Raw genomic sequence first — 71,868 nt, 5'->3', positions numbered from 1 at the left:
TGCAGTCGCTTGTGGTGGCCCTGATCCATAACCCGGAATATGAGGGAAACGGTTGCTTCGGAACACCCTGTTGGTATTCCAAGCGTGTGTGTTAGGTTTACCTTGCAAGGTTAAATTCGATTCAGAATCGTCCGCCTCTCACGAGGATTGAGACTGCTTATCCCTTCTGCCACATCGAGTAAAAAGGGTAATTGATGATGGAATAATCTTGATGGATGATAATCACTACCTTGCTTGCTTAGTGTAGGTGCTAATCTAGAATAATTACTCAACTAGAAGATGGAAGCTAAAACTTAAAAATAGTTCATACTCTTTGTTGCTTTTCAACTGAAAATAAACTCAGAGCCTTTACAATGCCTGCATGAGTCTAGTTATGGGCTAAAGTATACCCAATCCCGGGTAAGCCTTGCTGAGTATTAGTATACTCAGCCTTGCTAGTTTTGTTTTTCAGGTATTATCTTTGAAGACCCTACTCTTCCCCTGCCTTGGCCCTGTGCTCTCCCAGATGGTTGGTCCGTGGAATGGGATCCGTCCCCGGCCAACATTGGTGATATCGAGTGATGTCGTGCCCGGGCTTAGCATGGCATCCGTCCGGACGACATGTTAGGAATCGTCGCGTATGTTTTCCGCTGCTAAGAACCTTAACTTTAACAGTTTGTAATGTTTTCCCTAGATTTGAAACTTCGTACTGCTTTTAGAACTCTTGTAATGTAATTCCCTGTGATGTAAAATATGATGGTGACTGTATCTCTGGACTCATCTTCGTGTGAGGTAACCTTATTTGATCATGTGTATCGGTGGTTTATCGGGACGTTACCCGACAGGCCAAGGGATTATACCGTTTGAAGCACGTTGGAGCCCTCGGGAGTGGACTCGCGTACTTGAGCCGGTATAATTCAGGTTGGTTCTGCCACAGCGCGCCAGGTAGGGGAGCGCGTCAAAGATTCACCGGCGAGCTCGATGGCATCGTTCAAATTCATCAGGTCAGTTCCCTCCCAGGGTACGACATTCGTCTTTGGTTCATGGGTCTGCATCGCAGATGGTGTGGGCAATTTTCGGCGGTTGCTCGTCAACATGAAGCCAAAGACTCCCGTAGCGGATCCCCGCAGCGACCTTGACAAGTTCGTCGACGAGCTCGACAACTTGCCGATCCGTGCTTCTGCAACAATGATCGAGGTGGAGACTCCTCCAAGCTCGACTTCTTCCGATGTTGCAGCAACTTCTCTTGGGTTGGACTCGTTCCGATCTAAGAATTCGCGTAACCAATTCCAACTTGGTTCACGCAACTTGGTCACTGATCTTCAGGAGGCCAACATCTCTAGGTCTCTCTACGCGCTAGAGAAAAACCTGGATTCTCTGCTCCAGCTCGAAGGGCCCGAGGCCACCGTAAGTTGGGAGGCCTCGGGTAGTTTTGACGCCGGTGATCTGACGATCACCTCCACGCCTGAGGGGCGCTTCGTGCATTGGAGAGGGATGCAGCTCTCCAATCTACTCGAGACCGAGGCTCGACTTGTGGCTCATCTCGAGTCTTTGCCCTTCCAAGAAGGTAGGCCGTTGGATCCCGCGGCGGAGGAGTCAACAGAACTAGTTGACACGAACTCCGATGAGCTCGCCTCCCGCTAGGTGCTAATGGCAGAAGAAGGCAAAGACGGTGAGAATCTTCTCATCGTCGACCCTGACGCGGTCTCTGAAGATGAGATCACAGCCAACGCCGGCGACGAGAATGACACCGATCGTGAGGCAAGGAGGGCCAGGAACAGGGCCCACACAATTCAGCGAAAGAGGGCCAACGAACGAAGGCGATCTATGCATCGCGATCTTGACCCTGAGTTCGCCGCCGTAAGCGAACGGGGTTTCAGGACTCCGGTGGCCAACATCGCCAGAGTGACGGCCATCCTCGAGCGCAGCCATGATCCGGACGCGCGCCAAGCACTTCTTTATGCGCAGAGGGCCTGGATCTAGCTGGATCAGCACAACCCGGCATCCACCATCAGGGAGGAGCGCATGGGTGAGAGCCGGAGCTAGGCTCACAGCCGAACGGCTGGCGGTCGCCCTCGACTTCAGCCCTGCCACAACATCGACAACGCTCGCGGGAGCCAGGTCCCTGGCGGGAGGCAACAACCACCTCTAGGGGGAAACCCGCGACAGGCCAATCATCGACTTCCTCCAGAGGACCTGCGCCAGCACATCAATGAAGGTCGCGACGCGCGGACCGTGAACTCCTCCAGGCGCAAGGTCCGCGAAGAAGTCGAAATCGAAGGTACTGACTGTAGCGATCGATTCCCAGCTTTCTCTGCATGTTTCAGCAGCTATAAGTACCCAGAGGGCTTCAAGCCAATCGGCATCACCAAGTACGACGGCAAGCAGGCCCCTCAGCAGTGGCTCCGCTGCTATTCCACGGCCATCGAGGTCGCAGGGGGCTCGAACATCACCAAAGTCGTCTATTTCCTGATGGCTTTGGACCCTGCACCGCTCACGTGGCTGGAGAGCCTCGGCAACAACTCCATCGACTCCCGGGAACGGCTCAAGAGGGTCTTCATCGACAACTTCCAGGGAGCAATTGCCCGCGCAGGTAGTCGTCACGATCTTGCTCAGTGTAAGCAGGAACGTAACGAGCTCCTGCGGTCCTACACGCGTCGCTTCTTCGACGTTCGCACCGCCATCGCGAACATCTCGAAGGACGACATCATCGACTGCTTCTACAACGGCATCACCGACCCGGGCATCTACAGAGATTTCGGGCGGAACAGGCTGAAGACTGTTGCGGACCTTCGTGATATGATGCACGATTGGTCCGAACAGGAGGAGAAGATGCGGGAGCGGTTCCTGCGGCGCCGAGATAGCAATCTGAGGCGCTCAAACGACAGCCGCAATGACAAAAGCCAGCAGGATTTTTCGGGTCCACCCCGGAAACGTAAGCCAGATGATATCATTGTGGCTATGGATCGTCCCTCGTGAGGCAAGAAGTCGACAACGCAGGAGGAGTTTGAGAAACTCCTGCAGAAGAAGTGCCCATGGCACCCAGGTGCCAATCACGCCGCCATCAACTGCTACCATCTTCGGAGAACGTTCAGCAACTCCGGGGGTGCTAAGAAAAATAAGAAGCCTGCGGACAAAGAACCTGAGGATGACGACCACGACGACCAGGGGCGCAACCCGAAGTTTCAGGACGCCCCGAAGGTCGTCAACGTCATCTTCGGGGGAGACGAGGATTTTTGCTCCAGGCGGGACCAGAAGCTGCTTCTTCGGGAGATCATGTCCGTCGAGCCGGCGGTACCACGGCCACTCCGCTGGTCGGAGGTCCCCATCTCGTTCTCTCGCGACGACCAGTGGACGAGCTTTTCGGAGCCCGGTAAGTTCCCCTTGGTCCTGGATCCTGTGGTGGCGGAGGTCAAGCTCACCAAGGTCCTCATCGATGGTGGGAGCGGGCTCAACCTCATCTTCGTCAGCACCTTGAAGAAAATGGGCCTGGATTTCAAGGACATGCTGGTCCCCAGCAAGTCTCCTTTCTACGGCATCGTCCCAGGTAACGCGGCACACCCGCTTGGTACGGTAGTCCTCCCAGTCACCTTCGGCACGAGGGAGAACTATCGCACTGAGTTCATCAAATTCGAAGTGGCTAACTTCGAATCTTCTTACCATGCAATATTGGATCGTCCGGCACTCGCCAAGTTTATGGCAGTGCCGCATTACGTTTATCTGCTTCTCAAGATGCCAAGACTCAGTGGGGTGCTCACTCTCCGTGGCGGCTTAAAGAAGTCGTATGACTGCAATCAAGAAGCGATCCAGTATGCTTCGACTACTCGTGTGCCAGATGCTTCTGGAGAAGTACTCGCGGCCGCGCAGCAGTTCTCCCAGACTGGGTTGGAGATCTCCTCCAAGAAGGCCAGCAAGTCGAGCATTCAGTCGACTGATGACGTGGCCCTCAAGACGATCCAGCTACAAGAGGGAGATTCATCTAAGACCGCTATCATCGGCGCGGGCTTGGGTGACAAATAGGAACTCGCGCTCGTCAGCTTCCTTCGGGCTAACCGAGACATATTCGCGTGGAAACCAGCGGATATGCCAGGGGTGCCCAGGGAGTTGATCGAGCATGCTTTGAATGTACACCCGAAGGCTACACCCAAAAAGCAACGCCTGTGAAGATTTGCCCACGATAAGCGTGAGGCCATCAAACGGGAGATTGCTAAACTTCTCGCGGCTGGATTCATTAAAGAAGTAATCCATCCAGAGTGGGTAGCAAATCCCGTTCTTGTAAAGAAAAAGAACAACGAATGGAGAATGTGTGTCGACTACACTGATCTCAACAAGCACTGCCCAAAGGATCACTTTGGGCTCCCGCGCATTGACCAGGTCGTTGATTTGACGGCTGGTTGTGTCCTTTTTTGCTTTCTTGATTGTTATTCAGGATATCATCAGATTGCGCTCAAGGAGGAGGACCAAATCAAGATAGCGTTTATCACCCCGTACGGGACATATGCTTACAAAACCATGTCCTTCGGGTTGAAAAACGTAGGAGCAACATATCAGCGTGCGATCCAGATGTGCTTCATGGATCAGCTGCACCGGAATGTTGAGGCCTATGTGGACGACGTGGTCGTCAAGACTAGGGATCCCGACAACTTGATCGCAGATTTGGAGAAAACGTTCAGCAGTCTGCGCAGATTCCGATGGAAGCTTAACCCAACCAAGTGAGTTTTTGGAGTGCCTTCAGGAAAATTGCTCGGGTTCATTGTCAGCAACCGGGGCATCGAAGCCAACCCTGTAAAAATTATGGCCATCACTGATATGGGGGCTCCGGCCACAATCAAGGATGTGCAGAAGTTAACAGGTTGTATGGCGGCACTGAACAGGTTCATCTCCCGACTCGGGGAGAGGGGACTGCCCTTCTTCAAGCTCCTGAAACGCCAAGACAAGTTCCAATGGACGGATGAGGCCGAGCGGGCCCTACAAGACCTGAAAACTCACCTTCAGTCCCCTCCGATCCTTACAGCACCGCTATCGGAAGAGGATCTACTACTCTACATTGCGGCAACAACCCATGTTGTCAGCAATGCTATTGTAGTCGAGCGAGGCGAAGAAGGCCATGCGTTTGGAGTGCAGAGGCCTGTCTACTTCGTCAGCGAAGTCCTCTCCGAGTCCAAGGTACGGTATCCAGCCGTTCAAAAGCTTTTATATGCAATTTTAATCACATCAAGAAAACTGCGCCATTACTTCGACGAGTACAAGATCACTGTGATTACGGATTTCCCGCTGGCGGATATTCTTCATAATCAAGATGCCACGGGATGTATATCTAAGTGGGCAGTGGAACTGGGGGCTTTGTCCATTGACTTCAAGCCACGCACTGCAATCAAGTCTCAAGCTCTAGTCGATTTCATGGCCGAATGGAGGGAGAACCAGGTATCAACTCCAGTCGACAAGCCAGAGCACTGGACCTTATATTTTGATGGGTCCCTCAAGCTCGACGGCGGCGGCGCCGGAGTTCTGCTTATTTCTCCACGAGGCGAACAATTGAAGTATGTCCTTCAGATCCTATGGAAGGTATCCAATAATGAAGCCGAGTACGAAGCCTTGCTTCACGGGCTTCGTTTGGCGATATCAATAGGGATCAAGCGACTACTTGTGTATGGCGACTCTCTTCTTGTCATTCAGCAAGTCAACAAAGAATGGGACTGCAGCAAGGAGACGATGGATGCCTATGTACAGGAAGTGCGCAAGTTGGACAGCAAATTTTCTGGCTTGGAGGTTCACCATGTGTTACGGGAGCACAATATTGGTGCGGATATCTTGTCCAAATTGGGGTCAATACTTGCTCAGGTCCCGCCGGGAGTTTTCGTCCAGGAGCTCAAGCAGCCATCCATCAAGCCTTCTCCGCAGGTAACCATCGACACGGGTTCCCAACAACCCGATCGAGAGGTTATGGCGCTGGGGGAGGATTGGCGAGAGGCCTTTATCGACTTCATTCGAGATCAAAAGCTACCAGCAGGAATTGACGCCAGGAGCGCGGAGGCGGCACGCATCCTGCGCAGAAGCAAGGGTTTCGTTCTGGTCGATGGCAAGCTCTACCGGCGCGGTGCCCGGTCAGGAGTTCTCATGAAGTGCGTCACAAAAGAAGATGGCTACGACATACTGCGGGAGATCCACGGGGGCATCTGCGGAAACCATGCGGCTTCAAGAACGCTGGTTGGGAAAGCATACAGGGCCGGCTTCTGGTGGCCCACTGCAGTGACCGACGCGGAGGATCTTGTGCGCAGGTGCCAAAATTGTCAATTCCTCGGCAAACAGACTCATGTCCTAGCCCACAGCCTCATCACCATACCGCCATCCTGGCCTTTCGCTTGTTGGAGCCTCGACATGATTGGGCCCTTCACGACGGCGCCAGGCGATTTTACCCATGTTCTGGTGGCTATCGACAAGTTTACCAAGTGGATTGAGTACAAGCCGATAACCAAGCTCACACCAGATCGGGTTGTCGATTTCATCTCGGACATCTTGCACCGTTTCGGCTTCCCCAACACCATCATCACAGATTTGGTATCAAATTTCACGGCCAACCAGTTCTGGGAGTTCTGCGAGAATGCTTGCATTGAAGTTAAATATGTCTCGGTCGCACACCCAAGGGCCAATGGACAAGTCGAAAGGGCAAACGGCTTGATAATTGACGGCCTTAAGAAGAGACTCTATGATGAAACCAGCAAGAAGGGAGGCAAATGGATACATGAACTCCCACATGTCATCTGGGGGCTTCGGACTCAGCCGTCCAAAGCCACAGGACAAACGCCTTTCTTCCTGATATATGGATCCGAAGCTATTTTGCCAGCCGATATCATGTGGAAATCCCCAAGGGTCGAAATGTACAGTGAAGGTGAGGCAGACGAGGCGAGGCAATTAGAGCTCGACTCTGTTGAAGAGGCTCGCTGCACCGCTCTTGTTCAGTCAGCCCGATACTTGCAGGGGATCCGGCGATATCATGATCGCAACATGAAGGAGCGGTCATTCAGTATTGGTGACCTGGTTTTGCGTCGCACTCAGGACGAGTCCGGCCTACACAAACTCAATTCAAGGTGGGAGGGCCCGTTCGTCGTTAAACAGGTCACAAGACCAGGGTCATATCGGCTACAATATCCGAAGGCCAAGATGTTCCGAACTCTTGGAACATACAGAACCTGCGCAAGTTCTATCCATGAGAAGATGCCCGGTGATAGCTGAATCCCCGGGGGCTTCGACGACTTTTCTCGAGTCAATTTGGAGGCCACGCGCCGCAAGACTCGGGTTGTAAACACCCCTATGAGCCTACGTACAACTCTCATATGAATTGACCCCTCGCCATGAATTTTGCGGAGGCTGTGGCCACGTTCATATCTTATCGACTTCATGTCTTGAAGGACGCCTCGGCTCCGCTCATACCCTATAAAATTGATCTCCGCCGCGGCCTTGGATGGTCGCACGCGATAGCAGCCGCATTTACTCCAACGAAATCGATCCGTTCGATTGGTTTATGTCCAGCTTGTTGGCCAGGCTCGCATGATGAGCCACTTCGACTACATCTCGAGTCGCTGCACTCAGAGTAGTCCCGTCTTCTGCCCAAACACGGCAGACCCGCGGCGACGACCGCATCCGCTCCCAACAAGTTCGATCCGTCCGTCCGGATTTTACCTAACTTGTGGAGCGCGCTCGCATGATGAGCCACTTCGACTACATCTCGAGTCGTTGTACTCAGTGTAGTTCCGTCTTTTGCCCAAACACGGCGGACCCGCGGCGACGACCACACCTGCTCCAAACAAGCTCGATCCATCCGTCCGGGTCCTACCTAGCTTGTGGCGCACACTCACAGCAGGAGCAATTTTCGACTACGCTCAGAGTCGTCGCACTCGAGGTAGTCTTGTTTTTCTGCCCTACGCACGGCAATTCCGCGACGGTGCTCGCGTTCTCTCCTAACAAGTTTAGACCTGCTGGATCGAGTTGTGGCTAATCTGTTAGACGAGTATTAGCTCCCCTTCGGGTCGTTGCACCCAGGGAAGCGTCTACTACTTGAGTCTTGTAAGCCTGGATCCCAATTCAGCTAAGACACGCAAACAAGTAGAGATATCAAATGCAGTACTTATATAAGGGAATGGTTACTTGTCTCTCACACCCTAATCCTGCAGTACACTATGTACAATTTGTTCTGCTACAGGTTGGGCCTCTCGCAGGTACTCGTCGAACCTTTCATCCGTGCAGTCCGCTGCCATTCCCTGCGCAAATATGTCTAGCTGCGCGTTTGGCAAGAAGGATTTCACATACGCAAGGGCGTTGCTAACGCACGCGACCGGAGCCTCAGATAGGAATTTGAGCACTTTCTTCGGGGCTCCGCGAAGTTGCTCCAGCAGGGGCCGCGGGCTCGCTTCACCTTCCTCTGGGGGATTCACCATGTCCACCAGCTCCTGGGCGGCCCTCCTGAGGTCCTCCAGCTCCTTCCGCTGCTGCTCGTCCTTCTCGCCCAGCGTTTTGATTTGCTGAAGGCAGTGGACGAACTGCCGTTCAGTATCGTCGATCACCTTCTGCAGTCTTTCGACATCATCTGTACGGCGATATAGCATATTCTTCACGTCAGTAAGCAGCTCCTCTTTGTATTTTATTATTTTCCTAAGCTCTGCGACGAAGATATTTCAGCAACCAAGGGAAACTACTAAGGAAAAGTACTCGAGGGAAGCAAGGGCCTACCTTGGTGCGCCTTCTTCTCTTCCTTGAGCTGCTCCTGGTACTCCGCTTGTCGCTCCTTGAGCTGTTTTTGGAGCTCGGAGTTGGCCTCCTCGAGGTTTTTCAGGTCATTCTTGAGCAGCCAAGTCTCTCGAGTTCTTTCCTGCTTCAGTATATCAAGCGCTCACTGCAGATAGCAATTCTTCGTTTTCTCTTCGGAGATGCGCTTGTCCAGGGCAGCTAACTCCTTCGCATCACTCACAACTGCGCCGAGCTTCTCCGATTTCTTCTGGGATTTGGTGATTACATGCTGCGCAAAAGGCGGAGATTGGGTCAAAACAGCTCATCAATATGCACAACCGGAACATTACTCAAGTCTTACCATGGAGAAATCGTATAGTTCCTTGAAGGTGCTCTTGAAGGTCTTCAAATTTTCGGCTGTCAGCAAGGGGTCGTCCACCGGGTCGGTGGTGATGACGTTCTTGTACCCCGGCCCGACCCTCAGTACCTCACGGGGATCCCTCGAGGACCCTGCGATGTCTTCGGGCGGTGGTCGCCGAACACCTGCAAGTACAAAAGTTGTCAATACATTGCGCCCAGACCCCGGTAGCTGGCCGCGGGCGGATAAACGCTTACCTGTGCCATCAGTAGGAGCGGCATCAGGGGCTTCGACTTGTTCTCCGCCACCAGCTTCGGCTTCGTCTTGTCGAAGCTCGGGAGGCGGCAAGTCGGGGAGCGTCGCATCTGCTTTAGGGGCCAGCTCCGGGGGTGCCGGTTCTTCAGGCGCCGACGGCTCGGAGGCTGCAACGGCTGGGGCCGGTTCCGCACCGGAAGGCTCAGTTCGGGTTGATGACTTTGGGGCTGCAGTAGCCGTGCCCGGGTCCAGCTTGAGCTGCACCACGCTTGCAGCCCTGATCATGTCGAAATTATTGTTATACAAGCTGACAGGAGCAAGATATTTATGCGACCAGAGGTAAACTCACAGTGTAGACTTCTTTTTGGTGGCCTTTTTCACCCGCAAGGCCCGTCGCGGAATCCCCGTTGCTGGCGGCGAGGTTTGATCGGCCGATTGGGCGTCGCTGCTACGGTAATGGTCACTGCCGCGACGGCGGATGGGCCTGTTTCCACCTCTTCGGGTTCGGTCCCGGGTGGCAGAGCAGGAAGACTACAAGTGGATACTGTTAGTACACAATGCTATTGATACTTGGCAACTCATCAAAACAGCAAATCAGTACCTGGAAGACTCAACTTCTTGCGCCTTGCGTTTGCGCACTACCTGATGACCTTGTGGCACCAAAGGCAGAGTTGTGGCCAATTCCACGGCTGGTCCGGGGGAGTTGTCCCTTCTCACTTCCCCTTCGGTGCCCGTCTCTGCCAGGGGGCTCCCGCCTACCGTGGACTCGCTGCTGTGCTGAGCCGCAGCTGTTCGAGCCCTCTTTGCTTCGACAGCGGCACTGGGAAGAAGTTGGTCCGACCGAGCGATGTCTGGCTGCGGCGGGTAGCTGCGGTTCAACTCCGTGTGTCCCTGCAGAAGGTGCTCAGTTAGCATGGGCGAAACGGAATTTGTTCCATTATAAAGTAGTCGAACATTTACCGGCTTTGGAGGCTTCTGGGCAGTGTAAAGCTGCGGGACGTATGGGACTGCATCCACGTCCAGAAGAACTCGTCCGACTCGACGGAGTGCGGCTTCATCTGTCAGTTCCTCTGCGCACATACGAGACGAGTCTTCAGCGCCTGAGTACTCAAATCCAAGATTGTGGCGCTGTTGGATCGGTTGGACTCGGCGTTTGAAGAAGGAGAACATAACGGATGCATCGGTCACTCCCGTCATCTTGAGCGCTTCTATGACTTCTAAAAGCTCCTCGACTTGATCCAGGTCTCCTCCGGTCAGTTCACGATTCCACTCTGGCCTCACCACAGGTGGTCTATTTGTTTTCCAAGGAAGCTGGGGGGCATGGTTTTCAATGTAGAACCAATGGTTCTTCCAACCGGGGAGGTTGGAGGGGAATTTGTATGAAAGGTATCTTTCGCCGGTCTGCTGACGCAGTTGAATGCCGGCGTCCCCTACGACAGAAAGTTTCTTCGTGGTAGGCTGGGGTTTGATGCGGAAGAGGAAGCGGAATAGATCCCAGTGGGGTTCGATTCCGAGAAAGGCTTCACAGAAATGGATGAAAATGGAAATATGGCAGATGGAATTTGGGTTGAGGTGATGGAGCTCAAGCCCGTAATAATAAAGAAGGCCACGAAAGAAGGAACAAGTGGGGAGGGCCAATCCCCGTTCGGCAAAATGGAGAAATGTGACGATTTCGTCAACATTCTCCATGGGGAAAGGTTCACGGTAAGAGGGGCGCCAGTTGACAAGGTTCTTTTCTTGCAGCAACCCCTCGGAAACTAGTTTGTTCAGATCGTTGAGGGAGCACTTACTGTGTGTCCACTCCGCGGTCGACGGCTGCGCTTCCTTCTTCTTCCCCTCGATCTCTGATTTCTTGGGTGCCATCTCCGATTCACTCGCCATGAGATGCTCGGGGGCTGCGAGGAGAGGGGCGGGGAGATCGGGATGGGGGGGATTTTCTTTGGAGAGATGGCGGCGGCGCGTGGCTCTGATTAGGGATTTTGATGGCTCTTGGCGAAATGCAGATTGAAAACGCAGTTTTCACCACTGTTGTTGCGAGGTTTAATAACCAGCGGGGTGGGGAAAAGTTACTGTTCCGAAGTCCAAGAGTCGTTTTTAGGGAATATTCCGAAGATGAGGGGTCATTTAGTGGGCCGTTTAGATTAGATATTCGTTTAATTATTTGTTAGGGTTAATTAGCCCGAAAAAAGGGGTTTTCGAATTTCTGATCTAATTCCATCATTTGTATCATCACTTTGGTACTTTCTCAAGGTGTCATTGTTTAGCCTGCATGCTATATTTTTTGGACCCTTATCTCCAATTTTGTGGGATTTGGATTCAAGGCTCGGGGGCTGCGGGGTACGTGGCATCGACTAATTATTTTTCAAATTTCTTTGAAGGATAAGCAGGATTACAGATTGATGGGACTCTCAGCCTGATTCTCCGATTCAACCTAAGGCTCAGGGGCTACTCCATATGGAGTGCGATTCTTCAAATCGCACACTATGATTAAAAATAAAATTCGGGGCATGAGCACCTCATAGCTTCGATGCAGCCAAGCAAGTACTTGAATACAGACTTCAAGACGAAGCTTCAGAAGAAGTCGAAGACTGCTTCGAAAGTACTCGATAAGACTGCAGAACTCGGCTACGAAGAGCTCGGGGGCTTGTCAGACCCGGGGCCACCGGGCTGGGTACGTAACGTAGTTTAAGGAGGTCTAAGAGATTAAGTCCGTCTTATCTCTTATTCATCTTGTTTATCTCTTATTTGTCCCGTTTAAATAAGAGATAAGGCTAACCGAAATAGGGAGAATCTACTCGAGATATGTTCTGGTATGATTCCTTAGCTGGTGTTGGTTAGTATCTTTGTAACCCTGGCCTCTCGGATATATAAGGGAGGTCAGGGACCCCTCTCAAAACAGAAGATCATTAGGTCATTCTACACCAAAGGGAATACAAATCACCATACAGGACGTAGGGTGTTACGCTCCGTGCGGCCCGAACCTATCTAAGTCTTGTGTTCCTTGCACCTTCGAGTTCCTGATCTCGGCGTCTCCTCACCCAAAACTTACCACCTTGGGTATACCCCTCGGTGGGCAGCCGGTTAAACACCGACAGAACCGATTTGGGATATGTATGTGAATCGATTGTGTTTGTAATATAGATGTGATATTTGTGATATAGATGTGATGTTGGTGGTCTTTGTGATCATATATGTGTTTTTGATATATATGTGTGGATGAAATAGAAATCTAGATTAAAATGGGTAGTTCTGGGCAGTTTGCCGAGTGCAAACACTCGGCAAAATCTGAAGAATCTTTGCCGAGTGTTTACACTCGGCAAAATGTGAAGAATCTTTGCCGAGTGTTTACACTCGGCAAAGAAATTATCTTTACCGAGTGTCAGGACCTGACACTCGGTAATGATAATTTCTTTGCCGAGCGCCAGGTCCTTGACGCTCGGCAAAGATAATTTCTTTGCCGAGTGTCAAAGACCCGGCACTCGGCAAAGCGTCCGTTAGGTGTCTGCTCCGTCACGGCGCTTAAATTTTGCCGAGTGCAGGACTTTGCGCTCGGCAAAGGCTTTGCCGAGTGCCCGACGAAATGGACTCGGCAAAGTCCCCTTTGCCGACATTTTCTCTTCCGTGTGTCCTTTGCCGAGTGCAACCCTCGGCAAAGGCTTTGCCGAGTGTTTTTGGAGCTTTGCCGAGTGTTTTTGACGCTCGGCAAAATAGCCGTTTCCCGTAGTGAAAGTAGCCGGAACAGTCAACAGTGTAGGAGACCTGCAGGTACGTACGTGACGACGGTACAAACGCCGAGCACAGATAGATCCACCTAATTTAATACGCCGAGCCGTATGTAGTGCGGATCGAGGGCGGCATTGTCTCCAAACTGTCTCGTAGCTCGAGTTACTGACCACTGCGCCGCGTCTGCCCGGCCTCGCGGTATGTATGTACACGCGATTGAATACGCAGGTCTGTACGTACGAATTCGAACGTGGCCGTCAGTTGCTGTCTCGCTGTTACGACGTACTCGTACGACGCCACCTACGTTAGTCACTGTACCCGATGATCCGGTGGCCTTGATACACTAAACATGGGTGCTGCATTATCTGCACCTCATCATAAGTTATACTAGGATCTAATGGAGCAGGCAAATTTAAAACCACTGTTTCTGATCACAGTGACTATGTACATATGGTAGTTCCTAGTGCAGAGAATTAATACGTGTCATGCAGGTTGATCGACCTCGTCCCATGCATAAAGCAGGATCTCGGAGGGAGCATGCAAATAAATCCTCAAGGCTGCCACGCTGCTACTCCCAGTTTCAGTGTGCAGCAGTGAAGTCCCGTTCCATGTGACGAGCTTGCCTCAACTCCCAACACCACAACGGAACACATGTTTTCCGTGGATCGCGAGATGCCCCTCTCCCCGGCTTCAGGCCAGCAGCCTGCGTTGATTCCATGTGTCTGCTCAAAAATATTTTACTTGTTCGATGAGAAACTCTCCTGTCGATGTGGAGGAAACCAGGGCAGGCGACCGCAGCAGACTTGCAGAGAGATCTATCCCAAAAAAAATGCTCTTGCGTTGATCGATGGAGATGGGGATGGAGCCATCAGCCATGAAGGAGAGTTTTACCGGTCAAATTTCTACGGTGTCATACTGTCATGGGTGCAGGATGCCAACCAACTTTTGTTGCAGGAGATGGTGGAGCAGAAGCAGAAAGCACTGGGTTCCTGTGACAAATCACATGTGGCAACACAGGTGTATGCGCATCCATCCGAGGCTAGCTATCTGTGCGATCTGCCTGCTCCGGGTGGGAAAAGGTTGCTTGCTTGCTTCACCCGTTCTGAACGCTGAATAATTGGTTGGTGCTGATCAGCCATTTCCTTTTGCTGCCAGCATTCTAGCGTTTTGAGTAGCTAGCAGTTTAGGAACGGTACTGTAGTTAGTGTTAGCTGTAATGAAGCTGGGCACATGGCTATTAATAGCCCGATTTGTGCTCATTAAGGAAGGGGAAAGGGAGTTGCCCATGTCCTGTGTCCTCTGCCCTGTCCGCTGTTGGCCTCAAGTTAAGCCTGACGAGGAAGCTGCAATTGCTTTGCTGTCTTCCAAGACTCTAGGTCCCAACCAGGCAATGCAACCACCATCACATCTGACACGAAAGATGCTGCCCCAAACCCAAAGTAATTAACCATTAGCCACTGCTACAAGTAGTATGATACCATCTAGCCTTTTTCAGCCTTAAGTTGTACCGTAACTTGTACCAGTATTAACAAACAACGGTTAACCGCTTACTAGGGGCCTGTTTAAATGGATTTGGGGTGGCAAAACTTTTTGCCATAATCTTTTGGGCCAAAAGTTTTGGCATTCAAACTTTACATCTTGGTGTTTAGATGCATGGCAAAACTTTAGTACTTCAGGAAACAAAGACTGATTTGCCCTCATTTAATGCATGATTTGGTTCATTAATTGGTAGCCATGCAAAGGCATGCGTGTTGCATGTTGCTCGCCATTGCACTTTATTTCAGCATAAATAGTTCAAGTACACAACATTGTCGTCAACAACACAAATGACTCACACGTTACATTTAAAGTACACCATTCCAATTGTCACGATCTATTTAACAAACCAAGGGCAATCGAGTCACGGAAAGCATTCATCAATGCAGATTCATCCCTTACTGTCCGAGTACGTGGCTGAGAGATCGATGCTTCAGGTGGAACATAGTTTTCATCACGATCACAAAGATCAAAGTCTCTATCCACTATTCCACTTGTTCTAATGAAGTTATGGAGTGCCATGCATGCAACGATAATTTCGGTTTGCCTATAAGGTGCATAACTTGGCATTTGCAACAAAATTCTTCACTTCATCTTCAAAACTCCAAAAACCCTCTCGATGATATTTCTAAGAGATGAATGTGTGAAGTTGAAGATTTCTTTTTTACCTTGTGCCTCCAGGCCATCTTGGAACTCCGGAAGATGGTACTTGGTTCCCTTGTAGAGCGCAAGGTAACCTGGACGGTTTGGGTAGCCGGAGTCCACCAGGTAAAATTTTCCTACACAATGGAACGATGTTGTAAGTTTCACTATTTCAAGTAGAAGCCGCAAATGCAACGGCAGCAAGGTCTTTACCTGTCGGTGGATATGGGAAGACGTGGTTGTACTTGGTCGTAGCATCAATGACACTCTCATGTCATGTACAGAACCAGGCCATCCAACAAGGATAAATGTGAACCTCATATCAAAATCACAAACAACCAGCACATTTTGTGTTGTCATACCCTTGCGGCACATATGCTGAACCACCTTATCACTTGGCACCACACAAGGTATGTGAGTACATCTAATGCTCCTATACAATTGTTGAAGAAGGGATGGAACCTTCGGTTTCTCAATCTAGGATGAATTGTTCTGAATTCTGGGTCGACTGGCTTAATGATATCTGCAGCTAGCTCTACCACACTTCTCAAAACTTTCTTAAAGTTGTTGTGAACTGTGCCTAGTGATCTCTCGAATCTATCCTCAGCTTGCCTAACAGACTATGGTGCTCCTAGTATCCATAGGAACATTCCTAGAGCCTCAACCGAGGTACTCTTTCTACTAGATTTCAGTCCATATGACTGTACCAAAAGATCATGAAGCCGATGGAACATAGTTGGGCTCATTCTAAACATTTTGTAGCATTTGTTCCTATCTCCTAGCTTCCTCTCTACCCATTCAAGTCCACTTTGATGACAGATTGAATCTAAGGAAAACTTAAACCCTAATGTGGTGATGGCTACTGAGTAAAATGGAGTTAGGGGCGTGCAAGTTCCCTAGAAGCAATCCTAATGGGTTCCAACACAGTACACAGGCCAACGGCCCAACAGACGGTGACACAGCACCTTGACAGATTCTGGACGCCCACTTATTTCAACAATTCTCGTCGACTCAGAAGGAATTTTGAGGTGAAACCGGTGTCATTGGAAGCTCTATAAAATTCTGGTTCCAACCATATGTAGAACATCCCAATCCGACTCTGTATATGGCCAGGGCATCAATTTTGGTGAAGTCAGGTTCTGAAATCCGAGGTGGAGTCGAAGTCGACTTGGACTTGGACTCCTGCTTGGTGTGGACGTCCTAACTCCTCCTCCTTGACTCCTTGGCCTTCTCCAAGTTCTTGCCAGTCCTCTCCATTATTCCTAATCAATAAAACATGCATGGATCGAAGCGTAAGTTCTGAAAAATAATTGACAAGGTTAGAACATACCTGAAGATCCAACTGTCGCGCACGTGCTCTAGTGATAGGTCCTTGCATTGTATGCAAAGGAGAGATATCCTCATCATCTTCCCCCTCTTGAATTGGAGTCGTCCTCAACTCAAATTCATCTTCCTCACCCAAGTATAGCTTCAAATCTGAAATGTTAAATGTGGGACTAACCCAAACTCGGGAGACAACTCAAGTTTATATGCATTGTCATTTATCTTCTCAAGAACCTGAAAAGATCCAGCATCACGTGGCATGAGCTTGGACTTTCTCAAATCCTTAAACCTATCTTTTCTCAAATAAACCCACACCAAATCACCGGGTTCCAATTTTACCTCCTTCCTACCTTTATTAGCAGCAATTCGATACATTTCCTTTATTTTTTTCAATTTGCAACTTAGTAGTTTCATGCAACTTAAGAATAAATTCAGAACATTGTGTAGTATCGAAGTTCACAATTTCAGAAGGTGCTAAAGGTAGCAAATCAATTGAAGCACGAGGATTGAAACCATAAACTACCATAAAGGAACTTAACTTGGTTGTGGAGTGAATAGATCTGTTATAAGCAAACTCAATATGTGGCAAACACTCCTCCCACAACCTCAAATTATCTTTCAAAATAGCCCACAACATAGTAGACAAGGTACGATTAACTACCTCCGTTTGCCCATCAGTTTGTGGATGACAAGTAGTAGAAAACAGCAACGTTCCTAATTTATACCATAAAGTTCTCCAAAAATAGCTCAAAAACTTAGCATCCCTATCAGAAACAATAGTATTTAGTACACCATGCAAACGCACAACCTCATTAAATAACAAATCAGCAACATGTGAAGCATTGTCGGTCTTGTGATAGGGTATAAAATGTGCCATTTTAGAGAAACAATCAACAACCACAAAGACACTATCCCTCTTCCTCTTTGTTCTAGACAATCCTAAAATAAAGTCCATAGAAATATCCTCCCAAGGTGCACGAGAAACAGGAAGAGGCATATACAGACCATGTGGATTAAGTCGAGACTTAGCTTTGTTGCATGTGGTGCAACGCGAGACGTAGCGCTCCACATCACGCCGCATCTGTGGCCAAAAGAAGTGAGCGGCCAGCACGTCATCTGTCTTTTTAACACCAAAATGTCCCATCAAACCACAGCTATGCGCTTCCTACAACAACAAAAGACGAACGGAGCTAGCTGGAACACACAGCTTGTTAGCACGGTAGAGAAGGCCTTCACGCAGCAGAAATTTTGGCCACGTTCTTCCCTCTCTACAATTTTCAAAAGCATCTTTGAAGTCCAAATCAGTAGCATATAATCCCTTTATTGTCTCTAAACCAAAGATTTTATGAGAAAGTTGGGACAACATTGTATAATGTCTAGATAAAGCATCGGCAATCACATTGTCTTTCCCTTTCTTATATTTAATGATGTAAGGAAATGACTCTATGAACTCAATCCATTTAGCATGGCGTTTGTTCAGATTAGCTTGCCCTTTAAGGTACTTCAAAGATTCATGATCCGAATGTATGACAAATTCTTTAGACCATAGGTAATGTTGTCAAGTTTGTAAGACTCGCACTAAAGCATAAAATTCTTTGTCATATGTAGAATAATTCAGCGAAGGACCATGCAATTTTTCACTAAAGAAAGCAACATGTTTACCTCCTTGTATGAGCACTCCTCCAATGCCAATCCTGCTTGCATCACACTCAAGCTCGAAGGTCTTCTCAAAATCAGGAAGTTGCAGCAACGGTGCTTGTGTAAGCTTCAACTTGAGAGCATCAAAAGCTTGTTGTTGTGCTAGTCCCCATCGAAACAGCACTCCCTTCTTTGTCAACTCGTGGAGAGGTGCTGTAATGGTGCTGAAATCCCGCACGAAACGTTGGTAAAAACCTACAAGACCAAGAAAACTTCGAACCTGCGTTACGGTAGTCAGGAGTGGCTAGCTTGTGATGGCAACAATCTTTGCCTCGTCCACCTCAATGCCCTGCGATGTAACAACATAACCAAGAAAAGACACACGATCGGTGCAAAAGGTGCACTTCTCAAGGTTACCAAATAAACGTGCATCGCGCAAGACATTAAAAAAAGCATGCAAATGTTCAAGATGTGCATCATATGACTTGCTGTAAATAAGGATATCATCAAAATAAACCACCATAAATTTACCAATGAAAGCACGTAAATCCTCGTTCATCAATCTCATGAAAGTGCTGGGCGCATTAGTTAAACCAAAAGACATGAGTAACCATTCATAAAGACCGAACTTAGTTTTAAAGACAGTTTTCCATTCATCTCCTAAAGCCATACGAATCTGATGATATCCACTACGTAAATCAATCTTGGAGAAAATAATAGAACCACTTAACTCATCAAGCATGTCATCCAATCGAGGAATAGGATAGCGATATCGAATGGTAATGTTATTGATGGCTCTACAATCAACACACATGCGTCAAGTGCCATATTTCTTAGGAACCAAAAGAACAGGAATAGAACAAAGAACTAAGGCTCTCACAAATGTACCCGCGGTCCAGAAGGTTTTGGATTTGTCGCTGAATTTCCTTAGTCTCGTTGGGGTTGGTCCTGTAGGCGGCACGGTTTGACAAGCTAGCCCCTAGAATCAAATCAATCTTGTGCTCAATGCCTTGCACAGGTGGTAATCCGGGGAGTATCTCTGATGGAAAGACATCCATATACTCCTACAAAAGGTTAGCAACAGCAGGTGGCAAAGCAATGGAAGCGTCCTCAATGGAATATAAAGCATGTTTGCACACTAAAACATAGCAAGATCCATTAGAGGCAGATAACTCATCAAGATCAGATTTAGTTGCAAGCAAAATAGGATTTTTTAACTTAATAGGTTGCTGATTTTCAGAATTGAAAACACCCTTTTTGCTTAGCATTATTCTTTTTCTCATTCTCAAATTGCACAATTTCAGTGGGAGTCATTGGAAGCAACACAATTTTCTTGCCCTTATGCATGAGAGTGTACTTATTAGATCTACCATGGTGAATAGCATCAGTATCAAACTCCCAAGAACGTCCCAACAAAAGAGAGCAAGCATCCATAGGCACCACATCAAAATCAGCAAAGTCACGGTAAGACCCAATTGAAAAATGTATCCTTGCTGTTTTTTTACCTTTACCTTACCGTTGTTGTTAAACCATTGAATGTAGTAAGGATGTGGATGCTCCCGCATGGTCAAGCCAAGCTTCTTGACCATCTCAACATTCACCAAATTGTTGCAGCTATCTCCATCAATGATTGTATGCACACGGTAGTTCTCAAGAAACATGTGGAAAAGGTTGTGATGTTGGTGTTTGGCATCCTCTCCAACCTGGCGCTCAAAGTTCGGTGCACAATTAAGATCCTGTAGTTGTTGGTCACACATGTACCAAGAACCTACTCAGCACCGTTATCGGAACCTGAAATGTTAGCTACAATAATATCTTCATCGTCAATATCAAAAGCACTAACATACCCACCATCAGCAGTAGCAATGATCGCCCGTTTGCTAAGGCAATCTCGCTGCATATGGCCAAATCCTTGGCAGCGGTGGCACTTGATGTCGGAGGTGCGACCAATGGAAGTGTTGGGCACCATAGCCTTTGCTGCAACACCAGGAGGCGTCTGGGACTTGCTGCTGTCTTGTTCCTTTGATGTTGAAGGTGCGGTGCTGCGTACAACACCGGTGGAGGGAGGTGTGGCCGCACGTACGCTCGAGGAGGGCGCCGCTTTGGCTGGCACCGGAAGCTGCCGTGGCGTGAAGGTGTTGTTCCGACGCTGTTGTTGGCGACTCTGCCGTTCTTTTTCTGCCAACATAGCAAGTTGAAACAAACGTTGTATAGAATGATATTCCTTATAATCAATTATGTCCTGGATCTCACGCCGCAAGCCCCCATAAAACCTAACAATATGGTCTTCCTGATCCTCAACTACCCCACAACGAAGCATACCTTTCTGCAACTCTTGTTAGTACTCTTGGACTGACATGTCACCTTGATCAAAGCATTGTAATTTTTTACAAAGATCACGTCTATAGGATGGAGGAACAAACCTAGCGCACATCTCTTCTTTTAACGTAGTCCATGTTTGTGGGTCATTACGTGCATTGACAAGTTCATTCCACCAAATGATAGCAAAATCTTTAAACTCACTAGTGGCTTATCTAACTCTTTGACGCTCAGGAACAAGATGAGAGCTAAATTTTTATTCTACCGTCATCTCCCAATCTAAGTAAGTCTCAGCATGAGGACGACGTCTACCATTACCTCACATACCTTGACGAGGACGTAGAAGGCAACGGCGCTGCTGTGCATCAACCTCGTCGTCGTCAAACTCGTCTTCTGTGTCGTTGTGAGCACGACCGCCGGCAGCAGGGACGATGGGGGTTGGAGCATGGTGGGGAAAACGAGCCTCCACCGCGTCCAGCCGTGTGGCAAGACCTTCAACACTTGTAAGCATCATCTGAAAGGTGTTGGTTGTAGTGGTCTGGTACTTGTTGAAAGCGTCAGTCATCGCCCGCATCATGTCTTTTAGTTCCATATGGGACACGCACTCATTATCATCCGGAGGTGTAGAAGGAGAGGTCTTGTCCATCGGCTTCATTCCTGCCATTGTTAGAATAAAATAGAAAAGAAGGCAAAAAGGTTGTGAACCCTACTACTACACTCTCTAAAGTGGAAGTGGAAAACAAGCATTAAGATGCATCTTACCCCGCTCTTACAAGTGTCTTACCAGCACTGCAGGTGGCAAACGGTGATCGGTATGATAACACGTAGAGAGTGGGTGTGATTGCAAGGGTTACCTGTTCTGCTCGAGAGCAGGTGGAGCTTGGGAAGGCTCAAATGCAGTATATGTATGTGGCACACAAGTTAGTAACAGATAGTAATGCTGAATAAGTGAAAGATATCTAGACCCCTTAGTGGGTTTTGGTGGTAGATGACAAAGCACATATATATCTAATCATGTTATCGAGCATGTGTGCAGGGGCTAAGATTGATGAAGCAAAGCGTATTGCAAAAACATGACCCCTCAAAAGGGAAATGAAAAGTGATGTTTCAAATTTACTTGGGGAATTCGATTTTATTTTGAAATTGAGTATAGGAAAGCCATACTATCAAGAGGGACTTTGATCCATAGGTGTTGATGTAGTAGTTGTACTCAAGAGAACCTATAAAAGTCATGAGAATCAAACCTACCACTAAAAATAGCCTTCTTGTGAAAATCCTAGTTTATCCGGACCGTCCGGTTCACTATCCCGAATGTCCGGACATTGTGATCCGGAGTATCCGGACAGTCACCCGGAGTCTCCGGGTAACGGTTACTCATCCGAAGTTTCTCTGGGACCGGAGTCTCCGGACCCCTATATCCGGAGTATCCGGACATATACCTAGAGTATCCGGGTACCCTTCACCCAACGGCTAGTTTTCTGTGAGAAGGGGTATAAATACCCCCCATACCCCTTCATTTATCTCTCTCTTGCTCATTTGAATCTGAACACGCCAGCAAGCAAAAGGAGAGCTCTCTCACTTCCCCTCCTTCATTCTTGAGTGATTTTCTTTGGGGATTTGAGTGAGATTGTTGCAAGAGCAAAGATTGGTGCTAGTAAGCTTTCATTCCATCTCTTGAGCACAACACTCCTAGCCGGTGGATCCAAGTTTATTACTCTTGGAGCTTCAAACTCCTAGACGGCTAGGCGTCGCTTGTGAGTGTTCAAGCAAGTTGTGAGCACCACAAGAAGTTTGTAATCTTCATTCCTCGCGGAGGAACACATAGTAAGTAACCTTGAGTTTGAGCGTTGGTCTCACCCCTGGAAGAGGAGCATAGGGGTTCTTGAGCATCGTTTCTTGAATCCTTTCTCAACGGAGACGTAGCTTCTTTGGGAGTGAACTTCGGGAAACAAATTTTGTCTCTCTTTTGTGCCCCTTACTAGTTTTATTAGATATTTGCTTGTGAGACTAACTTTCTAGGGTTTGAGGTTGATCTACAATTATATTAGTCTTTAGAGCAAGACAACTGGTTAGAAACACTTCTAAAATACTACTAGCTTGCCTAAATTTACTCGATCTAAATTTCAGTATCAATATCTTGTTAGTGCATACATTGTTTCATACCCGAACTCTCTGGACAATATTTCCGGAAACTCCGGACACAAAACCCGGAGTATCCAGACATATATCCGGAGTATCCGGACACCTGTGTTACTGACAGTGTGTAAAGTATTTTAAGTTTCAGATTAGCCTATTCACCCCCCTCTAGGCATTTTGAGATCCTTTCAATAAGTGTCCAAAGAACTTAACCTAGTTGCTGGCCTAAAAATGTATTAGAACAGTTGTGGCAACAAGCAAGGAATAAGGATGAAAGATGATGAACAACGAAGGCAGTATCAGCAAATATCCAGCACCACTAGTACAAATCAAAATTTTGTTTTTTTTGCTTTTACGTTTTTGATATTTTTTTCTCAACCAGGGGCACAAGGGAATGAACACCACCAAGTATCAGCTCACACCAATGAAAGATGTGATCGGTACAAATTCGGGAGCGCTTGGAAAAACTGGTGCTGGAACTTCGAAGCTCGAATCGAGTGCATTTCTGATTTTTTTTAATTTTTTGAGAATGCCCTACCCGGCGTAGCGGGGTTATCGTATGTGCAATTTTTCGAGAGCTTTTTGAAAAAAAAATCACCTCAATCGGATTTTCGAGCGAAAAGTTATGCCCAATTTAAGGAGGACCCTCCAAATTAGGTTTCTGTGGCAGTGGAAACTGAATTGGATGCGAATCGATGGATTGGTGGATGGAAATTTTTTTGGAGATTGATTTTTTTAGATGGCAGCGGATGGAAGAAACAAAACTGAACTAAGATAAATCTAAACCAGTAACCAAACTCAACCTAGGACACAGACTCAGAACTACGGACTCCGAGACTAAATTGTGCAAAAGGCTGAGCGAGGGTTGTAGGTCGAGAAGAGTACAAAATTTTTTCTGGCTTGTTTGTCGACTATAGGACCGAAATAAAATGAATCTAAAGGCACACGAGTATACCTCACGGGCAACCTGGCTCTGATACCACTTGATAGGAGGATGAGTCCGGATCTTTCGAGAGGTACGGTAAACTTGATTGGTGCAGAACTTGACGTTGATGAACCAAGGCTCCGAACGAACGGAACCTCGCAATCACTACACCACTACTCCATTGGTTATCACCCGTGGCACATGGACGACCTCGCCATGAAAGCTTATCCCTTGGCCTTCTCCAAGTCGTCGCCGGTCCTCTCCATTGTTCCTAATCAATAAAACATGCATGGATCCAAGCGTAAGTTCTGAAAAATAATTGACAAGGTTAGAATATACCTGGAGATCCAACTGTCGCGCACGTGCTCCAGTGATCGGTCCTTGCATTGTATGCAAAGGAGAGATGTCCTCATCAGTTTCGCCCCCTTGCCTCACGAAGAAGAAAGTCTTTTCTCCATCTCCAGAGAGGCGAGCTTCAAACCGCGCACAATCCTTTTCTTCTTGGGGCTCCTACAAACTCCAAGAGCTCACCAAGAATATCCGAGTCACCAAGACCGTCTAGGTGCCGTCAAACACCAAGAGTAACAAGCTTCTCCAAAAGCTTTCACTTGACCCACAACATAGCTGGCCATGAGATTCAAGCACACTTGGTACTCCCTATGCACTAGTGATGTCCTTAATCTTTAAATTAAGAGCCCGAACTAGCCGTTGCTCATGTCCTGCTCACGCGGGGGGGGGGGGGGGGCGGGCCGAAGGGCTGTCCATAACGAGGCATAAGCGTCTTATCACAGGAATCGCTGGCCGTGGCATGCCGCACGGCGTGGTCACCGGAGGGCCTGTTTGTGTGCCGTTTGGCACACCAACAGGGTCGTGCCGGTTTGGTTTGAGCAAGGGGCACGCGCTTATGAGTTTCCGTATGGTACTAATAATTCAGCGCGGGATTTTCGTGCGGTGACAGTGTGCCGCGTACGCCTTCTGCGGCCGCGCTGGCGACGGCCCTCTCTCGCCGGCGACGAGTCGAAGGCGAACCGCCCTGGGTCCACGTCGCTGCCGGACACGCTCCCACTTCGTGTGACCTCGAACACCGCCGTCGTCTCTGACTCGGAGAGGCCCAGGAGGGTCTTGAGGACCACGGTAAGAGGAACATGAGCAGCCAGGCGGATCGAACACGAGACGATACCCTGCATGCATATATACAAGTACTCGCCCACTCGCAACATGGCCAAACTGTTCTAATTAACGACTAATTTCAATCGCTGAGATGATCAAGACATCAAGGCATTTTCAACATTATTTCCTTGTATATCCTTTTATTTCCTTTCTTTTTCACAGTACGGCATCAAGGCAATTTCAGCGTTATTCATTACAGTAAGCAATAATATCCTGAGAGTGAGATAGCCAACAAACACCTTATTCACTGTTGTCACGTCACGCTAGACGTGTTGAGTATTGACCATGGACCACCTATCCCCATCAGCCCCCATACTTCTTCTTGTAGTCCTGCCACAGCTGCTCACTACCGGAGACGCGATCTTTGCCGAGGGCCAAATCGTTTGCCGAGAGCAAAACATCGGGTACTCGGCAAAGACACATTTTGCCGAGTGTAGCCCTCGGCAAAGGAAAACACTCGGCAAAAGTGTATGTGCCGAGAGCAAAACACTCGGCAAAAAAGAACACTCGGCAAAGATAGGCTATGCCGAGAGCCCGTTATCTTTGCCGAGTGTACTCCACAGGGCACTCGGCAAAGACCCAGTTTGCCGAGAGCCGGCAATAGACACTCGGCAAAGAGAGGTCTTTGCCGAGTGTCCTTGACGACACTCGGCAAACAAGTTTTGTTTTTTCCATTTAATTGGCACCAAACTTTTTGTATTATAATTATACGTTAAGTTGAACTATATATATAATTTTAGCCTATTACTCTAATTGTTTGGTGTATTTAGTCAATTTATTTCATTTGATTGAATTTCTTGAGATAATTCAAATTTGAACTGCGAGTCGATCGAGGAATTGAAAAAAGTGAATCCAAAAATTATATTCATATTATTGAGCGTACGTTGATGCCATATCCACGAACGGACAATAAATTTTAAAGATTATGTTCACGACACGTAACCACAAATTTAGGATCCAGTTGTTTTTAAATTCCATAAAATGCAAATTTGGTCAGAAAATTATGAAACTTGTCGAGATGTCATGATATCATATGGGGAGGCTGTGGTAAAATTTTGATATGGTTTCGTGAAAGTTGTAACGTACGATGCTTACAAATCTATATGTCCTTCACATGTGATAATGAAACTTCTTTCCATATGTTTCGCATTCTAAGCATCGTACGTTAAAACTTTCACGAAACCATATCAAAATTTTACCACAGCCTCGCCATATGATATCATGACATCACGACAAGTTTCATAATTTTCTGAACAAATTTGCGTTTAATGGAATTTAAAAACAACTGGATCCTAAGTTTGTGGTTACGTGTCGTGAACATAATCTTTAAAATTTATTGTCCGTTCGTGGATATGGCATCAACGTACGCTCAATAATATGAATATAATTTTTCGATTCACTTTTTTCAATTCCTCGATCGACCCGCAGTTCAAATTTGAATTATCTCAAGAAATTCAATCAAATGAAATAAATTGACTAAATATACCAAACAATTAGAGTAATGGGCTAAAATTGTATATATAGTTCAACTTAACGTATAATTACAATACAAAAAGTTTGGTGCCAATTAAAAGGAAAAAACAAAACTTATTTGCCGAGTGTCGTCAAGGACACTCGGCAAAGACCCCTTTGCCGAGAGCCAGACGTACGGCTCTCGGCAAAGGTCTCTTTGCCGAGTGCCCGCGATGCGGCTCTCGGCAAACTGCCCTTTGCCGAGTGCCGTGATCTGGCCCTCGGCAAAGGCTGGGGTTTATGCGCCCGGGACTTAAACGTTTCCCATTCAAACGCGACCGCCCCCGCCCCGCACCCCGCCGCCGCCCCGCTGTCGCGCCCGCACCGGCCGCCGCCGCGCTCCACCCGCCGCGCCCGCCCGCCGCGCCCCGCCCCCCGCGCCGCCGCCGCCCCGCCCGCCCGCCCCGCCCCCCGCGCCGCCGCCGCCCCGCCCGTGCCCGCGGCCGCCCGGCCCGCCCCGCACCGCACCGCGCCCCGCCCCGCCCGCCCCGCACCCCGCCGCCGCCCCGCCCCGCCCGCCCGCCCCGCCCCGCCCGCCCGCCCCGCCCCCCGCGCCGCCGCCGCCCCGCCCGTGCCCGCGGCCGCCCGGCCCGCCGCGCCCGGCCGCCGCCCCGCCCGCCGCGCCTGCCGCCGCCCCGCCCGCGGCCCCCGCGCCGCCGCCGCGTAGCGAGCCCGCGTCGTGAGCCCGACCTCAGTGCCGGCCTCGCCGCGACCCCGCGGCCCTACACCGTGCCTTCTCCCAGCTCCCCGACGACCTCCACGACTGCGCGCACCGCCTCTCCACGCCGAGCTGTGCGCACCACTGCCTCCAGTCCCCAGCCGCGCGCCCGACAACCTGCAGGTGCCTATCTTGTTGAAAACCATAACTCACAGTGGTAAGAGTGGTCACATGAATGAATTAGAGTCAAAGACTAGTTTGTAACTTCTTATAAATTGTCACATGAATGAATACAGAGTGACATTAGTGGGGAACTTTCACGCTTGACATTTTTCAAATTGAGCGTAATAGCTTGATGTTTGCCTTATCTCATCATCCAATGTCCATATCTAATTTTTCTTTTAGTGCTAAGCCTATCTCAACAACGATAGTTACGTTCCTCTTCAGTTACATGTAGGAATGTGTACAGCATTTCTTCCTGCTGTGTCCAAACTTATGTGTGTTCACAAATATTTTGATCATGTGTCATTGAGACAAAGACCTCTGTAATTAGTAAATCACTACCTAACTGATACTATGATTCGTAATTTGTCTAACTACTCTATGGCTATTTACATGCTTTTCTTGTTATAGATGAATCTCATGAGTGGAAATATATCCTTTTATTTGTTCCATAATGAACCCTTTTATTTGTTCCATAATGAGTCCTTTTATTTGTTCTAGCAGAATTGAACGGTGATTCGGAAGTCCACCTCGACTGAAGTTGCAACTAGTCTTTATCTCTTGCAGCACTCGGTAAAATTTCTTATCTTTTTTTGTTGAATGGTCTGAATGTTGTATAGTTAGCTATTTAGTTAGCCATAGAGTTAGTTAGCTACATAGTAATATGCCTAGTAATATAACTATAATAACTATAATAACTACATAGTAATATGCCTAGCTAAGATATAAAGATCTGTCCAAGATCTGTCTAAGATATACATAGGCATTAAAACATATTTTCTTTAAAATTATCTATACATTATGTTATACTTTTTATGTAAAAATTTTCAAAGTTATATGTGATCATCGTAGGTGGCTTCCTTAAAAACCATCTAGAGTATACTACATACTGTGTGGTATGTACAAATCCATTGAATATAATTTTTACTTACTAGTTTTACTTAAATTGGTGCATTAGAGGATGGAGGACCGTGAGTGGATGCACTCTGGGTGGTTAAGTCGGGGTCAGGTCACCGATGAATGGATCGACAAGACCGATGCATTTTTGGAAATGGTGTTTGGCGAAGCTGCTAAAGGAGCGGATAGAATGTTCTGTCCATGCAGCAAATGCGAAAACAGGAAGAGACAAACGAAGAAGGTCATGGGGGAACATCTCTGGAAGAATGGATTTACGACAGACTACAGTCGGTGGATCTATCACGGTGAAGCCGGTCGTATTAGAGAAGAGGTGGTGAGACAACGCGTCGAGGATTATGATGCTGATGCCGGGGTAGCGGACATGTTAGATGACTTTCACGGTGCACAGTTCGCTGAAGGCCGTACAGAGGAGGAGCCAGAGGCAAGTGCAAAGGCGTTCTACAAAATGCTTGACGCGGCACAAAAACCCCTTCATGCACATACAACGGTTTCTCAGCTGGATGCCATTGGACGTGTAATGGCGTTGAAGTCGCAATATAGTTGGAGCCGAGAAGGGTTCGATGCTATGTTGACGGTTTTTGCCAGCATGCTCCCCGAGGGTCACATTCTGCCGAAGAGCTTGTACGAGTCGCAGAAACTCCTTCGTGCACTGAAGATGCCGTACGACAAGATACATGCATGTCCGAAGGGGTGCGTCCTGTTTAGGAAGGAACACGCGGAAGAAAAGTACTGTCCTAAGTGTAAATCCTCTAGGTTCCTGGAGGTTGATTCCGGTGATGGCCACAAGACACAGCTTCAAATCCCCGTGGCAATTCTACGTTACCTTCCATTCATACCGAGGATCCAGCGGTTGTACATGAGTGAAGAATCTGCGAAACAGATGACATGGCACAAAAATGGCAAACGTTACAATCCTGAGAAGATGGTACATGCATCCGATGGTGAAGCATGGAGGCACTTTGATACCATTCATCATGAGAAAGCTAGAGATGCTCGTAATGTGCGTATTGCGTTGGCAACGGATGGGTTCAATCCTTATGGTGACATGGCTGCCACATACACATGTTGGCCCGTGTTCGTTATCCCACTCAATCTTCCTCCCGGCGTATGTTTTCAGCGACAGAATGTATTGTTGTCCTTGATTATTCCTGGACACCCGGGGGATAAAATGGGTGTGTTCATGGAGCCTCTCATTGATGATTTGGTCCGTGCTTGGGAGGAAGGTGTGTGGACATATGATCGGGCTACAAAGACAAACTTCAAGATGCATGTTTGGTACCAATACTCCATGCATGACTTCCTAGCGTATGGGGTATTTAGCGGCTGGTGTGTCCAAGGGAAGTGCCCATGCCCAGTATGCAAGGAAGACCTTAAGTTCAATTGGTTGCCGAAGGGTGGCAAGTACTCGTCGTTCGACAAACACCGACAATTCCTGCCTCTTGACCATCCATTCAGACGAGACATCAAGAACTTTACCAAAGGTGTCGCGGTGACAGACCTTGCACCTCCGATCAAGACCAGTGCCGTGGTTCGTCAGCACATAGATGGTCTCGTGGTCAAACCACAAGGTGGCTTTGAGGGATACAGTGAGCAACATTTCTGGACTCATAAGTCGGGTTTGACTCGACTGCCCTATTATGATGACCTTCTCCTTCCACACAACATTGATGTAATGCATACTGAAAAGAATGTCGCTGAGTCAGTTTGGGGAACACTCATGGACATTCCCGGTAAGACAAAGGACAACGTTAAAGCTAGACTGGATATAGCAACGTTGTGCGATAGACGAAACCTAGAGATGCAGCCTCCTGGTCGCGGAAAGACATGGACAAAGCCTAAGGCCGATTACGTCTTGAGCAAAGATCAAAGGAAGGAAGTACTACAATGGATCAAGACGTTGATGTTCCCTGATGGGTATGCAGCTAATCTGAGTAGGGGTGTCAACCTCTCTACTATGCGAGTCTTAGGGATGAAGAGTCACGACTACCACATATGGATTGAGCGGCTTCTTCCGGTGATGGTTCGAGGCTATGTCCCTGAGCGTGTCTGGCTAGTGCTTGCAGAGTTGAGCTATTTCTTCCGCCAGCTTTGTGCAAAGGAGTTATCTCGGACCTTGGTTGCTGACTTAGAAAGATCTGCACCGGTCTTGGTCTGTAAGTTGGAGAAGATGTTTCCACCCAGCTTCTTCAACAAGATGGAGCATTTGATTTTGCACCTTCCATATGAGGCTCGGATGGGGGGGCCCGTGCTTGGTCGTTGGTGCTATCCAATCGAGAGATGTCTAAAGGTTCTTCGAAAGAAATGTGGAAATAAATGCAAAATCGAGGCTTCCATGGCAGAGGCATACATTCTGGAGGAGGTGTCCAACTTCACAACAACATACTATGGCGACAACCTCCCTAGCGTGCATAATCCACCGCCTCGATACAATGCTAACGAAAATGAGTCAACCCTCAGCATTTTTCGAGGTCAACTTGGAACCGCAAGTGGTTCAGTCACCAAAACATTGAGTCATCAAGAGTGGCGTCAGATAATGATGTATGTGTTGACCAACCTTGAGGAGATGGCGCCGTACATAGAGCAATTTATTTGCGAATTCTGGCGACAAGGAGGTAGTCCTGCCCCGCAGCAACTTGATTTCCTTCTTAGTCATGGTGCGGGAAATGGAGGGCCCAATTTCATTTCTTGGATCAAACATAAGGTATCGTCCGATCTATCGTGTCTCGGTTCATTTCATTTCCTTTCATTTGAAGTTCTTCTTACATTCGATCTACCGTGTGCTCAAACTTGTAGGCTCAAAGGGATACGTCTATGAGTGCTGAGTTGAGACAGGTTTCCGATGGCTTTAAATATAGGGTGAAATCATACTCTGGTTATGACGTGAATGGATATCGTTTTTGGACAAGAAGGTACGAGGAAAGTCGACCCAATCGGAAGACCACCAATTCAGGAGTTTTCACACCTGGTCTAGATGGAGTCGAGTATTATGGAACAATTGAAGAAATATACGAGCTCAGTTTTGGTGGTTCCAAACCTCTTAATCCTGTGATATTTAAATGTCATTGGTTTGATCCACAAGTCACTAGAAGCACACATGTAAATCTTGGTATAGTCGAGATTCGACAGGATTCTACCTTACCGGGGGACGATGTTTATATTGTTGCCCAACAGGCAAAACAAGTTTATTATCTCCCATATGCATGTCAAACCAAAGAACATCTTAAGGGTTGGTATGTTGTGTATAAGGTATCACCGCACGGCAAATTACCTGTCCCAAATGATGAAGACTACATCTTAGACCCAAACACAAATGACTTGGAGTTCTTTCAAGAAGAGGGGTTAGAAGGCCGATTTGAGATAGACTTAACTGAGGATGTCCGAATGGAAGTTGAAATTGTGGTTGATGATGAGGAGGCGGATGAGGTGCAAAACGCGAATGACTTACATATGCTAGAAAGGTTTCATTTAGGCAACGTCGATCACGACATTGATTCAGATAGTCTTGAGTACAACTTGGTTGATAGTGATGATGAGAGTTATGATCCAGCTAATCCCGATCATGAAGATTATTTCTAATCAATGTAATACTATTATTATGTTTTATTTACTTTGCATTTCTTTTAGGTACATTTTGTTTATCTGTACTTATTGTTTTTACTCTTCTTAATTGTAGGTGATTGAGCAAAGATGGTTGGCGGGATGAGGAGCGTGTCTGGGCTTTACCAGCAGGCTAGGTCCAGGTTTTCTGGGCGGTCTGCTCCTTCAGCTCGGGCGGCGTCTGCTTCAGCTCAGGCGGCGTCTGCTCCTGATCGGGAGGCACCTGTCAGGAGGAGGAGGGGGAGGAGGAGGAGGAGGACTAGACAGGAGCCGGAGGAGGAGGAGGAGGAGGAGGCGCGGGTGGAGACGCAGCAGCAGGAGGAGCAGGGGGAGGAGGAGGAGGAGGAGGAGGAGGCGGTGGCGGCACAGCAGGAGGACGAGGATCTTGGGGGAGATCCACAGGGCGGCGGTACCGCGTCTGGTTCCGGTACCGCCTCAGGTTCCGGCACGTCTGCTTCCGGCGTGTCGCGTGTGTACTTGCGAGGTCCAGCTACTCTACCTCGCCGACCGATACCTCTAACGAGGCGCCCGATTATTGCACCCGATGGAAAAGCGTAAGTAACTTTAGATTTTATCATTGCTTCTTCCTGTTTTAAATTCCAAATAAAAACTAATTATTTTTCTCAATCACTTGAGCAGGAGCTGGCTGATAGTGGAGAGTGGAGGGTGTCACACACGCCAGGTCAATGGCATTCTCGGGCTTCTTTGTAGAGAGCACTACCCCGGGCTTGTTGAGTTCGGAGGAGTGGTGGAGCCGGCCACTACCTTCGACCACTACGCCGCCGCCCCAGACGCTGAAGATCGAGACGGTAGAAGATTCAGGAACAAGGCAGAGCGGGTAAAGCAGGAGCTGTGGGTAAGTGCTCGATACATCGTATTCATTGCACATTATTGAAATAATGAATTGATTCATCGCGTTTGTATGCAGGATTTCTTCAGATGTCGCCCAGGAATGGAGGCCAAGGCGGATGCGGTGGCTGATAAGTGTTGTCATACACTTGTCACCAACCTGCACTACGAGGCACGCGTCCAGGCCATCATTAATTACCACGCCACTGTCCTTGGTGAGAGGATGAACAAAGAGCAAGCAAGAACCATGAGGTTGACTCGGGAGCAATACCTGGAGGTAAGTACATTAGTTGTTGTCGACATTAACGATTAATTTCCGCTGCTGCTACGTCACTTATACTTCATTTCTGTAGATGATTCCTTATTGGTGCTCGGCGCATCCCGACTGCTGGCAACGAATCGTGGACCAGTGGTGCACGGAGGAGTGGGAGCAGACGCACAACACTCGCCGAGAGCACCGTTTGATGATGCCAGGTGTGACACACCATCAAGGCAGCCGTAGCCTCAACGCATACAGAGAAGCCTGGGTATGACAATTCAGTTATTAATTCTAACACTCAATTATGTATGATCTTCTAATCATCTTGCTGGTTTCATCGCAGTCGTCGTCACATGGTGGGCAGCCGTGCAATGAGTTCAAGGGATATGCTCTAGCCCACAAGGGCAAGGCGAGGGCTGACATCGACTACAACCCGGAGGACGGGCCTGAGGCATACAGCAACCCGAGTGTCCACACCCGCCTCACTGAGTACACCTCTATGGCAAGGGAGGTCCATGGACCAGACTTCGATCCGACGACTGAGGATCTTGACGTGGAGGTTGTCATGAGGGTCGGAGGAGGAAAGAAGCACGGCCGCTACTGGATTGCCGACAGCGCAATAGACCCGTCCTCTGCTCCCACTCTATCTCAGATTCGAGCAAGGAGCACGAGCTCGAGCCCCGCCATACGACCCCGGGCCTCCAGGTACCAGGCCCTCCAGGTGATTGTTTCTTTATCCTACTTCACACTATACGTTGATTCATTCTTTCTTTGCATTACCGTAACATTAGGATTTAAATTGTGCAGCAACAACTCGAAGAAGAGAGGAACAGACGTATGGAGTTGGAGGCGAGGAGTCAACAGTTGGAGGCGAGGATGAGTGCCGACCAAGCGAGGATGGCGGAAATGTTTCAATACATGCAGAGTCTGGGCGCCGCAACGGGTGTACCTCCGCCAACTTCACTCTTTCCGCCAACATTCGGCACTCCGGTGAGTTCAGTACGCTCTTTGAATGTATTGTTGTGTTGTGTCTCAAACTTCTTTTCTTTGCAGAATCAGTCGGCGGGCTCAAATGATCCATATGCATCGCCAAAGTCGGGAGCGTATCCTAATCCGGGGCTTGGAGCGTCTCCGGGTGTTGGAGCGTCTCCGGGTGTTGGAGCGTCTCCGGGTGTTGGAGCATCTCAGAATCCGGGAACTTGGCCACCACCACAGGGAACTTGGCCGCCACCACCAAGTTGAGCTATTCACACTTTGACTTATCGATATGTTGCAACTTTAGGACTTGTGTATGATATTTGAACTTGGAACTATGAACTTGCTCTATCGTGGATGATTGTATTGTGTTGCAACTCTAGAACTTGGTCTATTGTGTTTGAACTTGGCCTATTATCTATTGTGTTTGAACTTGGCCTATTGTGGATGACTGTATTGTGGACTATTGTGGATGAATCTCTTTATTGTGTTGTGGTCTATATTGTGGTATATTGTCTGCTGAATAAAAATAGGTTCTGGACCCTTTGCCGAGTGCCCCAGGTTTTGCCGAGAGCAGGCTCTCGGCAAAGGGTCCTAAACTTTACCGAGCGCTAGGCCATGCTCTCGGCAAAGAGGCCCATGCTTTGCCGAGAGCAGGCACTCGGCAAAGAGGCCCATGCTTTGCCGAGAGCAGGCTCTCGGCAAAGGTGCGCCTGTTTGCCGAGTGCCGGGTCAGGTTCTCGGCAAAGGTGCCGTAACGGCCACACAGCCAACAGGTAGTATCCTTTTCTTTGCCGAGGGCCCCGTTTGCTCTCGGCAAATAGTTTGCCGAGCGCCCGAGAAAGGGCTCTCGGCAAAGCCTCCTTTGCCGACAGAAAATTTGCCGAGAGATCTTTGCCGAGAGCCCCTCTCGGCAAACTCTTTGCCGAGAGGCTTTGTAGATTTACCGAGTGCTTCTGGCACTCGGCAAATCTGCTGCATCCGGTAGTGGCTGCATGCTCTTCCCCAGGATCTGCGCGAAGAAGTCGTCGCTGTACCCATCCTTCATCTTGGCGTTGAGCTGCGCCGCGAACCCCGGCTTGAGGGAGTCGCATTAGTCAAGGAACCTCGCCGTGACGTCGTAGCCCTGGTCCCACCGGTCGCCCTGCCCCGGCTTCACCCAGTGCCCCGGCGCGTACCCGGCCTTGAGCCGCACGTAGTCGGCGATGCCCTCGATGAGGCCGCCGTTCGCCCTCCCCCGCCCGTCCCACTGCAACACGTGCGTCGCCTCGTGGTACAGCACGCCGGTCACCTCGGTCCTGACGTCGCCGGAGTAGCCGCCGACGTACCGGGCGCTGAGGTGGATGCCATTGGCGCTCGTGAAGGCGACGCCGCCGGTGTCCTCGACGACGAGGGTGACCGCGTCCACGGGCTTGCGCTCGGCGGGGCTGCGCTGGTTGAAGGTGCTCTAGATGAAGGTGGACGCGTCGGAGAGGACACGCCTGGCGTAGCCGAGCCCGACGGCCTGGTCGAAGCGCCGGCCGCTGTCGCGTCAAACGTGACGGCGCCGGCCGCCGACGCGGCCGCAGCCAGGGCCAAGAGGGAAGCGACCGTGGCGACGTGAAGCTTCTTCATCTTGTGCTGGTTGCTGCCTGCTTTGCCTGCAGCGAGTGTCACACGGCAATACAGCCTGCAGTGTCGGGGGCCGTCAACAAATCGGTCGGGCTTTATTTTACTCCCCACCAGTAATGATAAGATAACAAGAGGGGGAGGGCGGTGAAATTAGGCCGGGCATGTGGATTAACGAATGTATGCGTATGTGTATGCATGTACTGCTGCTATGCATGGTGTAGTGAAAAGGGCCGGGATAGATCGTGCCAATCCCGATAAAGCAGTCGAAAGGGCAAAGCCCGAAAAGCTAACGTACGCGAGCAGCATGCAGCGTCAAGCCTGCCGGCGGTCCGACGAGCGAAACGGCGTGCCGCGCGCGAATGGAGGGGATCAGGGGATGGACGCGCCAGCGGTGATCACTGATGACACGATCTCTAATGGACACGCAACGGCTGCCACACGGAGTAGTCATCAGGGGCAGCGGCGCGGCAGTCCTCCCCGGGCCGGGCTCCTCTCCCCGCGGGCGGTTGCTGACATGATCTCTAACGGGCCAGATGTAATCGTTTGGGACTGACTGGGCTTGCAAGGACAGCCCAGGTCTGATTGTTTTTTTCTCTTTCGCGAAAGGGTCCTGCACAAATCCTCGTACACGAACAGTCATGCCGTGAGGAAAGGAGTGCAGCTCAATTTTACAGCAATGGTGGGTGTAGCGGCAACCACTCAAACGAATGCATTATCTGTTGCGCAAGCATTTTACAGCAATGGTGCCGATCAAGGGAGAAGCAGAAAAAGGAACTGGATGGGGTCGGTCACCCAAAGCCACAAAACAAAAACCCGTCGTATAATCCTTGTTGGGCACACAAATGGTATAATAATAAGTATCTAATTTAGATTCACACCCCCGAAACTTACAGGCGGCGACCTTGTGGTGGGTGTGCCCACGGTGTACCATCTAGCAGAGGACCCATCAACCGAAAACAGCGGCAACACAGTGTTCACTGATACATACACCCCCACCATGACCCACTCAAGAAACCAACTCCGACAGACTCTCACTAGTCGCTATGGTTGCCATCCATTTCCCCTAGAAATAGTGTGCCTCAAAACTGATCTCCCCAAAGCAGGTAGGCCAAGGCAACGAAAAAAACACCCCTCACCTGCGATCACCAAATCACAGACAGGATTCTGGCCCCGTGCCAGTCCCAGGCATCGGCAAAACTCAAGACACGACCCAACCATGCTGTAGTAATCACTGTGCAGTTGCCTTCTCCAACTTCTCTTTTGCAATTTCAGCTTTTCTTTCCTCGGCGTGCATAGTCTGCATAAGGCTCTGGAACCTACTTGGATCAGATGCTTGAAAACCTGTACCAAGAGATTACCACCTTGTCGGGTAACTGTTGGAGTAATGGGTTTGGCCCATTCATTTCATTGCATTAAAAGAATTTAAAGCCCACTATTAATGCTAGGGAATTAATGCTTAATTCCGTACCGGGAATTGAGGAGGATCTCAACCGACTTAAAAGGTGGACTTCGTGTACACCACTTGAGAAGCCGGTAAGAGGAGGACGGTGAACCACACGCGCGCGCGCGCTCGCTCGCCTCGCCGAGCCGTGGCCGAGGCCGAGGCGAGGTGCGGCCGGCGGTGCGCGGCCGGACGTGACGTGCGATGTGCTGAGATGAGAACATTTTTGCAGTAAAGAGCATTCAAACAGAGGGTTAATGTCGATTCTAATGACCAGACATTGAAGGCTCTTTACGACGTCCAGGTTCATTGAACCTGAGGCACATTAACTGCCGCTCATCAAAGCCATTCATGACGTCCAGGTTCGTTGAACCTGAGGCATCTCGTGCCTATATAAGCCAGCACCCTCTCCTCCCATCCTCACTCATCTCAAGCACTCATCCAGATACTCCTCTTCAGGAGACCTCTCCCTTCTCCCTCAGCTGCTTTCTGCCTTCCCCACCGCTAGCACTGCGCGCACAGGTCTAGCAAGAGCAGGGCCTCCGGAACCTCTGCTCGCTGAAGGTCCTGCACGGGACGCGGGCAATTAGGTTTTTGGGGAGCGTCTTGACGCGACTGCTCGCTCCCTGAACGACTCCTTCGTCTACTTCCCGGCGCAACTGCTCGTGCGAACGACTACTTCGTCTATGAAATGAACCGGATTCCCGTATCGAGGAATCCGACTCCCTGTATCGTCGTGATAGTCCCTGGATCAAGCGCTATCACATACAGAACTCATTTCAGGCATAATATCACAGTCATACTCATTAAGAGGTCAATCACGGGTTTAATTATTACATAAATCCAGAGGATCTGTAGTACGGAATTTATTACAAGCCTTTCGGCTAAATCGAGCAAGCAGGAGGCGCATAGCGGTAGCTAGGTCTTCGGCCGTCCTCCATCTTCAGGATCCACCTCCACAGGCGACTTGAGCGCAGCTCGGGCCTTAGTCGTACCATCCGTCGTCGTTGGGGTCGAATTCCGGGTCGGATCCTGCATCGTACCAGGCTATCCCCAAGGAATGGGATAGGTTCACGTCACCATCTGTATGCAAGCTTTATGTGGTCTATACTACGGATATAACAGAGTTCAAGGGTAAAGCTGGGGGTTTCCCTATGCATGCAATATAATATATATATAAGAATACACATCTCCTTTCATTCCTGACTCGGGCCCTTCCGGCATTCCGGACTCCCGGTCACACACACCTTCCAACACCACCAAGTCGATGCGAGGACTCCCTCTCCTCGCATCTCAACTGCCCCTGGCAGGACAATATTCTAGAGGGAGGTAGAGATCATGAGTAATACTAACTAATAAGAGCAACAGAGGAGTAGGGATGTCCATAACCGAGGACGCGGCTATACGTATAGTTTTCACCCTGCAGGGGTTGTATACCTGGACCCACTCGAATCGACACTAGACGGAGATCAGCCGACTAGTATACGAAACACCGGTCTACGAAACGGAAATAGGAGCCACGGCACCATCCGGCTTTCCCGGGTCTTGGGCGCATCCTCCCGCGAGAGGTCGCCCCGGGACTGTGAAGCCTCCCATGCGTCTCGGGGAACGTGAGGTCAGCACCTCCTTCCCCTGCACCGATACTCGATCCTCCTACCGGCTTGGTACCGCGCTTGCTAAGTCCGGACCGGGCCCACCCTCATAATGGGTAAGTGGTGTGCACGCTTACAAAGTCCCACAAGTCATGGTTACTCTCACCCGGTCCTTATCTGCCGGAGCGGGCATCTTCGTCACATGCGTATCCACCACGGTGGTCCGCAACTGCACCCATAACGGGTGCCTCACACACCTCAACACGTAAACAAAACTGTACCCGCCACAGGTACTCCGTAGGGTGTGCCAAGATACACACCCCAAGCCCTCGATCCACGATCGAGTTAGGTCGCCCACTCCCGGCTAAACCCTAATCACCAACTCCTGATGGGATCCACTTCACGCACGCCAAGACTATCCAACCATATCCCACACATACACATTCAAGGGTCTACAAGGCATTTCATATAATAAACGAATAAGATAGGTTGACAAGGAGTATGGTTCGTAAAGAGGCCATGCAGGTTTATCTCGATATACATATATACACATACAGCAAAAGCATATCTACAAGCAAATGCCTAATAGGGATTCAAATCGTAGATGGGCGTGAACCTGGCGTCTCCTTGAAGTCTTCCTGAGCCTCCGGGTAGTCCTGGTCGTCGGTCAGCTCCTCGCGGACGGGTCCTATTCGTAAATACGAGTAAGAGTAGGGACCAAAGTGCAAAAGTGCACAGAAAGGTTGCAAATAAGATTCAAATCACCACAATACCTATTCTAACAGGTGGCTCATGATTTTAGAAGAATTATGAAACTGGTTTCATAATTTTCGGAGATCCGGATAATTTATTATGAATTTTCTAAGGAAAAACCTATTTCTGAAATTAATAAAAGATTTTCAGAAAAGAAGGCCTGAAGACAGGGACACGTGGCAGCACCAGGGCGTGCCACGTGGCATGCTGACATCAGCATGACGTCAGCAGAGGGGGTCCGGGATGATGACGTCAGCAGTGGGCCCTGCTGACGTCAGCGTTGACCGGTCAACGTTGACCGGTCAACGGTCAACGGGGTTAGCGGTCAAGGGGCCCACTGGTCAGCCTCGGCACGAGGCTGACAGACGGGCCCCACGGTCAGGCCGGGGAAAGGCAAAAAGAAAAGGGCTCGGTGCTTGCATTGGGCTCAAAAGGGGGTTGGGCCGGCTTGGTTGGGCCAAGGCAACAGCACGGCATGGCTCGGGCTTGGTTGTGGGTGCGCGCGCACGCGCGCGGAGCCTGGCTGCCCAGGGCCGCGGCGTGGCCGTGCCGTGCGCGGGGCACCGGCATCCCGGGCCCGCGGCACGACGCGGCGGCGGGAAAGGCGACGGCGGTAGCGGGGGCTTGCAGCGGCGCGACGGGCTCCTGCAAGAGAAGTGGCACGGCGGCCGGGGGAGAAAGGGAAACCCTACGGTTTCTGCAGAGGGCTCATCGGCTTGGCCGGCAGCAGCGGGGAAGAAAAAGGGCGGCGGCCGTGGTCCTCACCGGAGGGGCTGAAGGGGAAAGGGCTGGCGCGGTGGCGGGTCGAGGCCGGCGGGTCGTAGCCGTGCAGGAAGAACCGCAGCGCCGGTGGAGTCGTTCGGGGCGCCGGCTCGGTGAAGGTCCGGTGCGGCGTCGGTGGAGTCGTCCTCGGGCTCCTCCTCGCGCGGCTCTTCTCCTTCTCCTCCTCTCCTCTCGCTTCTCCTCGTGCGGCGGCGGCGGGAAGGCGTAGAGGCGCGGGGGAAAAGGGGAGCGCGCGCGGGCGGTTGCGGCGGCTGTCGCGGAGCGGGGACAGGGGCGCGCGCATGGCAGGTGACGCAAGGAGCGGGGCCGCGGCCGGGGGAGAAAAAGAGGAAAGGGAAGCGGGCGGTTAGGGGCTCTGTCGTGGAGCGGCGGCGATCGGCGACGCGGGCGACGCGAGCCAGGAGAGGGCGCGGGCGAGAGGAAGGGGAAAGCTGACGGGTGGGGTCCGCCGTCAGCTGCCCCGGGTGAACGGAAGGGGGGCATCGCGAGGGTTCCCGGTGCTGGGCTGGGCCGGTGGCGGTCCGTGGGCCGTGCAGGCCGTGCACGTGGGCTGTGCTGCGCGGGGGAAGGAAGGGGGAACTGGGCTGGCTTGCGATGGTCTGTGGGTTGCGGCCCAGTAGGGGTGTTAGGGGTTAGTATTTAGGTTTGGATTTGAATTTGTTTGGCCCAAACAAATTCAAATCCCACACATTTGTAATAGCAAATGGAAGATTCCAATCAAGAAGAACCCAACAGCAACTCCAAAACAAGTTTATCCGTAAAATTTTTTGAAATTCACAAATTTTGCTAAACAAACCCTATTAATACTAACATGGAATGTTACAGACTCCCCCCCTCACAAGAATCTCGTCCCCGAGATTAGAGGTTTACCTGGTCCTCGAAAAGGTGTGGGTATTTCTCTTTCAGATCGGACTCCTTCTCCCAAGTGGCTTCCCGTTCAGTGTGATTACTCCAAAGTACCTTGCAGTAGGGGATGGAGGTCCTTCTAGTCTCTTTATCTGCCCGGGCTAGAATCTTCACGGGGTTCTCTACATACTCGAGCGTTTCTTGCAAGTCCACTGCCTCAGGGGGTATTGTTTCATCCGGTACCCGCAAGCATTTGCGTAACTGAGATACGTGGAAAACCGGGTGTATCCCAGCAAGTCCTTCTGGTAGCTTCAGTTTGTACGCTAATCCTCCGATCCTTTGGATGATCGGATACGGTCCAACGAACCTCGGAGCTAGTTTCCCGTTGACGTGAAACCTCTTGGTGCCTCGGAGTGGTGACACCTTCAGGTATACGTGATCTCCGACCTCGAACGAGAGGTCTCTCCTCCTCTTGTCGGCGTAGCTCTTCTGTCTGCTCTGCGCTATCTTCAGGTTCTCCCTGATCTTGGCGACATTCTCCTCAGCCTCTAATATAGAGTCTGGACCAAAATACGATCTCTCTCCGGTTTCTGACCACATCAGCGGTGTTCTGCATTTTCTGCCATAAAGTGCCTCGAAAGGTGACATTCGCAAACTGGCCTGATGGCTGTTGTTGTACGTGAACTCAGCATAGGACAAACTCTTCTCCCAATCACTCCCATAGGCTAGCACACAAGCCCTGAGTAAGTCCTCGAGTATCTGGTTCACTCTCTCGGTCTGTCCATCCGTTTGGGGGTGAAAGGCGGTGCTGTAATCTAGCTGAGTCCCTATGGACTTGTGTAGGCTCTGCCAGAATTTTGCGGTGAACTGAGGGCCTCGGTCTGATACTATCCTTCGTGGTGCTCCGTGAAGTTTCAGAATATTCTCTATGTACAGCTCGGATAGTCGGCTTACGGGGTACGTGGTCTTGACAGGGATAAAGTGTGCCACTTTGGTTAGGCGGTCAACGATTACCCAAATGGAGTCATTGCCCTTCAGAGTCCGGGGTAACCCTGTTATGAAGTCCATGCAAATGTTGTCCCACTTCCATACGGGGATATCAAGTGGTTTCAGCAGACCGGCAGGGCGCTGGTGTTCTGCCTTGATCCTTCTACAAATATCACACTTAGCCACGAATTCGGCTATGTCCGTTCTCATGTCGTTCCACCAGAAACGGTCCTTTAGGTCTTGGTACATCTTCGTACACCCCAGGTGTATGGCGTACTTGGAGTTATGCGCTTCATCTAGAATCTCGGCACGGATCCCTTGATCCTGGGGTACACATATGCGATCTTTCAGCCATATGGTCCCTTGGTCGTCGATCCGGTAGTCGGTCGCTTTTCCGTCTCGCATTGCTCGCTTGAGCTTCTGCAACTCCGGGCATCGTCGCTGTGCTTGCCTGATTCGATCTTCCAGATCGTACTTGACTGTCATTGTGTTCAGGTGCCCTTGCTCTACTATTTCCAGCTTCAGTCTCTCGAGTTCATCGCACAGCGCAGGCTGTTCGTCCCGAACCATCAGGTTACTGCAATAGTGCTTTCGGCTCAAGGCGTCAGCAACGACGTTAGCCTTGCCGGGGTGGTACTGGATATTCAGGTCGTAGTCCTTGATCAGCTCTAACCATCTTCTCTGCCTCATATTCAGCTCCGCCTGAGTGAAGAAATACTTTAGGCTCTTGTGGTCGGTATAGATGTCGCACTTGTTGCCAATTAGGTAGTGCCTCCAAATCTTCAAGGCGTGCACAACAGCTGCGAGTTCAAGGTCGTGGGTAGGGTAGTTTTCTTCGTGTTTCCTCAACTGTCGGGAGGCATACGCAACAACTTTGCCATCCTGCATCAGCACACAACCCAAGCCTTGACGAGACGCGTCACAATAGACTACGAAGTCCTTCCGGATGTCCGGAAGAGTGAGGACTGGAGTAGTTGTGAGTCGGGACTTGAGCTCTTGAAAGCTGGCTTCGCACTTGGATGACCATACGAACGGTACGTTGTTCTTGAGTAGCTCGGTTATAGGTTTGGTGATTTTGGAAAAGTTCTCAATAAATCGCCGGTAGTAGCCCGCCAAACCCAGAAAGCTTCGAATATCGGTAACGCTCTTCGGCTGCTGCCATTCGGACACTGCTTCGATCTTCTCGTGATCTACAGCTACCCCTTCTGCAGTCAACACGTGGCCTAGGAAAGCAACCTTCTCTAGCCAAAATTCGCATTTACTGAACTTGGCATACAGTTGGTTCTGCCTCAACCTCTCGAGTACAATCCTCAGATGCTCAGCGTGTTCTTCGGCTGTCTCGGAGTAGATCAAGATGTCGTCGATGAAGACTACGACGAACTTGTCCAGTTCTTCCATGAACACCTTGTTCATCATATTCATGAAGTAAGCGGGTGCATTGGTCAGTCCGAAAGATACTACGATGAACTCGTACTGGCCATATCTGGTCACGAACGCTGTCTTCGGGATATCGCTTTCCCGGATCTTCATCTGATGGTATCCGGATCTCAGATCGATCTTGCTGAAGAATTTGGCCTTCCGCAACTGGTCAAGCAGGTCATCGATTCTGGGCAACGGGTACTTGTTCTTGATGGTCACGGCGTTCAGCGATCGGTAGTCGATGCATAGCCTCATGGTTCCATCCTTCTTCCTCACGAATAAAACAGGTGATCCCCATGGTGATGCACTAGGCCTGATGTACTGTTTATCTAGCAGGTCCTTCAGCTGATTTTTCAACTCGGTGAGTTCTTCTGCGGACATGCGGTAGGGTCGCTTCGCGATCGGTGCCGTCCCTGGCACAAGGTCAATCACGAACTCGACATCCCTGTCCGGTGGTAGTCTCGGTAGTTCCTCGGGAAACACATCAGGATACTCGCAAATCACTGGTACATCCTCGAGTGTCCTCTTCTCCAAGCTGTTCAGATTGTACAACTGAGGTACATCTCGGGACTTCAACGGTTCCACCTCGATTTTCTTCCCACTAGGGTGTTCCAGGGTCACCAACCTGGGCGAGCAAGATATGACACCCTTATGTGCTGTCAACCAATCCATTCCCAAAATAACATCTATCCCTTCTGACGGCAGTACTGTCAGGTCAGCTGTGAATGGCAGTCCCTGAATCATGATTTTCACTCCTTTACATGCTAATGTGCACCTATGATCCCCCAGCGGGGAGCTAGTGATGATAGGATGGTTTCTTGGGGTCATCGGAAGGGATTTCTGTGCAACACACTTTGAAGAGATGTAGGAGCAAGTGGCTCCAGAGTCAAACAACACCAAGGCTTTAGAGCCGTTGATAAGATACTCACCTGTCACGACGTTGGGGGCATCCCGGGCTTCCTCCTCTGTCAGGTGGGTGAGGCGGCCACGGTCTGCGGAGCGCGGAGCTTGAGCGGGCCTGCCGGTGGAGCCAGGCGCGCGGGCTGGAGTCGAGGTCTTCTTCTCGGGGCACTCATAGGACTTGTGGCCCGGTTTGTTGCAGGTGAAGCAAACAAACGGCGTCGAGCCACTGTTGGTCCTCTGTGCCGGCTGCTGGCGGTGATAGTTGCCTCCTCCCTGGTTCTGTCCTCCGTGAGTCCTGTTGCCGGAGTAGTGGTTGCCTCCTCCACCGAAGTTCCTGCTCGGCTGACTGGAGCCGGATCGGAAACCGCTCCTCGGTGGCAGAGGTGGCGCGTTCCTTGCCTTCTGGAAGGGCCGGTCTCGAACCTGGTGGTCGGTCTGGCACTTCTTGTTGCGCTGACGGTCCTCCCATCCTAGTCTCTCCCTCTCCACAGCAATGGCACGGTTGACCAAGCTGCGAAGGGATGGGTACTCGCATCCCGTCATGATCTGACGGATGCCGTGGTGTAGTCCTCGAAGAAACCAGAACTGCTTCTTCTCCTCGGTGTTGGTGTCGTCTGCAGCGTACCTCATCATCTTGGTGAAGTGACGCTCGTACTCCTCCACCCTCATCGTACCCTGGGTCATGGTACGGAACTCCTGTGCCTTCTGAATCATCACTTGCCGGGGCACGTGCTGCTCACGGAATGCCCTGGCAAACTCCTCCCACGAGATGTGGGCTGGGTCATGGTGGGAGTCACAGTAGCTGTCCCACCACGACTTGGCGGTACCCTCAAGCTGGTGGACTGCGAGCGCGACGCACTCCTCGTCGGTGCAGTTGGTGAGGTCCAACTTGGTCTCGATCACCCTTAGCCAGTCATCGGCTTCCAGGGGGTCCTCGGCGTAGCTGAAAGTCGGGGCCTTCAGGCGGATGAACCTCTCGATCTTGCGCTGGAGGTCTTCTTCAGGCGGGCCATGGCGGTTGGCCCCGTGGTTCCTCTGGTCAACTGACTCAGCCAGACGCTGAAGTAGCTGCGTCTGCCTGTCCATGATCTCTGCGAGTGTCGGCGGTGGCGGCGGCGGCTGCTGTGATGGCTCAGCGTCGATCTCCTCATCGACCTCCTCCTCATCAGCTTCGTCTCCACGGCGTGCCTCCCCAAAGGCGCGGGGTGCGGCAACCGCGGCAGGTCCTCTGCCTCTTCCACGCCCTGCTGCCGGGGCACGTGCCGGGGCAGCACGTCCGCGCCCACGGCCAAACGGGCGGCCTCATCCGCGTGCTTCGGCTGCGGCTTCCTCCTGGGCGGCTTGCTCGAAACGAGCCATCAAGCGGTCGGATCTCCGGATCGACATTTCCTGTGTAGGGTGAAGGGGAAAGGTTCCCTCTTGTAAACGCCGGCACTCACCACCCAAAGTAAAAGAATACACACATGGGCAAACATGCCAATTATCCGAGAAAAATGCAAGAATAAAGGCAATAATATTTTAAAATGAAAGTAATTATTGAACAAAACAATGCGAAGATTAAAGAGTCATAACATCCATCCATTTAGTCATCGATCAGGCAGTACAAGGAATCACCGGTGTTATCTCGAGGTCAACACAAAAGCCTTCAAGATAACACCCCCAACTCACACTCTAGGGATACATCGTGAATGATTACAAAAGAATGGCGACTCCTAGCGTGTCTACCCAGACTCGTGACATCACAGGACGCTAGCCGGAAACGTGTCATCGGCTCAAAACATGACTCATGAGGAACTCTCGCCGGAATGCACCATCGGCGGCTACCTACCCTACAACTACTCCTAACTAAGACACTGACTCACGCCCTAGTAGAAGGTGACGCGTGGCTTCTTGTAGGACAGCACACGCTTGTACTCCTCCGGGTAGTCCTCCGGGAAGATGGCGTCGATGGCGGCGACGGCCTCCACCACCTCCTCGGTCTCGATCGCGGGCGGCATCTCCTCGTGGGGGCATAGGTGTAGGCGAAGCTCCGTGGGGATGAGCTTGAAGTCCTCCTTCCTCACCAGGGGCTGTCTCTCCTCGGGTAGCTGATTCCTCAGCTCGTGGATCTCGTCGACGCGGATGGAGTCGGAAATCTCCCACGTCTGCAAGGCGCGTGCGGCCTTGTCGCGGAGGTACACGGCGGTGCGGGTCAGCAAGGCGATGTTCTTCTTGTTCCTCTCCAGCCGGGTCTCCAGCTCCTTCACCCGGTCCTCGGTCTTGGCCTCGAAATAACAGTGCAGGGTCATGAAGTCCTGCTGGTCGTCCACCTGAGTCTGCAGCTGGCGGCACTCGGCCTCACTGTCGGTGGCCCGATCCTTGAGCTTGCTGATGGTGTCGAGGTAGTCCTTCTCCTTGAGCTTCCACTCGGCCTTCTCCTCCCGGAGCTTCTGGAGCTCGGTCTCGGTCTGGAGTAGCTTGGCTTCGGCAGCCGTCCTCAGCTGGGTCTCTGTCTGACGCATCAAATGCGCCTCCATGTAGTTCCTTTGGTTGCGGCGGGCCTCTCTCTGGGCTGTGGTGAAGAGCTGGTTCCACCCCTGAATCTCGTGCTGCAGGACGTGGATGTGCCTCACACTGTCGTAGAAACCCAGGTGGAGCTGATCGCTCTCCGAAGAGAGGTTCACAGCTAGGTGGTCCAGGTCGTAGAGGTAAGAGCCGGTGGTGTGGATCATGGGCTGGTCCCCTCCGGTCTCCTGAACCGGGGCAGAGTACATCTCCAGGTAGACGGCCTCGGGGTCCTCATTGGGCAGGACGGCCCGAGGTAGCAGGCGGAAAGAGGAGTCTGCGAACTTGGTCTACCAGAACTGGGCAAGCAGCTCCATCGTCATCTTCCGAGCGGCTGACTGGACAGCGGTCTCGGTGAGTACGCCGAAGCTGTGGACCATCTTGCCCTCGAAGGCGGGCACTGCAGGGTCAGGCAAGACGACGAGCGTGGCCATCTTGGAGTAGTATGGGGGAGCGGTGGCCGACTTCAGGGCGAGCTTGATGTAGGCCAGGTCGATGCCGATGTGCTCCACCGCGCGCTCGAACCACCTGAAGACGCCTCTCTGGTGGTACTCCTCGTACAGCTCGAGGTCGTGGGTCACGCTCTCCATTGTAGTTGCCATCGCGGTTGCTACCCTGCGTAGGAACGCGAGAATTGAGTCAGCGTAGGTAAGAGAGTAACTCAAGAGTGGAGGTAAATTGAGTCAAGGGGTCGACAGAAAAATAGTCCAAGGTATTATAATCAGTGGATGGAATCGTATAGATTTCCCTAGGTCTATCGACCATGTCTAAGGCTCGTGCTACGGTCAAGCATGGCTCTGATACCAACTGAAATGAACCGGATTCCCGTATCGAGAAATCCGACTCCCTGTATCGTTCTGATAGTCCCTGGATCAAGCGCTATCACATACAGAACTCATTTCAGGCATAATATCACAGTCATACTCATTAAGAGGTCAATCACGGGTTTAATTATTACATAAATCCAGAGGATCTGTAGTACGGAATTTATTACAAGCCTTTCGGCTAAATCAAGCAAGCAGGAGGCGCATAGCGGTAGCTAGGTCTTCGGCCGTCCTCCATCTTCGGGATCCACCTCCACAGGCGACTTGAGCGCAGCTCGGGCCTTAGTCGTACCATCCGTCATCGTTGGGGTCGAATTCCGGGTCGGATCCTGCATCGTACCAGGCTATCCCCAAGGAATGGGATAGGTTCACGTCACCATCTGTATGCAAGCTTTATGTGGTCTATACTATGGATATAACAGAGTTCAAGGGTAAAGCTGGGGGTTTCCCTATGCATGCAATATAATATATATAAGAATACACATCTCCTTTCATTCCTGACTCGGGCCCTTCCGGCATTCCGGACTCCCGGTCACACACACCTTCCAACACCACCAAGTCGATGCGAGGACTCCCTCTCCTCGCATCTCAACTGCCCCCTGGCAGGACAATATTCTAGAGGGAGGTAGAGATCATGAGTAATACTAACTAATAAGAGCAACAGAGGAGTAGGGATGTCCATAACCGAGGACGCGGCTATACGTATAGTTTTCACCCTGCAGGGGTTGTACACCTGGACCCACTCGAATCGACACTAGACGGAGATCAGCCGACTAGTATACGAAACACCGGTCTACGAAACGGAAATAGGAGCCACGGCACCATCCGGCTTTCCCGGGTCTTGGGCGCATCCTCCCGCGAGAGGTCGCCCCGGGACTGTGAAGCCTCCCATGCGTCTCGGGGAACGTGAGGTCAGCACCTCCTTCCCCTGCACCGATACTCGATCCTCCTACTGGCTTGGTACCGCGCTTGCTAAGTCCGGACCGGGCCCACCCTCATAATGGGTAAGTGGTGTGCACGCTTACAAAGTCCCACAAGTCATGGTTACTCTCACCCGGTCCTTATCTGCCGGAGCGGGCATCTTCGTCACATGCGTATCCACCACGGTGGTCCGCAACTGCACCCATAACGGGTGCCTCACACACCTCAACACGTAAACAAAACTGTACCCGCCACAGGTACTCCGTAGGGTGTGCCAAGATACACACCCCAAGCCCTCGATCCACGATCGAGTTAGGTCGCCCACTCCCGGCTAAACCCTAATCACCAACTCCTGATGGGATCCACTTCACGCACGCCAAGACTATCCAACCATATCCCACACATACACATTCAAGGGTCTACAAGGCATTTCATATAATAAACGAATAAGATAGGTTGACAAGGAGTATGGTTCGTAAAGAGGCCATGCAGGTTTATCTCGATATACATATATACACATACAGCAAAAGCATATCTACAAGCAAATGCCTAATAGGGATTCAAATCGTAGATGGGCGTGAACCTGGCGTCTCCTCGAAGTCTTCCTGAGCCTCCGGGTAGTCCTGGTCGTCGGTCAGCTCCTCGCGGACGGGTCCTATTCGTAAATACGAGTAAGAGTAGGGACCAAAGTGAAAAAGTGCACAAAAAGGTTGCAAATAAGATTAAAATCACCACAATACCTATTCTAACAGGTGGCTCATGATTTTAGAAGAATTATGAAACTGGTTTCATAATTTTTGGAGATCCGGATAATTTATTATGAATTTTCTAAGGAAAAACCTATTTCTGAAATTAATAAAAGATTTTCAGAAAAGAAGGCCTGAAGACAGGGACACGTGGCAGCACCAGGGCGTGCCACGTGGCATGCTGACGTCAGCATGACGTCAGCAGAGGGGGTCCGGGATGATGACGTCAGCAGTGGGCCCTGCTGACGTCAGCGTTGACCGGTCAACATTGACCGGTCAACGGTCAACGGGGTTAGCGGTCAAGGGGCCCACTGGTCAGCCTCGGCACGAGGCTGACAGACGGGCCCCACGGTCAGGCCGGGGAAAGGCAAAAAGAAAAGGGCTCGGTGCTTGCATTGGGCTCAAAAGGGGGTTGGGCCGGCTTGGTTGGGCCAAGGCAACAGCACGGCATGGCTCGGGCTCGGTTGTGGGTGCGCGCGCACGCGCGCGGAGCCTGGCTGCCCAGGGCCGCGGCGTGGCCGTGCCGTGCGCGGGGCACCGGCATCCCGGGCCCGCGGCACGACGCGGCGGCGGGAAAGGCGACGGCGGTAGCGGGGGCTTGCAGCGGCGCGACGGGCTCCTGCAAGAGAAGTGGCACGGCGGCCGGGGGAGAAAGGGAAACCCTACGGTTTCTACAGAGGGCTCATCGGCTTGGTCGGCAGCAGCGGGGAAGAAAAAGGGCGGCGGCCGTGGTCCTCACCGGAGGGGCTGAAGGGGAAAGGGCTGGCGCGGTGGCGGGTCGAGGCCGGCGGGTCGTAGCCGTGCAGGAAGAACCGCAGTGCCGGTGGAGTCGTTCGGGGCGCCGGCTCGGTGAAGCTCCGGTGCGGCGTCGGTGGAGTCGTCCTCGGGCTCCTCCTCGCGCGGCTCTTCTCCTTCTCCTCCTCTCCTCTCGCTTCTCCTCGTGCGGCGGCGGCGGGAAGGCGTAGAGGCGCGGGGGAAAAGGGGAGCGCGCGCGGGCGGTTGCGGCGGCTGTCGCGGAGCGGGGACAGGGGCGCGCGCATGGCAGGTGACGCAAGGAGCGGGGCCGCGGCCGGGGGAGAAAAAGAGGAAAGGGAAGCGGGCGGTTAGGGGCTCTGTCGTGGAGCGGCGGCGATCGGCGACGCGGGCGACGCGAGCCAGGAGAGGGCGCGGGCGAGAGGAAGGGGAAAGCTGACGGGTGGGGTCCGCCCGTCAGCTGCCCCGGGTGAACGGAAGGGGGGCGTCGCGAGGGTTCCCGGTGCTGGGCTGGGCCGGTGGCGGTCCGTGGGCCGTGCAGGCCGTGCACGTGGGCTGTGCTGCGCGGGGGAAGGAAGGGGGAACTGGGCCGGCTTGCGATGGTCTGTGGGTTGCGGCCCGGTAGGGGTGTTAGGGGTTAGTATTTAGGTTTGGATTTGAATTTGTTTGGCCCAAACAAATTCAAATCCCACACATTTGTAATAGCAAATGGAAGATTCCAATCAAGAAGAACCCAACAGCAACTCCAAAACAAGTTTATCCGTAAAATTTTTTGAAATTCACAAATTTTGCTAAACAAACCCTATTAATACTAACATGGAATGTTACAGTCTACTTCCCGGCGTAACCGCTCGTGCGAACGACTACTTCGTCTACTTCCCGGCGTGACCGTTCGTGGGACTGCACTGCGAACATCTTCCTGCATCGACATAGTTCGGCTACTTCGAGCAAGGCCAGTCGAATAGCATGTCTATTCCAGCTGGTAACGGCGCAACCGGTGCCTCCGGCACTGGTCCCGCCTTGGGGTACTTACTAAACCTACTCTGGTTTAATTCTTTGTTCATGCTTATTAGTGAGAATAACATGAACACTAGCACATATATTGTACACAAATTATCACTCATCTATATCATGAAATTGATATTAATATTTGGAATTAAAATATACCAAAAATTGCCTAGTTATCTAACAATCCAAAAACCTAATCTTGTTAATAGGCTTTCGGTATCTAGCTTTGCTGCATCAATCAAACCACCACCTTTTGATGGTTCAAATTACAAACGTTGGCAAGAGCGGCTTATACTGTGGTTAACACTGTCGAGAGTGATCCATGTGAAAGAGGGTAATCCTGAACAATTCTCTCCAGAGGAAGAGAGTGCGTTCGATGAGGCTGATATCCTCTTTCGAGGCTTGATCATTAGTGTTCTCGGTGATAACCTGGTGGATTCTTATATCCGGCTGCCAACTGGCAAGGCATTGTGGGATGCTCTTGAGTCTCAATATGGAGTATCTGACGCCGGGAGTGAGTTGTATATCATGGAGCAGTTCCTTGAGTACAGGATGGTCGAAGACCGTTCTGTAGTGGAACAGGCTCATGAAATACATACTCTGGCAAAAGATCTCAAAAATTGCAGCAAAGAGTCCCCATGTGTGTTACCCAATAAGTTTGTGGCTGGAGGTATAATCTCTATGCTGCCACCTTCTTGGAGGGACTTTGCTACTTCTCTAAAACACAAGAGACAAGAGTTCACAATAGATGGACTCATAGGGACTCTTGATGTTGAGGAGAAGGCGAGAGCAAAGGACATACGTGGGAAAGGAGTTGTTGGTGCTTCAAGTGCCAATCTTGTTCAAAAGAACAACTCCCACAAGAATAAGAAAAAGCCACCGCAGAACCAACCAAAGACTAAGAAGACAACCACTTTTAAGAAGAAGAAGAAGACGGGAGCTTGCTATGTGTGCGGTAGTACGGATCACTTTGCTGCAAAGTGTCCGAACCGCAAAGGCAACGACTCCGCCAACATGGTTATTAGCGAGCCTGGAGGAACATCGGGGTACGGTAATTTATTACCTACTGTTCTTTCAGTCTTTGGTTCACCCGAGTGGTGGGTTGACACTGGTGCTAATATTCATGTTTGTGCTGATGCTTCTTTGTTCTCTTCTTACCAGACCGGCGGGACTTCCTCCTTGCTGATGGGGAACGGATCACATGCGCGTGTTCTTGGTGTTGGTACGGTAAATCTGAAGTTTACTTCGGGGAAGACCGTGCAGCTGAAGAACGTGCAGCATGTCCCCACCATCAAGAAGAATTTAGTCAGCGGCTCTCTACTGTGTAGAGATGGTTTCAAATTAGTCTTTGAGTCCAATAAATGTATCTTGTCTAAGTGTGGTACTTTTGTTGGAAAAGGTTATGAAAGCGGAGGCTTGTTCCGTCTTTCTTTGTCAGATGTTTGTAATAAAGTTGCATACAATGTTATTAACGTTGATGAAACAAATGTTTGGCATTCGAGGCTTTGTCACGTTAATTTTGGTTGTATGATGCGCTTAGCTAATTTGAGCTTAATTCCAAAGTTTACTTTTATCAAAAATTCTAAGTGCCACGTATGTGTTGAATCAAAACAAACTCGTAAGCCTCATAAGACCGCAGAGGCAAGGAGCTTGGCACCCTTAGAATTAATTCATTCCGATTTATGCAAAATGAATGGAGTGTTGACAAAAGGTGGTAAAAAATATTTCATGACTTTGATTGATGATAGTACTAGATTTTGTTACATCTATTTGTTGAAGTCAAAAGATGAAGCTTTACACTACTTTAAAGTCTATAAAGCTGAAGTAGAAAACCAACTTGAGAGAAAGATCAAAAGAGTTAGGTCAGATCGTGGTGGCGAGTATTTCTCAAATTTATTTACTTTATTCTGCGAGGAACATGGTATTATTCATGAGAGGACGCCTCCCTATTCACCTCAGTCAAATGGGGTTGCCGAAAGAAAGAACCGCACTCTAACGGATTTGGTTAACGCCATGTTAGATACAGCGGGACTTTCCAAGGAATGGTGGGGTGAGGCTATATTGACTGCATGTCATGTCCTAAACCGTGTTCCTACAAAGAATAAAGAGATAACTCCATTCGAGGAATGGGAGAAGAAAAGGCCAACACTGTCATACTTACGTACATGGGGTTGTTTGGCAAAAGTGAGTGTGCCAATAACCAAGAAACGTAAGCTTGGACCTAAAACTGTGGATTGTATCTTTCTAGGTTATGCTATTCACAGCGTTGGATATAGATTTTTAATAGTAAAATCTGGAGTACCTGACATGCATGTTGGTACTATAATGGAGTCCAGAGATGCTACATTTTTTGAAAACATTTTTCCCATGAGAGATGAAACAAGTTCATCTAGGCAAGAGTTCATCGAGGATGATGGCTCTGCTGAGCCGATAGAACAAAATGAACATACACTTGTAGAAAATCCTGAGGAGGAGAATAATGATGCTCCGAGAAAGAGCAAGAGACAAAGGACTGTAAAGTCTTTTGGTGATGATTTCATTGTATACCTCATAGATGATACACCCAGAACCATTGAAGAGGCATATTCATCTCCTGATGCTGACTATTGGAAGGTAGCAGTAAGGAGTGAGATGGATTCTATTATGTCTAATGGAACCTGGGAGATCGTTGAACGTCCTTATGGATGTAAACCAGTTGGATGCAAGTGGGTGTTCAAGAAAAAGCTTAGGCCAGATGGTACTATTGAAAAGTACAAGGCTAGGCTTGTGGCCAAGGGTTATACCCAAAAAGAAGGAGAAGATTTCTTTGACACTTATTCACCAGTTGCCCGATTGACCACAATTCGAGTGTTACTTTCCCTGGCAGCCTCTTATAGTCTTCTCGTTCATCAGATGGACGTTAAGACGGCTTTCCTCAATGGAGAGTTAGAAGAGGAGATCTATATGGATCAGCCGGATGGGTTTGTATCAAAGGGTCAAGAAGGAATGGTTTGTAAGTTGTTAAAATCTTTATATGGTCTCAAGCAAGCGCCTAAGCAGTGGCATGAAAAGTTTGATAGAACTTTGACCTCTGCCGGCTTTGTTGTGAACGAAGCTGACAGATGTGTGTACTATCGCTATGGTGGGGCTGAAGGAGTGATTTTGTGCTTGTATGTGGATGACATACTGATCTTTGGCACTAGCCTTAATGTGATTAAGGAAGTCAAAGAGTTTTTATCTCAAAATTTTGAGATGAAGGATCTGGGAGAAGCTGATGTTATTCTTAATATAAAACTGGTAAAAGAGATCAATGGTGGGGTGATTCTTACACAGTCTCACTATGTGGAGAAGGTGTTAAGTCGCTTTGGTTATAGCGACTATAAACCTGTCTCAACACCATATGATGCCAGTTTAATTCTTAGAAAGAACAAAAGGATAATGCGAGATCAGCTGAGATACTCTCAGATCATTGGTTCATTAATGTATTTAGCGAGCGCTACAAGACCTGACATCTCGTTTGCTGTAAGCAAACTGAGCCGGTTTGTTTCAAACCCGGGAGATGATCATTGGAAGGCTCTTGAAAGAGTAATGCGCTATCTGAAGGGGACAATGAACTATGGAATTCACTACACCGGGTACCCAAGGGTACTAGAAGGGTATAGTGATTCAAATTGGATCTCTGATGCTGATGAGATAAAGGCCACAAGTGGATATGTGTTTACACTTGGTGGTGGAGCTGTTTCCTGGAAGTCTTGCAAGCAGACCATCTTAACGAGGTCAACTATGGAAGCAGAACTCACAGTATTAGATACCGCCACTGTTGAGGCTGAGTGGCTTCGTGAGCTCCTTATGGACTTGCCGATAGTTGAAAAACCGTTACCGGCAATCCTAATGAACTGTGACAATCAAACGGTAATTGTCAAGGTGAATAGTTCAAAGGATAACATGAAGTCATCTAGACATGTGAAAAGGCGGTTGAAATCTGTCAGGAAATTGAGAAACTCCGGAGTTATAACCCTGGACTATGTTCAGACGGCTAAAAATCTGGCAGATCAGTTTACAAAGGGTCTTTCACGAAATGTGATAGACAATGCATCTATAGAATTGGGCTTGAGACCCACGTGAGTCATTCTATAGTGGAAACCTGTCCTATGTGATCGGAGATCCCGTGAATTAGGATGGTGAAACAAACTAAAGTCTGACGGTGAGAAGAGAACCTTTGTGAAAAGGGCTCATTCCGTGTATAAGGTGCATTTCTCTTCTAATCTGTATAGCAGGTTGGTCTATACCTTAATGTGTTCCAGGTGGTTTCTTTAAAACAAATGAGTTGTTTTCTTGAAACAAAGATGTTGTCCTACAGAACATCTGAAAGGAACACACCTATATGAGTTTGACCACTGGTCATGGTCTATGAGAACTGGGTATTCTCTAAAAACTCAAGAAGGGCCTGGAGTATGACTTATAAGCTCCAAACCGCGGGGATGCTCTTGCAGCCTAGTATCAGTGTAGGGCTCTGGTCAAACTTGTTTGCACAAAACTGGCAATTCAAGGCATAGTCCATTGCACAGTTGTGAATAAGTGTAGCCTTTGTCCTAGATGGAAGTTCAACTTAACAGTCTCTGTCGAATACTGGTATATCAATGAGGGAATGAGGGCATTTCTAGTGCGGCTTGAATTTCTTGGTGGGGATTGTTGGAGTAATGGGCTTGGCCCATTCATTTCATTGCATTAAAAGAATTTAAAGCCCACTATTAATGCTAGGGAATCAATGCTTAATTCCGTACCGGGAATTGAGGAGGATCTCAACCGACTTAAAAGGTGGACTTCGTGTACACCACTTGAGAAGCCGGTAAGAGGAGGACGGTGAACCACACGCGCGCGCGCGCTCGCTCGCCTCGCCGGGCCGGGCCGTGGCCGTGGCCGTGGCCGTGGCCGTGGCCGTGGCCGAGGCGCAGCGCGGCCGGCCGGGCGGTGCGGTGCGGTGCCGTGCGCGGCCGGACGTGACGTGCGACGTGATGTGCTGAGATGAGAACATTTTTGCAGTAAAGAGCATTCAAACAGAGGGTTAATGTCGATTCTAATGACCAGACATTGAAGGCTCTTTACGACGTCCAGGTTCGTTGAACCTGAGTCATATTAACTGCCGCTCATCAAAGCCATTCATGACGTCCAGATTCGTTGAACCTGAGGCATCTCGTGCCTATATAAGCCAGCACCCTCTCCTCCCATCCTCACTCATCTCAAGCACTCATCCAGGTACTCCTCTTCAGGAGACCTCTCCCTTCTCCCTCAGCTGCTTTCTGCCTTCCCCACCGCTAGCACTGCGCGCACAGGTCTAGCGAGAGCAGGGCCTCCGGAACCTCTGCTCGCTGAAGGTCCTGCACGGGACGCGGGCAATTAGGTTTTTGGGGAGCGTCTTGACGCGACTGCTCGCTCTCTGAACGACTCCTTCGTCTACTTCCCGGCGCAACCGCTCGTGCGAACGACTACTTCGTCTACTTCCCGGCGTAACCGCTCGTGCGAACGACTACTTCGTCTACTTCCCGGCGTGACCGTTCGTGGGACTGCACTGCGAACATCTTCCTGCATCGATATAGTTCGGCTACTTCGAGCAAGGCCAGTCGAATAGCATGTCTATTCTAGCTGGTAACGGCACAACCGGTGCATCCGGCACTGGTCCCGTCTTGGGTTACTTACTAAACCTACTCTGGTTTAATTCTTTGTTCATGCTTATTAGTGAGAATAACATGAACACTAGCACATATATTGTACACAAATTATCACTCATCTATATCATGAAATTGATATTAATATTTGGAATTAAAATATACCAAAAATTGCCTAGTTATCTAACAGTAACTTGGGACACAGGAATGTTTCGATAAGAATGGATTCGTGCATAAAACAATCCTTACCCTGGATGGTTTCGACAAAGAAAATAAATGGGCCCACCTCATCTATTGGTGTCTGTAGCTCTTCATCGTCGCTAAAATCATCATCAGAATCATCTTCTGAATCTTCTCGATGGAAACCTCTCACCTGAATCATGGAAAGCAAAAGAAATAAATAGTGTGCACAGGGGGCAACCAAACATTAAGGGATATGCCCAAACTAAAATCTCACATATTTTCTACAAAGCCTTCAAGTTCTCGCTACAAAAAATTTCTGCTTACTGGGGTTCTACTCAGATTCATACTAAAATGTCAACTGTAACTGTCCTCAGTATATTAGTAAAATATGCTAACAAAAAGCCTACTGCACTTCATTCACAGGTCAGCATTCCTGTTGTAATTCTGGACATTTCCATAAATGAAAATGAAGTACGATCTCCTTTTTTTATTAGTGGCTCTTTACACTAACTTCCCCATGATAGTGTTTTTGGGGGGAAATGATGACCTCCAAGTGAAAAGGAGAGCATGACGCCACAACATGCTAAAATACAAACCATGTCAAGAGCACGGCACAAACCTCCGCAAAACTCTGAGGATTGAAATTATTACTCCATCGCCATCTTCATTATCAAGACCAATCTCTGTCAGACTCAACTTCATCATCCTCTTCTTCATCAGTATCAAAGCCATCCAAACCATCTGCAGCAGCTTCATTCTGCCTCTTGGATTCTGCTTATTAACGCAAAAGATCAAGAGTCAACAGAAGGATTTCATGATGCCTGTATCTTTGAATCAGTACTGTCAGTTCCATAATACACTTCACCACAACAATATCACAGCAAAAGGTAAAATAAGCATAGAAAAAAGTCACTAGCAAAAAGCATGCTGTGAGCATGATTAGCAAGGAGATCAAAACTCCACCGGCGGCTGATTAATTCAGCCAGCTGTTCAAAGTGTTAGAAGCACATATTACTCTATGAAGTGTTCGCCAATCATTAAACAATAAACAAGAGCAAAACTGGACCTGCAACTTGATCCTTGTAAGCCACAAGCAGCACTAGTGCAAGAACAACGTGATGGGTAACAACAACCTAGTGGCTTTTAATCTCGTAGCACTTGTTTTCTCTGCAGTTAACAATACTGCAAGTTCCACAACTTCTACTCCATTTCCATTAACATGATCAAAAGTAACAAGAGCACATCAACCATCTGAAATACTGCCCTCCCAAGACTACTGCTGTTTCTACCGTGGTATTGACATCCGACAAGACATTAATGACAGCTACTTCTCTACAAAAGACAGACTCATCCTCCAAGGCTAGTGGTATTGACATCCGACAAGACATTAATGATAGCTACTTCTCTACAAAAGACTGACTCGTCCTCCAAGGCTGTTCACGGCTCGGTCCTCAAATTGGCTGGTCGAGCGGCGTCTTCTGGTTGTAAACCTCGGCGCAGTACTTCCTGGCGATGCCGAGGTCGAAGAGCAGCTGGGAGTGGCTCTTCCTGCCCTTCAGGACCTGCTTGGCGTCGTCATTGAGTGCCTCGCCGAGAAGCTTGACGGGCTCGAGGTTGGTCTGGGTGAGGTCCGCCGCTGCCTCCTTGAGCTTTTTGGCCGCCTTGCGGATCTTGATGTGGTGCTTGGACATGTTGAGGATGATGTGGGCGCCGAGAAGGTCGGTGAGGTGGACCACGCGGCGGCTTGCGTTGTTGATGGCGCGAACGATGGGCACATGGGGCTCCAGCTTGTCGCCCCTGCTGACGATCCAGTGCTTGTCTTCGGTCATCTTCTTCAGGATCTTGCACATGCCGGAGGCGTCGCAGAGCCTCTGCAGCTCCGCCCCGATCGCGACCTTGACTCCCTCCTCATCCCCTGCTCTCCTGACGAGCTGCTGCAGGTCCTTGAGGGAGGTGACCGTCACCTCCTTCATGGCTCGATCGGTGATGGTGGTTTCTCGGTGGGTCACCTCCTCCATGGCTCGATCGGTGATGGTGGTTTCTCGGTGGAAAGAAGGCTCTGGATCTGTGGAAATGGTGGTGGGATTGGAGCGGGGAAGGGGAGGGGTATTTATGGTGCGAGAACGGCCGCGCTTGGCAGAGGCGATCCGTGTGCTCAAGAGAGGGCGATCCGTGTGCGCGGGCTAAGAGCCGTTCGATCGCGACGCGGCCGAAGCATCTTCGCCGTCGATCGAAAGCACAGCCACCCCAGGCGGTGGGGGAAATCTCGGGCCCCGAAATCGAAATTGGCGCTCTGGGCGCTCTAGGCGGGCTGGGGCAAATTTTCTGAAATTTGGGCGCCGTGGGCGCGGAGAGCAAATTTTCGGCTGGCGCGCGGGTGGAATTCCGAATTTTCGGGGGCGGGGGCGGGCGGGCGAGAGGGGTGGGCCCATTGGTCCATGTGGTGGGCTTGGCCTACCGTGGACCAAGCCTATGACGACGCCCGGGCTTGGTCCACCATGGACAAGGCCAGAGGATCTGCCTGCGCCGCCGTCGGGACGGCGGAGGCTAGTGGAAGAGAGGGGAAGAAGGCAACAGGATGCACGAAAGATGGGATCTTTGAGCGCTTACCTCCACCTGGGAAGGGTTCGAGGCCGGTCGGCGATGGACAGGAACGGCGGCCCGCCGGCGACGGCCGGGATCCCTGCGTAAGGAAGCCCATGTTGTTGAGGCGCAGGAAAGCACCAAGGGAGGAAAGAACCAGAGCTCGGGGGCGGCCTCGAGGCTCACCGGGACTGGAGACCTGGCGGTGGCGGCGTCACGGCCATGCCAGCGTCGACAACGACATGTCGGAGCTCGTCCGCGCGCCTCCACGGTTGCTGAGATGAGGAAAGGGAGACACAGGTCCTGAGCTTCTTGGAGAAACGGGCATCTGAAAAGACATGGAAGGGCTCACCGGAGACACACGGCGGCGGCCACCGGACGGGAGCCGGAGCTCCCATCGCACAGCGAGAAAGAGAGAGGGAGGGAGAGAGGAGGGGGGCAGAGGCAGAGCAGCGGCGGCGCGGAAAGAAAGAGGAGCGGGGGTTGTTGGTTGGGCACTAGGGTTGCTGCCGGCTGCGCTGCAAGTCACGCTACTTATGTGCGAGCGATCAGCGGGAGCGTCTGACTGTCACGGCAAGCGGGCCCACTGGCAGCCAGACACGGAGGCGGGTCCTTGCACTGGGCGCCTTCGCAATGGACTCGCTCGCGCCGCAGACTTTGTCGGTTTCTCTTTCTTTCTCTTCTTTTCTTTTTTTTCTTTTCTCGAGTTATAACTCTCTCCATCTCAAAAATAATGTAAATCTCACTTCTCAAAGAGTCAAACAATTTCAAATTTTATTAAATTTACATAAAAGATTATTAACGTTTATATTGTAATATAAATATAATTAGATTAATAAGGTAATGTATTTTCATACTAAACCCATTTAAAGTATAGTTTATGTTATAATATAAATATTATTAGATTAATTATGTAATATATTTTCATAATAAATCTATTTAGAGATATAAATGTTTTAATATTTTGTATAAATTTGGTCAAATTTAAAATTATTTGGCTCCTTAGGAATTAAGAGTTGCATTCTTTTTAGGATGGAGGGGTAGTATATAATACGTACTACTGCTGTTAGTTTCTTTTTCTTTTTCCCGACAAAGCTTCTCCCTAGGTCCTACTTTCAAAGGAAAAAAAAAGATAGCAAATCGAGGTCTTCATTCTTTCTCTCTGTGTGTGTGTATATATATATACACACACATAAATGCCTGATAGTCTAATTACAATGCAAGTTTTGTTTCACTTCGACGTTCCGACCCATTTTGGAACCTTAATGATGAATTTAATGATGTATGTTGATAGAATAACAACTTTATCACCGAAGCAATCCCCGCTCCAGCCCATTAGTCACTTCAAGTTTGCTCTAAGTCAAAGGTTTGAAAGGACCTCAAGATGCCTAAAGGGGGTCCAGATGCCTAGAAGGGGTGAATAAGCTAATTTGCAACTTTAATTCACTTTTTAAATAGTCGGCAACCCAAATGTTTGGATACTCCGGATTTGAGGTGCGGAGTTTCTATGTCCGAGTATGAAAGTTCAAAGACAAACACTAAAGTATAGGTGCAGTAAATTTAGATTGAGTAAATTTGCAAGTATCAAGGGTTCCTTCTAAGTGTTTTTCACAAGCTGGTTCAAGCTAGAAGCTTGTAAATAAGTAGATCAAGCTCAAACTCTACAAAGTTAATCTCACAAGCAAATAGACAAAAGGTTAAGTAAAATGCACACGGAGTGACACAGATTTGTTTTCCGAAGTTCACTCCCAAAGAAGCTACGTCTCCTTTGAGGAGGAGTTCAAAAGACGGTGCTCAAAAACTCTTATGCTCCTCACCTAAGGGCGAAACCAACGCTTAAGCCCAAGGTCACTTACAATCAGTTCCTCCAAGAGGAAAGATGATTACAAACTTACCGTGATGCTCATAGCTTCGGCTGAGCATTCGCGAGCACGACTAGCCGTCTAGGAGCTCAAAGCTCCAAGAGTAAAAACTTGAATCCACTGGATTGACGAATACTAAGTGCTCAAAGGATGGAATGGCAGCTCACTAGCATAGATTTCTTCTCTTGCAACACTCTCACTTGAATCCCTAAAGAAAATCTCTCAAGAAAGGAAGAGAGTGAGTGAAAGAGCTCTTTGAAAAAATGGGCAAGATCCCCCTGGCTGATGGGGTAGGGGGTTATTTATACACTTACTCATAAAAACTAGCCGTTGGCGAAAGAGTAACCAGATACTCCGGGTATATGTCTAGATACTCCGGACATTGTTCCTGGACATTCCGCACAGAGAACCGGAGACTCCGATTTTGGTAGAGACACTCTCAAAATATTATTTTAAAGTGGTTTTTGTGGCTCACAAGTATTTGTATGGGTTTTCTTGAGCACTAGTTCTAAGTCAAAACCTGCAGATTAAAATTCCTCTTGATAGTATGGGGTTCCTATACTAAAAATAAAACAAAGTCTACTCTTCGAGTAAATTTCAACCACCGCTTTTTCATTTCCTTTTGAGGGGTCGTACTTCATTATTTTGCTTCTTCAATTTTAACACCTACACATATGCTAGATAACGAAAAACGTACATGTATTTTGTCATCTGAACACCAAAATCTACTTAGGGACATAGATATCTTTTACGTCTCCGGCTTGACTAGATTTAGAGAAAATATGCTAATTTTCACAATACAAAATAAATACACCATACCATCATCGCATATTTTATGGTAGATCTAATTAAATCAATTTGATGTTTTAGGTGTTGGCACTATCTTTTTTTTCTATAAACTCATCCAAAGTTAGACATGTCCGACTCATAATAAATTAGAGCTAAAGTGGCTAATTACTTGGAACGAAGGGAATAACGGCTAAAGATTTCACAACCTTAGTCCAACATGATAGCGGATCGAATTAAATCAATTTGATGTTTTAGATGTTGGTACTACCCTTTTCTATAAACTCGGTTAAAGTTAGACAATTCTGGCTCGGAGTAAAGTAAAGCTAAAGTGACTAATTACTTGGAACGGAGGAAATAACCGCTAAAGATTTCACAGCCTTAGTCCAATATTTTTTGTTGAGAACCATCATCCGAATCGAGAACCGTTTGAGCCTAGGCGTGCTCATACTTACTGCTAACTGTTCTCCCGACAATGTTAAGCGTGGTGTGTTCACAAAAATGTGGGTGTGCTTGTGCAGTGCGCACGCACCTTGTTTCATGAAATACGATAGACAATGCCCGTAAAGAATTGGGCTTGAGATCCATAAGAGTCATATCATAGTTGTAAATTGTTTAATGTGATCAGAGATCATGTGGAATAGGATTGTGAAACAAGCTGTGGGTTGATTGAGAGAAAAGAACCTTTTGTAAAAAGGCACATCCCACTGAAGTTGTATTTCTCTTCTACTAAGGGCAAGTATATTGGAGCCATCTCATAGGCGGTCTCATCCAATGATACGTCATCTTAAAACAACTGAACAGACAAACTCTACGATAGACAACCTCTAAAATATACTATTTTTTATTATCTTGCAGTACTGCCGTACCCTTGATTTGTGGAATGAAAAAAGAATATTGTGAGTAGCGTAACAATACCAACTCGTACAAATGGTGAGTAAGCAGTCTCATAGTCCTTAATGTTAGCCTATGAGGTCGTTGTTTCGCGAAGCGACCACCTCCTCCTCTCTCATCCCCTCTCTCTCCGCATAATCAAAAATCCTACAAGATTTGCACGAGACAACCTATAAAACCGCTGACGTGCAGCAAAAGCAGGTTGGTGTGTATCTTCATGTTGTCTGGGTGGCTTGCTGGATTATTCAAAGTACAGATGTCCTACAAAATATCTTTAGAGAAACATCCCAACTGCTAGTGATAGTTAGATTGAGTGACCTCTTGAAGCTCATGAAATGCCAAAAAGTTACTTATACTATGCTCTAACCGAGGGAATGTTCTCCGTAACTAGTTGTATAGGGCTTTAGAGTGGCATTTGTGAGGTTGGAGAGTACGTAAAGACTACAAAATTGTTGAGTTCGTGACAAATTGGCCTTTCAGAGAACGTGGTGATTGAGCGGTTCTTCCTCAACTCTGGCAGCTTTCGCTGGTGATCCTGGCGATGATTTATTCCACCTCCTTACAAGTATGAGATCAACTGACTTGATAAAACAACCGGCATAACGGGGTTGTCTTTTCTTTTTCTCCTCTGCCAAGCATGCATGAGCCATCCGAAAAATACAACATATAGATGCGACTACGGTGTCCATGCAGCTTTCTATTTTTGGAGCGCTAAACTCAACGACTCTGCAAAGTTCTAATCAACTTGCAGTGTTGCAGGGACGGATACAAACCACGACACTGAAATAGTGTGATAAATTAAGAAACAAAACGCAAGTGTAATATATCACACCGACCCAACCTAAACAAGTAAAAGTTATGACAGCATATGCAATGATGCATAGTTACTTATTGAACCCGACCCTCACACACATGCAGCTAAAAAAGCACTCAGATAACAGTTATAGAAACATATGCAATTGAATGGTCTTATGGTAACTCAACATCTATCGCATGGCACCGACTGCAAGGCTCCAAAACATTAAACTTAACTGCAGGAGGTACTCTTCCCACGATGTACCTATCTACAGCCCTCAGTGCTTTATGTGCTTCCAAGATCTGATCCCTGGGGATGGGCCAGCATTCGCTTATGTTTTGGACATAACATCTATGCACATCTGCACCAGTGAACCCATCACATATGGTGTCCACTGTAAGACTTTCAAGGGATGTCGCATTCTCGAGAATATGACAAGTTAGCTCAACCATGCTCTTTGCTGAGCAGAATCCATTGATCTGCACCTTCCTGATACTAGCATGTTTGTCCCCAAGAATCTGCCTCATATGCCAGGCATTCCCGAAAACAGAATCATGCTTCACCTCATTCTGATTTACCTGCACAGGATCAAATCAATGTCCCTTAAATCTAACCACAGATATTGCAAGACAAACACTTACTTTCTGAATAGAATTGCAAGATGAAAAGCAACTTACACTCAAGATGAAAGTCTCCAATGCAGGTGAAGCATCCAGAAACGAAACCAAAGACAAATAGTCATAGGCTGGGGAAAAAGCCTTAGCACAAATATGAATCTCTAAGCACTTCAGATTAAGAAACTTGTCGGCTACCATAGGTGCATTAACCTTCTGCGTAAAGATATCAGGTCAATTATATTTGCATTACTGTTATAATCATAACACTGGTATCCGTAACCTGAAGTTTCAGAGAATACCTCACTAGATGAAGTTACTGTAAGAGTTTCAAGAGTTGGCACAGTGGAAGGAAGCTTGGTAATAGCATAACTGACAGAGCTCCAATTATATGAAAGCATAAAATCTAGGGTCTTCACCTGCGATGATTCTCCAAGTGTGAGGTGTACTGGGTCACCGTAGAGTGCCAGAGTGTGGAGGTTTGGAGCTTTGCTCTCAATCACTTGGAGCATATTGCATTCAGACACACGAAGGAAGCTGAGCCGCTCCAGCCAGAATGGTATCTTCAGGGAGATTAGCTCACCACAATAGATGAGTTCCAACTGCTCCAAAGCAAAAGAATTGGAGAAAAGATTCCCTAACTCATCCCCAGTGGTACACACAGTATACAGCTGCAGCTTTGTCAGGCTTCTCAAACAATCAAATCCAACCGGGGGACGGAAGGCACAGTCACTGAGGCGGAGATGTCGAATTGAGTTTCCACACCCACCAAATAAAAGTGAGCATGGGAAGCTGTACTTTGTCCTGTAATTTCTAGGCAGAAAAACTGTGACTTCTTCAATCCCAGGTGTGATACCAATCTGAAGCCAACGATCAAGACGACAAGTGTCGACCTTGCAAGAATCAGGGAATCCAAGATAGAGTGCCTTCACACCGATGCCTAAGTGATTTTTCAGAATTTGGTCAACTCTCATGGTGAAACACCTTGCTACACGACCAGCACGTGCATTTCGTTTCAAGCATAGTGTTTCCTTGGTGAATATTAGATTGGGGTGGCATCTCCAAGAACGTAAAAATGCATGAGATACACAGGCAGAATGGGCAGCATCTCGCAGTGGCATTAGGGAATGTATATGGCACCAGATATCCTGCAATAGCATGAAAAAATACTTCAAAACTGGAACTGTCAAGGCAAATAATTTCTTCAGATTTTTTGAAGCAATGGGATTACGTGGAGTAAAATTCTATCACAGGTGATCTCTTCATGTTTGTACAAATGTGCAGCGACACATAGTGAGATGGAATATAATTGTAGTTCATAGTAGGTAGGCTTGCCATGTACACTAGAATGCAATAAATAAGGAGCTGTACACTACAACTGTAGTTCACAGTAGGAGTGTTGTTATTTTGGGAAAAGCCAGAGTCACTACTAAGGAGTTGTACACTAGAATGCAATAAACAAACCAATGCAGCAAAGAACAGAAATAATATCAACTTCTGCATATGGTGCAAAGTATTCATCAATATTTAAACAGCCTAGCAAAATTTGGCGGCTACAAAAAGGATGCCTTGAAAATTACTCAGCAGACCAGTACAAAATAATACTCCCTCCGGTTTGAAATATGTTGTTTCTGAATTCTTGCTGGTCAAACTTTTTTTATTTTGATCATCAATATAGAAAAAATACCTACCTAGATTGACAATTTCAAACATATGTTACTAGATTTTCCATGAAGAGGACTTTCAAAATTTTTATTTATATTTCTTCGAAATGTTTGGTCAAAGCTTCACTTGAAAACCATGTCAATGTCCTAAATGACATGCTGTATTTGAATCAGAAGGAACATTAACTTCTGCAGGTACAAAGTAATAATGAATATTTAAACAGCCTAAAACGGCAGCTACAAAATAAGATACATGGCACAGGAGTACAAGGATGTGCAGTTCAAGTTCACAAGTGACCATCTTTCTTTTTCGCCAAGCATACAGCCCTGATTGGTCCTACTTTCTACAAAGAGCCAGTGGAAGGTTTCATAGAAAAATGAACCCAGGAATTCAGAATGGGGAACCACAAAGAAGAGCACTGTTACTTCGTCTTAAAATGATATCATGTAACAAAAACTGCCAAAGTGCCTTTTAATGACTCATGTCAATCTGCAAGTACTGACCAGATGGTAACCAGGTTACAGAAATATGGAATTTGGTTATGTGTTTCCATCTTTTCCACAGGGGCAAGTGGGTGCACAGGTTTCTGAAAGCTGAATATTTTAAATAGACACTTTTGTTATGTTTGTCATGCAAGTATGTAACTAACCTCATCTCAGTATTGAGGAAGTTAGACTTTAGCCTTCAGTATCACAATAACAAAGAAGTAAATACTAGATCTCTTTCACAGACTTTACGTATAGGTCCATCAATTTGAGCATTTGCAGAAAGCATAGTGATGTTTTAGTTTTGATATAAGCTTTCCAAAACCAACATTTGTGCAATACCTCAGGAAGGTTTGACCCTGGATATCTTGACCTTTTACCACCCTCAGAATGATCATCTTCTTGGCAGAGTGAGTCCTTTTTCTTGGGCACTTTAGTTGACTTTTGATCTGCAGCATATCATGCATGAATAGATACAATATCAATATTAACAGAAGTAAGCAGTCAAGCATTATAACATGTGCATAGCAATCCAACCTTTTCTTCTGTTCATCTTTTGCAAGAACACTAAACTGTTTACTATGGAACTTATATTATACCAAAGCATATAAAAGGCAACTTGTTTCAATTCAAGGAAAAAAAAAGCTAGAATGGACCATAAAAATTTCGCAATGTGCCCTCTGCAAAAACATTGCCATCTCCCCAAGTACATGATGGAGGAGCCTGTCAGCCAATGATCAATTTCCTTTCCCAACCATCTTCTCCCTGTAAAGGCTCACATCTCATACTAGCTGAGCAAGGAAGGCTTCCCAGCAAACTTGACACTGTAGCGCATGGTGCCTCAGCCGTCTCTCAAATCATGTCATGTTTATGGATACTGCTAACCATGATAATTATTTCTTTTTACCTCTTGGATTACCCCAATTATTATTGAACCTAATTAGAACTGCTGATAGTCAGATTATAGGGGGTTGGGTGGGTGGGGGAGCTGCCATCAGACACCATATAAAAATATAATCTTTGTAAGGAAGAAACATATAAGCAGCACCAGAGGCTCGTTCCATAGGGCAATGGGAGCAGTACTACGCAGATCAGCAATATATTCCAATTCAGACCATGGCATTGGGCACAGCGCATCAGAAGAGATCAATAACAGAGGGGCCGAGCAGGTGAGGGACTGAGAGGTGACTTACTGTGGATTCGCCGGCGACGCCTCCGCTCCTTCTGCTTGAACATGAGGCGATTCAGCGCCACGAACCCCATGGTTCGCGGGCGGGCGGCGGCGGCGGCGGGGCGGACGGGGGCGGGCGGGGCGGCCGGCGGCGGGGAATTGGGAGGGCGCAGGTCGGTGGCGGGCTGGCGGCTGGCAATTGGGATGTCGGGGATGGCCGGATGGAAACCTATAATGACCCACGTGTCAGCGGGTCCGGCGGGTTTGCGGGTTTAATATTAATTTTTCAAATCCGTTATAAACTATCCGTTGGTTACATATCTAAATCCGTACCCGCACCCACCGGGTTTAGTATCCGCGGATACGCGGGTATTTCATAGCCGTTGCCATCCTTAGTTCCGAGGGCACGAAGCCGCACCTGGCCAACCTCACTTTGCCCTTCCATCTCTCTATGTGCGCAAGTGCTTGTGTGCTTGTGTCTCCTCTAGATCTATCTGCACCCCTGTCTCTAGGTACCTCGATTCCGCACCTCCGGCGCGCTCTCGTTTTCGATTCGAAATCGTCCGAAATAACTGAAGAGGGCGCTAGGGGAAGAAATCAAGTCGGCGCCGCCGGGTTGGGGCCTTTGGGTAAGGAGAAGGGTGGGGTCACCCTTCTTTTTTTCTTATGGTGATGAGGAGTAGGGCTACAGAATACAGATGTTAGGAGAAGGGCGGGGTCACCCTTCTTTTTTTCTTATGGTGATGAGGAGTAGGGCTACAGAGCACAGATGCTCCGTGAACAAATAGAGCTCTAGAATGCGACGTCGAAAGGAGAGCGAGAGAGAATTGGGTAGGAGGAAACCAATCTGATGTAATCTTGAATGGGCCACGATCTGTTCGTGTGGGCTTCGTGTACGGGCCCTCGTTATTTATGCCCTTTTCTACTTTACGCTGCTAGACTACCATGGCCCCGTTTAAATCGCAAATGTTTATAATATTTGGAACTTTTTGGTACTGTAGCGTTTTCGTTTGTATTTGACAAATTTTATCTAATTATGGACTAACTAGGCTTAAAAGATTCGTCTCGTGATGTACAATTAAACTGTGCAATTAGTTATTTTTTTTACATACATTTACTGCTCCATGCATGTGTCCCAAAATTGATGTGATGGAGAGAGAGTGTAAAAAGTTGGAAGTTGGAAGGAATCTAAACAAGGCCCATGTTTACATTTTTCTTAAAAAAGACTACCATGTTTACATAGTTTCCTCCTCTCAAAAAAGAAAACAAATTCCGAAACCGAGTTGGCTCCAAAAACTATTACTTCCACTGTTTTTATTTTCATATTGTATTAGGTTTATCCTAAGTCAAATTTGGCCAACTTTAACCAAATTTATAGAAAAATAATAACACGTTTACAATACCAAATTTGTTTCATTAAATCCACCATGAAGTATACGTTGATAGCGTATATGTTGAATATTATAGTTATTGCTATATTTTTCTATAGACTTGGTCAAATTAGCTAATTTTGATTTAGGATAAAACTAATACGATATATAAATAAAAACGGAGAGAGTAAGAGCTAGGAGCCTAGGAGCCCAACAATTTTCCATTACAAAAAAGAAAAGGAGCACAGGAAGCAGGAAAAGGATGACGCGTTCTAAATGGTGATGTTTGCACACAGCCATCATGTTATAAGAACGGGTCATGGCCAGCGAACTTTTGGCTGAAGGTCTGAAGAGCTAAACTACTAGTCTCGAAAGATCAAATCAAGTGCTAAAGGCACAGGGTGTGATACCACAGGATAGCCTGGACGTTTAGCGGTTATGTCAGGGAAAAAAAAGAAGCAGCATTGTACAGTTGGATACTGGACACTACCTAAACATTAAGTTTACAACAACATGTGCAACATTGCACACTTAATTGTTAGATAACTTTGGTTTCTTCACACCTATAGTATGTTTAATCTACATAGGATCAGTGTTAACAACAATTAAATTAAATGGCTCCAAATCAGATACTAGATGTCTTTGCAAGAAGAAAGTCTCCAAGAGACGAGAAGCGTCCAGAAATGAAACCAAAGACAAATAATGATAGGCTGTGGGGAAGCGATGATAATTAATACATAGAAAAATCTTCAAGTACTTGAGGTGCTGGAATTTGTCAGCTACCATAGGTGCATTAATCCTCTACATAAAGATATTCCAAATTTGTTATGTTCCTGAGCATGGCTACTGTTATGCATCATAAAACTGGTATCTAATAATGTGATTATGCCTCATTTATCGAAGATATGTTAAGAGTTTCAAGATGTGGCACAATGGAAGGAAGCTTGGTAATAGCATAACTGACAGTGTGAGGCTTATGTGGAAAATCCACATTTAGGTTCTTCAGTTGTGATGATTTTCCCAAGTGACATTTGAACTGGGTCACCACATAAGTCAAGAGTGGAGAGGTTTGGAGCTGTGCTCTCCATCACTTGAAGGCTTTTGCACCAAACTACTCTCAGGTAGCTGAGCCGCTCCAGCCAGAATGGTATCTTTAGGCGGATTACCTCATTGCATATACCAAGTATCAACTGCTCCAAAGCAAAAGAATTGGAAATAAGATACCCTAACTCATCCCTTGTAATGCGCACTTTATTAAGATCTAGCTTTGTAAGACTCCTCAAGCAATCAAATCCAACCATGGGTCCGAAGGCACAATCGGTCCTTGCATTGTATGCGAAGGGCAAGCTTGGGCGCTGTCCATAACGAGGCACAACCGTCTTATCACAGGAATCGCTGGCCGTGGCATGCCGCACGGCGTGGTCACCGGAGGGCCTGTTTGTGTGCCGTTTGGCACACCAACAGGGTCGTGCCGGTTTGGTTTGAGCAAGGGGCACGCGCTTATGAGTTTCCGTATGGTACTAATAATTCAGCGTGGGATTTTCATGCGGTGACAGTGGGCCGCGTACGCCTTCTGCGGCCGCGCTGGCGACGGCCCTCTCTCGCTGGCGATGAGTCGAAGGCGAACCGCCCTGGGTCCGCGGCGCTGCCGGACACGCTCCCACTTAGTGTGACCTCGAACACCGCCGTCGTCTCTGACTCGGAGAGGCCCAGGAGGGTCTTGAGGACCACGGTAAGAGGAACATGAGCAGCCAGGCAGATCGAACACGAGACGATACCCTGCATGCATATATACAAGTACTCGCCCACTCGCAACATGGCCAAACTGTTCTAATTAACGACTAATTTCAATCGCTGAGATGATCAAGGCATCAAGGCATTTTCAACATTATTTCCTTGTATATCCTTTTATTTCCTTTATTTTTCACAGTACGGCATCAAGATAATTTCAGCGTTATTCATTACAGCAAGCAACAGTATCCTGAGAGTGAGATGGCCAACAAACACCTTATTCACTTTTGTCACGTCACGCTAGACGTGTTGAGTGTTGACCATGGACCACCTATCCCCATCAGCCCCCATACTTCTTCTTGTAGTCCTGCTACAGCTGCTGCATGCTCTTCCCCAGGATCTGCGCGAAGAAGTCGTCGTTGTACCCATCCTTCATCTTGGCGTTGAGCTGCGCCGCGAACCCCGGCTTGAGGGAGTCGCATTAGTCAAGGAACCTCGCCGTGACGTCGTAGCGCTGGTCCCACCGGTCGCCCTGCCCCGGCTTCACCCAGTGCCCCGGCGCGTACCCGGCCTTGAGCCGCACATAGTCAGCGATGCCCTCGATGAGGCCGCCGTTCGCCGTCCCCCGCCCGTCCTCGCCGCGCTCCATGGTCAGCCAGCGTCCTCGGCTAACTACAACGGTGGAGGCGAGTGGTTCGTCGACACGGGCGCCAGTTTACACATGGCCACTCACCCTGGTATTTCCCACTGTCGACCCGTCCCATCTTGTTCTTCACACGTTGTGGTCTGTAATGGAGCCCCTCTACCAGTAACACACACTGGAACGGTTTCCATCCCCACTGCTACATCCTCCATTCAGCTCAATAATGTTCTTGTTTGCCCATCCTTGATTAAGAATCTAATTTCCGTTCGAGCTCTTACTCGTGATAATAATATCACTGTGGAATTTGATGCGTTTGGATTCTCCATCAAGGATCTGCACACGAGGATGGTTCTCCTCCGATGTGACTCCGTCAGTGATCCTTACTCTCTCCGCTCCTCCACCGGCGCCACCACTCCACAAAGCCTTCACGTAGACACCACCTCAGCTCTATGGCATGCTCGTCTTGGACATTTGGGCGATACATCTCTCTCTCATTTACTTCGTACTTTTGATTTCTCCTGTACACGGACGGAAGATCATACATGCCATGCCTGTCGTCTTGGCAAGCATGTACGTCTCCCATTCGCTAGC

At 48.9% G+C, this 71,868-nt stretch overlaps 1 protein-coding gene, 1 long non-coding RNA gene and 1 pseudogene across 4 annotated transcripts; all 3 read right to left on the bottom strand.

The window, feature by feature from the left end:
* Positions 1–25,031: 25,031 nt before the first annotated feature.
* Positions 25,032–35,332, bottom strand: LOC112876763 (annotated as a pseudogene).
* Positions 35,333–36,132: 800 nt separating this feature from the next.
* LOC112873870 lies at positions 36,133–57,481 on the bottom strand. The gene is made up of 3 exons (XR_003224838.1): positions 57,297–57,481; positions 56,744–56,867; positions 36,133–36,670 (listed from the first exon to the last, which is right to left on the bottom strand). It is a non-coding gene; the product is annotated as an uncharacterized LOC112873870 (long non-coding RNA).
* A 6,098-nt stretch (positions 57,482–63,579) lies between these two features.
* Positions 63,580–67,710, bottom strand: LOC112876213. 3 transcript variants are annotated; one of them, XM_025940267.1, is made up of 5 exons: positions 67,556–67,710; positions 66,705–66,811; positions 64,515–65,360; positions 64,276–64,428; positions 63,580–64,176 (listed from the first exon to the last, which is right to left on the bottom strand). In XM_025940267.1, exons 1-5 carry the CDS (start codon positions 67,623–67,625, stop codon positions 63,772–63,774), a joined length of 1,581 nt encoding a protein of 526 aa, XP_025796052.1. In that variant the 5' UTR covers positions 67,626–67,710; the 3' UTR covers positions 63,580–63,771. The 3 variants fall into 3 exon arrangements, with proteins under 3 accessions (XP_025796052.1, XP_025796053.1, XP_025796054.1); XM_025940268.1 differs by having other exon boundaries at positions 64,276–64,425; XM_025940269.1 differs by having other exon boundaries at positions 64,276–64,425; positions 64,632–65,360.
* Positions 67,711–71,868: the final 4,158 nt, after the last annotated feature.

The sequence above is a fragment of the Panicum hallii genome, chromosome 9, assembly GCF_002211085.1.
Source record: "Panicum hallii strain FIL2 chromosome 9, PHallii_v3.1, whole genome shotgun sequence".
NCBI classification, from domain to species: Eukaryota; Viridiplantae; Streptophyta; class Magnoliopsida; order Poales; family Poaceae; genus Panicum; species Panicum hallii.
This window is presented reverse-complemented; position numbering and strand designations above follow the sequence as displayed.

Coding starts and splice junctions, on each gene's coding strand:
- LOC112876213 (XM_025940267.1), bottom strand. CDS start 67,625: ATGGGGTTCGTGGCGCTGAATCGCCTCATGTTCAAGCAGAAGGAGCGG. Junction 65,361..66,704: donor CAGGGTCAAACCTTCCTGAG/GTATTGCACAAA, acceptor ATGCTATTGCAG/GATATCTGGTGCCATATACA. Junction 64,177..64,275: donor TGGAGACTTTCATCTTGAGT/GTAAGTTGCTTT, acceptor GATCCTGTGCAG/GTAAATCAGAATGAGGTGAA.